General features: G+C 44.2%; 1 protein-coding gene across 3 annotated transcripts; it reads left to right on the forward strand.

The window, feature by feature from the left end:
* The first annotated feature begins 38269 nt into the window (after positions 1-38269).
* Plac8 (placenta associated 8) lies at positions 38270-60235 on the forward strand. 3 transcript variants are annotated; one of them, XM_038349778.1, is made up of 7 exons: positions 38270-38340; positions 38684-38783; positions 48435-48536; positions 49561-49698; positions 51829-51953; positions 55526-55643; positions 60000-60235. In XM_038349778.1, exons 4-6 carry the CDS (start codon positions 49590-49592, stop codon positions 55628-55630), a joined length of 339 nt encoding a protein of 112 aa, XP_038205706.1. In that variant the 5' UTR covers positions 38270-38340; positions 38684-38783; positions 48435-48536; positions 49561-49589; the 3' UTR covers positions 55631-55643; positions 60000-60235. The 3 variants fall into 3 exon arrangements, with proteins under 3 accessions (XP_038205706.1, XP_038205697.1, XP_038205689.1); XM_038349769.1 differs by lacking the exon at positions 48435-48536 and having other exon boundaries at positions 38278-38340; XM_038349761.1 differs by lacking the exons at positions 38270-38340; positions 48435-48536 and having other exon boundaries at positions 38478-38783.
* Positions 60236-69261: the final 9026 nt, after the last annotated feature.

Raw genomic sequence — 69261 nt, forward strand, 5'->3', positions numbered from 1 at the left:
TCCTCTCTGATTATCTGAGAGGGTAATGATGTCCTTACTGGTATCATACGCATATAAAGTGAGGAAATGACCACGCCAAGGTGGGGAGGTTGAAGAGAAGGGTTTTATTGTAGACGTGAGGGAGAATCCAGCCAGAGGGATCTGGAAGAGTCCAGAGCAAGGAGAGAAAGTAGTGGAGTGAGCATGGTCAGCAGAATGGAGGTCATGAGATGTCGGGGTCCCGTGCTAGCCCAGACCAGACCCCAACATAGACTATCTCTCTCTGGACCAGTGTAGAGGCACAGGAATAAATACACAGTCACGTGGCTTTAGCGGGAGGAAGATTCTCAGTGTTCCCTCATGGAATCCTGAGTCCACATCCTGAGAAATTCCAAACAGCCTTATATATCAAAACATAAACTGAGGGGGGAATTTATTAGCATTCTCTTTCCTACGTAACCAGGTGAATCACTTTTAGTCATGTTCACATCTACCTGTGTCTCCTCTGTCACGTCTTCCTGGTCTGTAATGCTAGCGCATGAGATGGAGAAGTTTAGGGTAGGAACTGGGTGAGAAGGGCCACAGGTAAATAGCACAGTGGCAGGAGGGTGGTGTTATACTGAGACAGTCTGGAGGCCAGCATGGCCTTTGGTGTGCTAATAGACACCAGGGATAGTAGGGAAACCTCTGACTACCTAGAGTGGTTACTAACTGATTGGCCAAGCTTGTGAACGCCGCAGGTCCTCTGGTGTGCTGTGGAATATTGTTGAAAGGGTGCATCAGCAGGGAAGCAATGGCTAGAAGTCATTCTACAAGGGGATTTCGATTTGTGATTGTGCAAGGACACCTTTTTTGTTTCGTATGACAAAATTAGGTTGTAATTCTAGCTACAAGGACTTAAATATTCAATAAAATAATGAATATTTTCTTTTTCTGCCTATCTATAGAGATTGCTTTAGAGAATATATTGGTTTTTTGTCTTTGTGACCAAGGCACCTGACCTAAACAATGCGAGGGAAGAGGGGCTTGCATTGGCTTACAGTTTCAGAAGGCTAAGTCCATGGTCACCGTTATGATACTGTGCAAGTTGGGACCTTCACGGCATCCCATAGCTGGTAGCTCCAAACCATGGCAGGTGACAGGATATGCCATGCAGACAGTTTGGATGTGGAGTTTATTGAGATAAAGGAGAGGGGGGAGGGAAGGGAGAGAGACAGACGGAAAGCTGCCCCCTCAGAGAGAATAGCAGAAAGGAAGAGAGAAGGGAGTGGGTGGAGCTTGTTTCTTAAAGGGACCTTTGCACCTGCCTACAGTCAAGGAACTGCTTGCCATGCATAAAGGTGAGGTGCCAGTTCCCAAGGGGCATGGCCAAGGTGTGCCTGGATACTAACAGTCACGAGTTCTTGATTCAGGCCTGAAGTAAGGCAGAATAGCGCAGTGGCAGGAGGGTGGTGTGCACCTCACACCTGACAGGAAGCAGAGAGAGAGAAACACAAGATGATACTAGGCAAGAGATAGTCCCTAGGGAAAGACTCTGTGATCTGTCATCTCCTGAGGGTTCCAGAGTCTGTGGAAGACTCTGTTAGTATTCAGACATCTGTACTTGCCTGTCCTTGGGGTACGGACAGGATATGTCCTCAGTTGCAGCCATTAAGAACACCTCCTGTGCACGTTTGCTATGTTCTCTTTTAAAAGGTGGGCCTTGCCCACCTCCCATGTCTCTTTCTTTCTGTTTCTCTTCTGCCACTCGTACCCAGGGACCAGTCTCTACCTGCCTCTCTGCCCCTTCTCTCTCCTCTTCCAATAAACCTATGTGAGCCTTGTTGTATGGCATGTCTTCTCTTTGTAGCATTTTGAAAGAAATTACAATACACACACTCTCTCTCTTCTCTCTCTCCCCTTCCTTCATTCTTTTCTTCCTTTCTCTCCCCCTTTCTTCCTTCCTTCTTTTTCTTCCTTTCTCTCTCTTTTCTTTCCTTCCTTCCCCTCTCCCCCCTCCCCTCTCCTCCCCGCTTCCTTCCTCTAAACCCCCATGTCTATGGAGGGCATTCCATAGTCAAACCACAGCTTCCCACCTGGTCCTCAAAGACACATGATCATCTGAGAATGAAAGCTGCATCCAGCCCACCTCCTTAATCCTCAGAGTCTTCGTTTCAATGCTGCTAAAAAGCAAATATCAATTCTCCCCGAGACACAGGCAATTTCTGACTGAGTTCCTACAAAGTGGAAAAGTTAAGTTATTCCAACATAAAGTGGCACTGTATAAACAGTCCATTTTCAAAGGGAACAGCTTGAGAAGAGCTGGAAGGGTCAGAACAGAACTTGGTGGAGAAACAGAAAATCCTGAAGCTCCGCGGCTAGCATCCAGCACTTACAATGATGTAATAAGATCTCCAAAGGGCTTGGGTGTAAACCTAAAGAGGTAAAGAGGAGGGAAACTTCCGAAGTCCCAGCAAGGCTGCATGAAAACACACACTTCCGCATAGTTGCTAACAGTTTCATCCAGCACTTCATGATTAGAGCCAATAAAATTGTAGGCATCTACGCGGTTGATATAGCTGCTCATACGTCCTACTCAGCGCACCCCAGTGGAGGGTGCTGAGCCTGAGGGGCACAAATGTCTGCCCACAGAGAGGTTCCACACACTGCAGCTTCTGGATCTGACCTAGGTCTGCTGACATCTGTCAGTTATTTAATATCTACCTGATATATTAATTCCAATGAATCCATTGTTTAAGTTAAAGTAGAACCAGTTTCTGTTGCTTGTAGTCAAAGGATGGTGATTAAGACTGACCTCCCTGACAGCTCACACTGAAGGCCTTTTGAAAAACCGTATGCAAAAACCTACTACTATTTTAGAAGCTTCCTGAAATATATACATATATGAAATGAGTTTAAACAGAATAATATGAAATAAAATGTCCCAAATAGACATCTTATGCCACCGAGTAAAATCCCCAGTGCCCGGAATGGGTTATGTCTTGTGGAGTCATTGGTCAAAGGGTTCCTATGGAAACCTCCAAACATCAGGCTATGGTCAAGCTCTACAACCTGATGCTAAGGTTCTCTTATTTATTATCTCATTGAACATAAGAAATCAAACTTGTGCCTAACTAGACGATTCACTCCTACTGACTGTTCTTCCTGGTCCCGGAAGGTGCTCTGCAAGTTACCAAAAGAGAAAGGTAGTCAACATCATCTGGCCACAAACCTGGAGACCTACGACAGAGACCTGCCTGCAGGATATACTTGCGCAATCATGGCACCAATGTTACGGGAGGAACTAACCACTGTTTTATGTGATTTAAGGCCCATTCCTTAAGATGGAACCCACACCTGACACCATTAAGTGGCATAGCAGTGGAGACTAGACAGGTCACTAGCGTAGGGCAAAAACAAATACTATTGCTTCACTAAATGCACATGGCAGTAAAATGACTCCTCATGGCACACTGCTACACACACAGATCAGTGCCCCATTAGAGAAGACCACCACAACACAACAACAGAGACCTGCAACAGGACAAAGTGCAGAGAGTGAGAGACCTTGGAGCACCCAGTCCTAAGTGGGGCATCTTCATAAAATCTCTCTCCTCGAGGCTCACACGGAAGAGGAGGCAGAAAGATCCAAGAGCCAGAGGGGACGGATGACTCCAAGAAACAGCATCTTCCTGTTGCGAAATTCGTGCAGCAGGACTGTTGCGGATGTGAACTCACAGAGACTCTGACAGCACGCACAGGCCCGTGGGCCTTAGTCCTGAGTGGGAGAAGTGGCCACCAAGTCCCACCTAATCAGGAAGCTATCGGCAGTGGATCCACGCTGTCAAAGGTCCCTCTTTGGAGTGTCACTGGGTATCACCACATTCCAGAGCAGGCCCCACGGCCAGGAAGACCTAGCCAACACAAAATCAACTCAATTTTTAAAAAAAAGATAAAATGAAAAGTACCTGAGGGAACCAAAGAAAAATCATTGCATGTGCAGCCCAGGGAGAAAAAAAATCAAAGACTTCCTTTCCTACCTGCAAGGCAGCCAAGAGCTCTGCTCCCACAGTAATAGGGAAATTTCTGAACGTAAATGCCTGCTTGAAGACCCTGTGCTAGATACCAGTGGAGCTGCATTTCCAATGCCATTCTCCAAGATGACTGTCATTAAAAATTATCTTCCTGCTGGATAGTGGTGGTGGCACACGCCTTTAATCCCAACACTCAGGAAGCAGAGGCAGGCGGATCTCTGTGAGTTTGAGGCCAGCCTGGCCTATAGAACAAGTCCCAGGGCTTGCTACACAGCCGAAGCTACACAGAAATACTGTCTCAAAAAACAAAACAAAGTAAAAAAATTATCTTCCTGGAGGCTGGGGGAGAGATAATAGTAGGATAATTAAAAAGAAACCCATATAAAAACCCACTATTGTATAAACTTCATATATTTGTGCGAATATGTGATTATTCACATGACGTTTAATTGGAGTTGTTCTAAAGAAAGGATTATGCTTACCCCAGAGGCCACAGCTATGAAATAAAACCCTCCAGTGCTAGGTGTGAGAGTCCTCCTCTCAGTGTGTTGGTCAGAGGTATCCTGGAGACTCCTAAACAATGCAGGCCATTGCTGATGTTCTTGGTTTCCTGCCAATACTTGATGGACAGCCCTACTGCTGAAGTGACCACACACATTGGCATTGGACATGTAGAAATCGAGTTAGTACTGACCAGGAAGTTTGGTCCTCGATGGCTAGCTTTCGTAGCTGAAGAGTTAATGACCTAAAACAAAGGCCCTCAAAGAAACTGAAAAAAACCCCTCCTAGCTCAGCATAATTATAAGAATTCCTGCTGACAAGAAAAAGTCAGCCCAATAAGGAAATCTGCAGTCCGTCAAAAGCTAGGAACTCCCGACGGCATGGTCAACAGATGATAAAAACCATCTGGCATGTCTGGGCCCCAAGACTACAAACAAGTCTGCGGATAGAGTTTTCCACTCCCAAAGCTCCCTTTTCTACCCTATAAAACTTTCAAGTCCCCTGTGCCTTAGCTCACAGTCTCTTCTCCTGGAGAAAAACTACGCCCTTCATTGCTCTAGCAGAGGACGATCTGCTTCTGTTGAAACCAGCTTCTTCTTTCTTTTATTGTTGGGTTGCCTCAATCGATCCTAATCTAGCAATAGTACTAGAAGGCGATATACAGGCTACAGGAAGCAAACAGCCATCAACAGTTTTACCTGGCTGTGAACCCTGTGAATCATAATGATCGACGTGGCAAGAGATGCCCATGGGTGTAATGGTGGCACAGGTCACTCTAGGGCAACCATTGCTTTTTGATTGACCCTGGCGACTGTTCTGAAACCCTCAGGCTTCTCTCTCACCCACCAGTTCCCAAATAAGCACTCAGAGGCTTAATCTTAATTACAAACTGTTTGGCTGATGGCCAAACAGGTTTCTTACCAGCTAGCTCTACATGTAAATTAACCCATTTCTAATAATCTGTATATCACCACATGCCCTGTGGCTTACCACCTCGGCTCTGGCATCTTACTCCTCCAGTGGCTGCTGGCTTCTCTCTGATCCGCCTTCTTTTTCCTTTATCTTTTCTTGGATTTCCTACCTGGCTCTATTCTGCCTGGCTATTGTCCAAATCAGTGTCTTTATTAATCAATGGTAATACACCATATTCACAGCATACAGAAGGACATCCCATATCACTGTTCCATGGGAGGAAACATGTCTGGTACTGCAAATCTGGTATTGCCAAGAACTAGCTTGCTAAATGGGCATAGTATCAAACTATCCCCTAAATTGTTTTCTGGGAGAAGGAGAGTCAGTTTCTTTAAGGCTGTGGATTATTAAAACAAACAAAAAGAACACAAAGTTGGGGCATAGGGATGTGGGGGGAATCTTGGAAGAGTTAGGGGATCTTGGAAGAATAGGGGTGAATTTAATCAAAACATATTGCAGAAATTTTCAAAAAATTAAGAAAAATGTTATTTTAAAAAATTATACTCCTAACAACTTTTATATTTTTAAATATTACTTCATGAAAGTTACAAAATGTCAAGAAGTAATAGCATACACCTTTAATCCCAGAACTCAGGAGGCAGAGGCAGATGGATCTCTGAGTTCGAGGCCAGCCTGGTCTACAGAGTGAGTTCCAGGACAACCAGGAACTCATCTCAAACAAACAAACAAGCTATAATGCTTAAGAGAATGTATACAAGGGCCAGCAAGATGACTCAGCAGGTGAAAGCTCTTGCTGACAAGCCTGAGACCCTGAGTTCAATCCCTGTGACTGACATGGTGGAAAGAGCGAACCAGCTCTGTGAACAGAGTCTTCTGATCCCCACATGCACACTACGGCACACACACACAGAGACGCACACACAAGTTCACACACACAGACACACACTACATAAACAATTTTTTAAAAATACAATGAACTCGAGACTAACAAAATGTTGTCAGAGTAGAGCCAAAGGGCAAGGAATCTCTTTATTCTACTTTTCTAACATGGGTGTACTTGAAATGTCCGTAAAGAGTACTGCCCATTTGTCAAGCAAAAGACACTATATTGTTGAGTTTATTTCTCCTGGAAAGCCCTGCACTGCCTGGTGACCTGAGAAGGCAGTGGGTTAACGTATAAACAGACAAACGGTCAACCCTGCCCTCCTCTCATATCTGTCCAGCAGACTTTTAGGGCAGGCAGCGAAACAACCATTCTGGAGCTTGGACCTGCCCCTCTGTTCAGGTGAGATTTGCGACATTTGTGATGCCTAGGTCGCCCTCATGTTCACCTCTTAGACTTTCCTCATCCCCTGGGTCTCTGGGCTCAGGCCTATCTTGAAATGCTAAATCTGGTTAATGTCTCTCAGTACCGACCTTGTGCTCCCCCAGGACCGTCTGGGCTGGATGACAGGGGTTAATTCAGAACTAACAACCCTTTAACACTATGTACATGCTAAACTAATAGTGGCATGCATGTTTAGAATCTGTCCTAGGATATAAAGTGTTTTTATAACAGAACACAAAAGTCCTTCTCTCCATCCCTCTTGGCCCTTATCATTTCCCACTGCCAGTAGCAACTGTCTGCGGAGATCTGCACCACATGGCATCCTGTGGCCGTTTACCTGGTGGATCGCCAGCAGAGCTCTTGCTCAGCAGGAAAAGTTTGTGATGTGTCTGTGTCTGCAACAGCTATCATAAACAGTACCAGTAGGAGCCAAGGATCGGACATGCTTAGCTTGTATCACACGTAAGAACCATTTTTCTGGAACCTCTTGTCTCGGTTACTTCTGGACCGGCTGGTACAGGGCCCTCCATTTTTGTGGTTGGTTTTGAGACAGATCTTAGTGTAGCACAGGCAAGCATTAAGCTCATGATTCTCTTCATTTTCTTACTTCAGCTTCCCCAGTGCTGAGATCACAAATACGTAACTCCACAGTTTCCCCCCCCTATATTTAAACAATTTTTTAAAAAATACTCTTGGTTAGCAGGGGACTGGAGAGATGGCTCAGCACTGGCTGCTCTTCCAGAGGACACAGTTCAATTTCCAGCACCCGCATGGTGACTCAGAACTGTCTGTAACTCACTGGGTGGTGCACAGATATATGCAGGCAAAGCATGAATATGTGTAAATAAAAAATTGTAAATATTTTTAAATTATTGTTAATTTACTTAATTATTGCTGATATTCTTTAAGTTATCTGGTGTTCGTTTTTGAGTTCCTGTGTCTCTGGGATGAGACCTGTGTCAGTGATCTAATCTGACCCTACCTTTGGATGTAAGGTAAGTGACAGATGGTAAGGAATTAGTGTCAATGAAACTCTTCCATCCATCAAGCAGCAAAGAAGTATGAGAGGAGTGGCTGTCAGGCCAAGGCCACTGAAAGCCCATTTTGTTTTCAACTTAATTTTGTCTATAACCCAGGGAATGTTGCAGCATTTAGGAGCGGTTGCTTTTGTATAAGGTCAACAAACAACAGTTACAAAGTATCAAGGCTCAAGACCATAACTCTCCAGAGAAGGACGAAAGCCTTACGTTACAAAGGGCTAAGAAGACCCCGGTTAGGATTCTATAGAGAGCTGCGAGAACATTAGCATAAACAGACACATGAACCATGGCTTTATTTATAGAGGAAGCCTGACAAACTTAGCTGAAATAAACATATCTTCTAGGCCAGTTTTGTAAGCATCACTGAGCAGTGTCTTAAGAGAGTCCTACTGTTTCAAACAGAGGACTAGATTTGAGTTATCGATCCACATGCTGAATTTTTTACCTTGGAAATTTTCAACCTTCAATCATTATATATATACTGTTCTCGAGGTGCTTCCTCCCTCCCCCACCCCAGCAAACCTGTGCGACAACTCACTTGGACCTCTTGAGATCCATTTAGGAGTCTAGTTTTACCCTTATCATTCCTTTTCCAATTTGGGGAAGTCCAGTCACTTCGTTGTAAGATAAAATCTTATTTTACCATACAAGTCTCTGATTTTATAGGGGAAAAAAAAAGATTGTTTTTTAAAACTTCCCTTCCTATGGTAGTTTGAATGGGAATGGCCCACGAGCTCTTATGGTGGAATACTTGGTCGCAGGGGTGTGGGAAGGCTTAGGAAGTATGACTTTGTTGGAGGAGGTGAGTCACTGGAGCCTGGTTTCCAAGGTTCAAAAGACTGAGGCCATTCCTTGGTCTCTGTCTAGCTTCTGCTTGTGGTTTGATGTGAGCTCTTATCTGTCCCTGCCACCATTGCCTCTACTCCACCATCATGGACTCTAACCCTCTGAAAAAGTAAATACAATTAAATTTGTTTGGTTTTCTGTAGTAAGAGGCTGCTTGTTTGTTTCCCGGCCACGCTGACCCAAAGTAATCACACAAAAACTGTATTATTTGCAACACTGTTTGGCCAATAGCTTAAGCATATTACTAGTTAGCTCTTACATCTAGAATTAACCCATTTTTATTATTTCATATTTTACCACAAGGTTCATGGCCTACCAGCAAGGTTCCAGCTGGCAACTTGGTTCTTTCTCCTCTGGTGGCTCCATGGCTTCTCCTTGGCTCTGCCTTCTTTCTCCCAGCATTCAGTTTAGTTTTCCCCACCTAGCTCTGTTTCCCTATAGCTCTGCTATAGGCCCAAAACAGTTTCTTTATTAATCAATATTAATCACAGCATACAGAGGGGAATCCCACATCGCCTCCCCTTTTCTGTCTAAATAAAAAGGAAAGTTTTAACTTTAACATAGTAAAATTACACATACAAAACAGGCATCATGCAAGAATTACAGTTACAATATTTACATCTACTTTATCTTTTATCACAACTAAGGAAAGCAATAATCGTAAGTATCTATTCTTCAACTCCATCAAGGACTCCAGAAGGATATAAGATTACCTAAGGAAGTGCATTGTAAGCAACTTCCAAAACTCTAGAATTGACAGAGACATCTTATTGCCTGAACAGTCACCCAAAGTTCTTCTGTATCAATGGGGCATCCATCTTCTGTCCACAGGCCCGTAGTATCCAGCATACTTTTTCATGAAGCAGGAAATTTGAAGATCTGTCTGCCTTGTAATGGCAAAGTCCATCAGTTGCTTTCTTCTGTGTCCTGCAGAATGTCTGGCAGACACTTTAATGATGCAGGAACCTCAAAGGACTCTCTCACCTTCAGCAATCATTTCTCTCTGGGTCTTGCATGTCCAGTTCATACAACATAACATCAAGCAGTCTAGGCAAGAGCAGTTTCTTGTCCAAATGGCTAATAAACTCCATAAGGAGCCTCTTTGACTCTCATCGTCCTCTTGAAGTAATTGGTGCTGCCAGGAGCAGATGTGCCTCATTGTCATGAAAAGCCCTAAGTTCTTAAAACATTTTAAATACCAAATTCTGAAGGTCTTTAAATACCAAATTCTGAAGGTCTCTGAAAGATTTGAAGAATACCTATCTAACTGAAATATATCTCTATATATCTAGAAAACCTAACTAACGTGACTACAAGCTTGACTATTATAGATGATTATCTATTAACCTGTATTTCTTAATAATACATTACTTTTTTGGTTTTTAGAGACAGGGTTTCTCTGTAGCTTTGGAGCCTGTCCTGGAACTAGTTCTTGTAGACCAGGCTGGCCTCGAACTCACAGAGATCCGCCTGCCTCTGCCTCCCAAGTGCTGGGATTAAAGGCATGCACCACTACTGTCCGGCTTATACATTACATTTTAAATGAGCTGCACAAACACGATACCTTAATCAACAGCAGAAATATATATCAAACAAAATTTATCTTAAATGCATATCAATAAACTAAGATTCATACAATACAAAGTATTCATATCTATAGCATATCCTCCTTTAAAGGTAAACAAACATTTATAAATAATATTTGGGAATTTGGGCATAATTCTCTCCAAACTGATTCCTACTTTTTGTTGGGCAAAGTAATTTTGGGGGTGTTCACTGTGGCCTTTCGGAGGATCTTGTTCCATCAAACCACATTACCTGGCAGGGAACTATAGGTTCTCATCCTCTGTGGAAACAAAAGAAGAACCTCTTTTCCAAAGCAACATATTCTTAGACCCAAATTCTGAAGTCAAGATACCTTTAAAATATCCATGCTGGTTTAGCTTAGCAACCAATACAATGAAATATCTCTCTGTACTTAGTTCTTTCACAGTCAAAAAATTCAAAGAAAATATAATATACATAATCCAGATTTTCTATGTATATTCCATCTTTACATGGCTTATTTTTCCTACTCTATTACTCTTTCTACAAGTTTAATATTGATTTCATTATCTTTACTCCTTTTTTTCGGTTTTTCGAGACAGAGTTTCTCTGTAGCTTTGGAGCCTGTCCTGGAACTAGCTCTTGTAGACCAGGCTGGCCTCACACTCACAGAGATCTGCCTGCCTCTGCCTCCCGAGTGCTGGGATTAAAGGCGTGTGCCACCACTGCCCAGCTATCTTTACTCCTTTAACCTATAATTGTCTGTACTCTTTTATATTATAACTGTCTACAAGCTTTGTCCTCTCTCCCAAGCCTACGTACATTTATCCAAAACTGTGGCCCATTTAGAGGTCTTTTTCATCTGAATTTGCCTTTATTGTGTATCTGTAATCCTTTTCTTACCAAGGCTGCTTCTTAACATGCTAAGTGGGTGTGACTAGGACGAAGGCTGCCTCGCCTTTTGGCTCCACCCAGTCCAACTTGTCGGAGGGCTGCTCATTGCCTCTGAAAGTCACTCTCTCAGGCGCAGATCCAGGGTTGGGTCACAGCAGGTCTGTTTTGTCATTAACAAGTTGTGGCACTTTGCTCACAAATCCTGTTTAAATGCTCCATAGCCGGACCTCCCGAAACAGTCAGAGTTTGTGTTGGCAGCACGGCCCAGAAAACCTCCGTTTCAAAACAAGGCATTTTTTTCTTTCTGCTACTGCTGAATCAAGAAGATCTCTCTTAAAGCTGGCGGCTACAGCATGCCACCAGCAAACAGAGCCCATGTGGGGGGTGAGGGAGACATGTGATTAAACTTTGCTTTTTAGTGTCTAGAATTCCTTTCTAAGTCCTCTCAGGTTTTATGTAGATTTAGCTAGCACACAGTGGAGTGCCAATTTGTTGTAGGAGACTGCTTGTTTGTTTCCCAGATAACCTGACTCAAAATAATTAAACAAAAACTGTATTATTTGCAATATTGTTTGGCCAATAGCTTAAGCATATTGCTAGTTATCTCTTACATCTATAATTAACCCATTTCCATTATGTTATATTTTACCATGAGGCTTGTGGCCTACTAGCAAGATAGGAGGCTGTTTGTTTGTTCCTGGCTGCTCAGTCCCGAAATAACCACACAGAAACTGTATTAATTAAATCACTGCTTGGCCTATTAGCTCTAGCTTCTTATTGGCTAGCTCTTACATCTTAATTTAACCCATTTCTATTATTTTATATTTTACCATGAGGCTTGTGGCCTACCAGCAAGGTTCCAGCTGGCAGCTTGCATCTTTTCCCTCTGGTGGTTACATGGCATCTCTCCTTGACTCTGCCTTCTTTCTCCCAGCATTCAGCTTAGTTTTCCCCACCTAGCTCTGTTTTCCTATAGCTCTGCTATAGGCCCAAAGCAGTTTCTTTATTAATCAGTGTCAATCACAGCATACAGAGGAAAATCCCACATCAGTTTTCTTTTCTTTTCTGTTGTTGTTTTATGTTTTTCAAGACACTGTTTCTCTGTGTAGCTCTGACTGTCCTGGAACTCTTTCTGTAGACCAGGATGGTCTTGAATTCAGAGATCCGCCTACTTCTGCCTCCTGAGTGCTGAGATTAAAGGTGTGTGCCACCACTGCCCAGTACATGCTTTATTTTTTTTAGAAAAGGCACTAAGACATTTACCAAAAATAGGTCCTCATATTTGCATCCTTCTTATGTTCTTCCCTTCCTGCTGGTTTCCTTTTAGCTTATTTTCTTTTTTTTTTTAACATCATGAGTGGGAACAATATAACAAATTTATAAACTTATTAAAATATATTTGAATCTTAATTACATCTATGGCATAGTGCGACAGATTAAGATCAACTGTCTATAGTTAAAGACTATAGGATGTCTTAGGATGACTTTATTGAGACTTGGATTTTTAGAAAAGTGTGTGGGTGTGTGGGTGTGTGCACGTGCTCAACTGTTAGCAAGCTTCATACCCTTCCCCTTCCCTTTTACAGTATGCAGGACCAGTGTGTTTGTAACATAAGGTACGGAAATGCCCATCTCTTCTACCTGACCCTATCAAAGCCACAAAGGTGCTGGACACTCAGACACTGTCTCAGGTTTCACTGTGAGGAGTCACCAGACAGGAAGATGGCATGGGAGTCTGCCATCACGTCATGTCTTCCATAGAGTTTATTTGAAGATTGTGTTAAAACTCAAGGTATAGCTGTAAGATGATATGATTTCTTCATAAAATTATCATGAGTAAGTTTTTTAAATCCTTTACTTAGCTGAAAAGTGTTGTTATTGTAGCCTCATTCTCTCGGACATTGGGTTTTATTTTAGGCATTCACGTTGCCTAAGCTCCCACGCACCAGGCTACTGTTTTCACATCAAAGTCCTCCTAGAATGCTGCTGGACTCTAGAATACGTTAGAGCCAAAACCCAGCAAGTTCTCTAAGGAATCTGGGAATGAGAGAAGGACAAATGAACACTCAAGAGTTTACAAAGAGGACAGGTAGTGGTGGTGCACACCTTTAACCCAGCACTCAGGAGGCAGAGGCAGGTGGAGCTCTACGAGTTCAAGGCCAGTCTGGGCTACAAAGCGAGTTCCAGGACAGCCAAGGCTACATAGAGAAACCTTGTCTTGAAAAACAAAACAAAAAACAAAACAGACAAAAAAAAGTTTATAAGGAACAGCTCTAGAACTCTGCCTGGCCTTCAAGCCATAGAATGATAGTATACATACCCTGTCTCCCCGGTGCTTCACCAGGACTGTGTATATACCCTGTCTCCCCGGTGCTTCACCAGGACTGTGTATATACCCTGTCTCCACGGTGCTTCACTGTATATATTCCCTGTGTCCACCACCACTTCTTGGCTTAAAGAATGGTAACCATCTTTTTTTAAAAAGATATTTTATTGATTTATTTGTATGTATGCATGTGTGCTGCATGAGTTTATGTGTATCATGTGTGTGTAAGTGGCCACAGATGGGAAGTGGAGTTACAGTTGATTGTAAACTGCCGTGCTTACAATCTAACCCAGATCTCAGCAAGAGCAGGCGGTGCTCTACTGATTGAGCCATCTCTCCAAACCGTGGAATCATACCTCCCTCCCTGCCCTTTTTCCCCTTCCCTCCCCCGCCCCCACAATACCCTGTGATGTACAGAACCTCTTGACTCTCCTCAAAGAATTAAATGTGGCTGGGGCTTCTAAGAACTGTTCATTCCCCCAGGCATACTGATTCCTGTCTATAGTAGGAGCCAGGAAGTCTAGCCCAATCGCTACCACACAGATAACACCCACAATACTGTAGATAGCCCATGGAATCAATGAAAGGTCTTGAAATTCTGGAATACTCTGTTTTTCACGCCTTCATTCTTTCTCTTCTACCTCCACACCCATTTCTGCCTAACTCCTGCATCTGGAAACACTAGCTTTCCTCTATGGGAACATGGGCTGGTTCTGTCACGTTGTAACAAATCCTCTCTCCTATAGATGGCTCCTCAGAGTGCTCTCCTTTCTTCATGACACATGAATGCCAATATTTCCATAGCTCATTTCTACTACAGTAGCTGCTTTCTGCTCCAGATTTTCCACCCTTCTCCTGAGAAGATGCGGATGCAGTGTGCTCTGACCTGGATAAACTGTGGCCGTAATCTTAAAGCCAGGATAATCTTCCCCTAAATCATGTCTCTTCCACAGCTCTGAGTAGTAACATCTGTTCTGAGTGTTCTGAGGTGTTATCAACATTCTCTCTGACATTGAGTTTCTACATAGCGGGGAGGGGGGTCCCCAGAAGTGAGAAACCATTGGGCTTGGAGTTAATAAGAGACTGTGGAGTGGAGGATAGGAGGGAAGGGGATGAGCTGGCGCCTGGTTTTCATCCTAAGGCTTGGTCACATCCTCAGTCTGGTTTCTCAGGAAGGAGTAGTCCTTCAGGGGAAAGAGATAAACAAACCATATCGCTTGACACCCCCAGCCTCTGGCTACAGAAAACCAGACACACTTTTGGCTTAGGCACTTCTGGTGTCTCTGGCCTCTAGCACAAACAATGCTATCCGCATCTTAAAGGACATGTCCAACTTTTAGCCAAGAAAGAAACTAGTTATTTTTTTCTTTTTACCCTAGCCTACCTCACCTCCTGTTCACATCGCCGTTTTAATTGCCAAAGCGTGACAATCCTCTACTCTTCCCTGCTCATTAATGGCATTTACCCACTGCCGTGGGTTCCCTAGCCTTCGAGTTCCCAGAGTCTGTGATCATCATGAAATATTTAGAAGAGGAGATCAAGGCGGATGAGATGACTTAGCGGGTAAGAGCACCAAGTCAGGGACCCCGAGTCCGAACCCTAGAATGGACACTGTGAAAAGAGAACACCAACTCTTTGCGAGTTGTCCTGTGACTTCCATACACATACCATGGCATGTGCATGTGTGTGCACACGTGCCCCGACACGCAAACAAACAAACAAATGTTACCCAAAAAAGGTGATGGTGACACCAATAAATCCAGAGTCACAAACATGCCGGGCAGGACTCTGGGATTCTAGGACAGCGTGCTGTTTTCTCTCTAGGAGAACACTGTTGTTTCTTTCCTCTGGGCCCCCACTCCCTGGCTCAACACTCTTAGTTCCTATGACTGTGGTGCTTCCTAGGCACACTGACCGGCCTGTGGCTTTGAGTCCCACCCTAACTTGACCGTGTTTCAGTGTAGCTCTCTCTCCCTGATCCCGACAGTACGTCTTGAATCCCAGCACTCAGGAGGCAGAGGCAGGCGGATCTCTATGAGTTCGAGGCCAGCCTGGTTTACAGAGTGAGTTCCAGGACAGCCAGGGCTACACAGAGAAACCCTGCCTCAGAAAAAACAACAACAAAAGTAAATGTCAGGAAACACAAAACCCCCAAGAACAAAAGGAGTTCTTGAGAAGAATGATGTGAAAAGTGAAGACAGACGAAATTCCCCCCAAAGAAAGGAAAGTTCTCTCCGGAATCTCGGGATGAGAAGAGAGACCATGCCGCCATGATGAAGTACCGCGTGGCCACTTCCCCGTGTCTGAGTATGACAAACATTCTGTGTTCTACAGGCAGAATATGATCTCCACAGTTGACTTACTTTCTGGTGTGCATTTTCAGGGCCATAACACAGTCTTTACAGATCGTATTATTTTTTTTCAACCTGATGTTTCTACTTCCTACCACTTCAAAGGGAGAAAGTACGTGGTCTCTGGTATATTGAAGTCCTGAAATAGACACTGAGAAAAGTAAAAGAGTGGGGAAGTGGGAATTCTCAGAAGGAAGTGTCACCCTAAAATAACTCCCAAGAAAGAGAGTCTCAGAAGGACCTGCACACCCTGGGGAATGAGTGTCGCCATAGAAACGTGCATGCAGACAGGCTTTGTTTTTTTTGGTTTTATGGTTTTTGTTTCTCTGTGTAACAGCCCTGGCTGTCCTAGAAGGCACTTATTAATCAGGCTGGCTCAACCTCAGGTTTTTTGCTTGTTTGTTTTGTTTTTATGTCATGTTTGCATGTGTATTTGGATAGGAAAGGCATGCCATAGTGTGTGTATAATTCATAGGACAACTTACAGAAGTTGTTTTTCTCCTTCCACCATATGGGTCCCTCCCTAAGATCAATTAGATGTGACAGCAGGCAGTGTCTCCCATCTTAGCGGCCTGGGAGACAAGACTTAAAGGTGAAATGAGGAGGGTACCGGAACTCATTTGGTGGCAAGTGCCCTTGACCGCAAAGAGTGGCAGCCAGGGTGGTGTCAGCCCAGATTTGAAGAAGCAGCTCTTGAGCAGGTGTTCTCAGAGGAAACCCTCCGTGTGGGGGCTGGAGAGGGGCCTCCGTGGTTAAGAGCACTTGCTGTTCCTGTGGAGGTTCTGGGTTTGATTTCCAGCACCCATGTGGTGGCTCTCAACTGTCCATAACCCCAGGTCCAGGGGATCCAATATGGATACACATGTGGTACACTTACATGCAAAAGGAAAAACATGCATAAAGAAAAATAAACAAACCGTTTTTCATAAAAGAAAATGGCCTGTGTAAGCTTGTGGTTCTGGCTGTTTCTTGTAATGGCTGTTATCAGCTATACTCGCATGCCAGTCCCTCCTCTTGACCTCCTTACTTTATTTATTATTTGATTAGGGTTTAGCAAGGATGATTCCATTTCAATTCTAATAACTTTCACTAAAGAAAAGATAAGAAGGCTGGAGAGATGGCTCCGTGGTTATGAGCACTGGCTGCTCTTCCAGAGTGTTATGGTTTTGGTCCCTGGTCCCTTTAAGAGACAAGCCATGCCCACTCCCTCCCCATCTGCTGAGGCAGGCTGATCTTCAGTTTCCGGCCTGAGCTCGCTCTCTTTTCCATCTTCCTCTCGGAGAGGCAGCTTTGCTTCTGCCTTTCTCCCCACTTCTCCGCTTCTCCCCCGTCTCTTTCTCCCCTCTCCCCTTTCTCTTCTCCTCTCTCTCTCTCTCTCTCTCTCTCTCTCTCTCTCTCTCTCTCTTTCTCTCTCTCTCTCTCCTCTAAGTAAAAAATGTCTCCTTTTATGTCTGCCTACTGTGTCTATGTGCCTTTTACCCACCACACGTCTGGGACCGGCAGCCGTCTCTGGCTGGGACTGGCTGCTCCCAGGGCCCACTGTCTGCCGCCACATGACCCACTATCACCATTTAGGACCTACAGCATTTCTGCTGCCTACTGCCACTGGGGATCTCATAGTATTTTTTAAAGAACAACACAGAGGACCTAGATTCAATTCCCGGCACCCACATGGCAGCTCACGCTGTCTATAACTCCAGTTCCAGGGAATCTGGCACTCTTACACAGACATGCATGCAGGTAAAGCACCAACTCACATAAAATAAAAATAAATTCATCTCTAAAACAAAAAGAGAAGAGAAGAGAAACTGAAGATTTTAGGAAGAGGGGGAGTGGCCTTCAGCAGGACTGAGTGTGCAGGGCATATTCCAGTCAGGTAAGGAGAGGAACCTGGTGGCGGAAGACACTGTGTTAGTGGGAGGGAGGTGACAGACAGATGCACGCTGCAGAGCTGGCAGGAGCACGACCGACATGACCAAAGTGTGGGCAAGTTTTCTGTGGTTTGCCTGAAGCCAGGGGACCACTAGGAATTAACCAGGCAGGAAGGGTGGGGAGGGTGGTACCGGTACGGAATGGAAGTGTGTGCAAACGCCTCGCAAAGAGGAAATGTACGCCCTGAAACTGCTACCCCAGGAAGCAGCATGAGCAACACTGGGCCCTCGAACACTCCATGGCACCGAGGTTTTTCATATTAGCATGCTCAGGCAAGTCCCAGAAAGGAATGGAGAAGTTCTTCCCCTGGAGGGAATACCTTGCCCTCTCAAACCCTACAACCAAGCTCCACCCTGGAGAAACAAACATTAGATGACTGAGGAGATTTACCCTCTGCTTTGCCCCAACAAACGACCTCACTGTTGTGTTGTTTGTTCAACCAAGCCCAAAAACCAAACAGTAAAACTAATTTCTCTGCTGGGATCTCTGAGTACTGACTCACAGAAGACTCTAAGTGCACAGTGGTGCCCTGCCGCTGCCAGGTCACTCTTCCTCTGTGTAAAATCAACCATCTTCCATTGGATGAAGCCATGAGAAGAGTGGCTGTCACTCTGTGTCAGGAACAGGACACTAGATGGAAGGAGTCTTGGGTGTTCTTTATCTTGATCCTGGTTACCCAACATTATCACCTCCATCGTACAGGAATCTGAAACACGGACAGAAGTGTCAACCTATGGAACATTACGGTGTCTGGGATGACACAGAATGGGGAATATCTTGATATGTCACACACTCAGATGCACAGACCTGTGCTACAGCCTCTGACTCTGGGTGCCTGGCCCTGCCTCGCCCTCCCCATCCCTCCTCCTTCTTGATGTGTCAGGAAAACAAGTGGAGATGGTTCCATCTGAAGAGCCAGGAGATGGGAAGTATGGATATTTGCATTTTGATATATTCTTAGAGGCTGTCTTAGTCACGGTTCTGTGGCTGTGAAGAGGCATCATGACCAAGGCAACTCTTATAAAAGAAAGCAGTTAACTGGGGGCTGGCTTACAGTTTCAGAGGGTGAGTCCATCATCATCATGGCAGGGAGTCAGACAGGCATGGTGTTGGAGCGGTACCTAATAATCACATCCTTATCCATCCTCAGGCCAGGAGAGAGACACTGGCCTGGTGTGAGCTTTGGGAACCTCAGTGCTCACCCTCAGTGACACACTTCCTCCAACAAGGCCATACCCCCGATCTTTCTCACATAGTGCCACATTAAAATACATAAGCCTATGAGGAGGGCCTTTCCTATTCAAACCACCACAGAGGCATCCAGTTCAACCCCCAAAACCAAGAGAGGAAAGTGGCCACCAAACAGAAAAGATCTTGCTTCATTTCTGGAGGGCATAAAGTAATTGAAAGAATGGCAGCCAAAAGAAAAAAACAGAAAGCGAGGATAAGAAGTGGGGCACATTTCTTCTCTCCCCGTTTCTTTTGTTTGTTTGTTTGTTTGTTTTGTTTTTAGTGAGAGGGTTTCCCTGTGTGACCCTGGCTGTCCTGCAACTCTCTCTTGTAGACCAGGTTGGCCTTAAACTCAGAGATCTTATCTCTGCCTCCCTAGTCCTGGGACTAAAGGTGGGAACCACCACCTTCTGCTATTCTACAGCCTGATTCTATGAAGGCAGTTTCTTAATTGAGGTTCCCTTCTCTCAGATGACTTTAGCTTGTGTCAGACTGGCATAAAATGATCCAGCACAAAAAAACAAAAACAACAACAACAACAAAAAAAACAGAGGCGATAACTGAAGACATAGATTTTCCCTTACATTGAAGGTTGTGAGTCTGAGTGCAAAGGTCCATAAGGGACCCAGCACAATGAAAGAGGGAGTGGTGGAATTAATTTACAAGTGGATATCTCAGAAACATCTAGGTCATATGTGAGGCCCTTGGGTTTGATCCCAGGACTGGAGTGAAAAAAAAAATCAATAGATCATCAGTCCCATCAGATGATAGAATACAGTGATGCCCTCAAAAGTCTAGAGAAAATTTACTGACAAAGGAACACATAACAGAGAAGTTTTCTCTCTCCCCATGGCCGATGCTCACTAGGGCACCACAGAAAGATGTGAGTCTCAAGAAGTTGGCCTGGAGGCTTCATTTGGATCTTAAACATCCAGTAGAAGATGAAATTCTTGATTCTGGAAATTTCCAACAGTTTCTGTGGGAGAAATTAAGTCAGTGGAGAAAGTGAAAGGTGTGGGAATGGTGGTCACACTGAACACTTGGAGAAGAAGACCACAGCTGTTTCTAGAAACAGTTCTCTAAGAGGCACTTGAAAGACCTTACCAAGAAATTCCTTAAGAAGAATAATCGATTGGCTCCAGGTGGTTGCATCTGGCAAGGATACTTACAAACTTCATTATTTCCAACATTAATCAAGACGAAGATGAGTCGAGTCTGGCCTTTGCGTTTAATAAAATGGAAGTATACTGAAAACATTTAAAATTTGACTTTATCAGCAAATGAAAATTATTGTACTCACATTGCTGGGCGGTGGTGGTGCACGTCTTTAATCCCAGCACTCGGGAGGCAGAGGCAGGCAAATCTCTGTGAGTTGGAGGTCAGCCTGTTCTACAGAATGAATTCCAGGACAGGACCCAAAGCCACAGAGAAGCTGTCTCGAAAAAAAAAGTATCCATAACATACAAGCATAGGTTTACAATGATAATAAAGTGAACATCCACAAAACCACCACTCTACTAAAGACATTTACCGTCTCAGACTCTCATGACATGCAGAGGATCCTGTCCTGCATTCTTCCTTTGGCCCATGGACAGTAATCTGAATTTTGTGCTAGTAATTTCCTTGATTTCCTTTCAGCTTTGCCACCTGTTTATGTATTGCTGGCCAATATAATTCCGGTTTGAAAAATACATAATATCACATAAAATGTATGTGCTATTTGAATCATTTGATGAAAAACATCATATGACATATTTTCCTTGGATACTATCATTGATGTATTCTTTAGTGCAACCATGTTGCTGTAAGCACCTGGGTCCTATGCAACAATCTTCTTCACCTCATGGTAATACAGCCACACTGGCTTCGCTTTGCCTAAACCCTAGCAAACTTTGTCTCTCGGCTGGCTTATACAGGCTCTGGGCACTAGGCTGACAAACCTTGATGCTAACACACAGCTAGCTTTAGTCTTATCCGATCTGAGAGTCGTTATGCTTTCACTGGCTCCCTGACTGCAAATCTGCGGTCACATCTCCCGCTCCATGCTTCTTTTCTTAGCTCTGGTTCTCATCCTTTGTCCTTGCTTCCTTCAGAGCCACTCGAGTGCCCCCTTCCATGTCACCACACAGAAAACTGTTGAAACATGGAATTTCTAATCAAATTATAAAAGTATGAAGGAAGAATAAAGTCTTTTCAGACATAGAGGGACTCAACATTGTCTTACTCCAGTCTTAGGGAATCTCATCTGAACATGGTAACAGTTACATGTGGGGATGAGCTGGGGAAAGGTATGAACTACAGAGAGAAATAAAGAAAGGTTTCCTGAGCCCAGGGTAGGGGCGGGGAGGGGACTCTGTTAATCCCAGCACTCGCGAGGCAGAGGCAGATGGATGTCTGTGGGTTCAAGGCCAGCCTGGTCTACAAGAGCTAGTTCCAGGACAGCTAGAGCTGCTACACCGAGAAACCCTGCCTCAAAAAACCAAAGAAAGAAAGAGAGACAGAGAGACAGACAACAGACAGACAAACACTTCCTGGGAGCAAACGGCTGGTAGTTCCAGATAACAATAGCCTGGCTACAGGTAGAACTCAGAGGTAGAGCACAGTATCAACCCAAAGAGAAGTCAAGGGCAAAGATTTAAGGAAGGAGCCATCCAGGGAAAACAGGATTCTAAAGATCGGAGAATAACTTCCAGTAACTGATCAAGGTCCGCTCAAGAAGATGTTAAAAGAGACAGCTCAGAAACTCTCAAGGGGAAAAAATCCTGACCTCAGCAGTTAGAGTTACTACTAATTATCAACCTCATAGCCTATTGTGAAGATTAAGTCAGTTAATAATTGTAGCATGATTGGAAAGGGCAGAATAAATAGATAAAAGAAAATAAAACTTGGCCAAGCCCTTGATGATAGCCCACAACCCCCCCTCGGGGGGGGGGGGGATCATTCCTTTAACTACTTAGATGCAACCCCTAGTGCTGAGTAAAAACTAAAGACAAGTTTTATCAACTTAGAAAACACACCAACCTGGCAGTGATGGCGAACACCTTTAACCTCAGCACTCTGGAGGCAGAGGCAGGTGGATTTCAGTGAGTTTGAGGCCAGCCTGGTCTACAAAGCAAGTTCCAAGACAACAAGGACTGTTACACAGAGAAACCCTGTTTCAAAAAAAAAAAAAAAAAGAAAAGAAAAGAGAAGCAAAAAAAAACATACAAAAGCTTTACCACTTTTGTACATAAAACATTAAAAATATAGACATTGGGGCATAGGAATAAAAAGAATATGAGAGACATACTGTCCTCATATGAAGAACAGAGGGCTGGAGAGGTGACTCAGCAGTTAAGAGCACTGACTGTTCTTCCAGACAACCTGGGTTTGAGTACCAGAACCCACATGTTGGCTCACAGTCGTCTGTAACCCCAGTTCCAGACCTACACACAGGCAAAACACCCATGCAAATAAAATAAAATAATAATAGCGTGGTGGTTTGAATAAGAACAGCCCTCACAGGCTCTGAATGTTTGGCCCAGCAGGTAGACTGTTTAGTAGGGGTGAGGAGGTGTGGCCTTGTTGAGGAGATGTGTCACTGGGTCTCTCTTGGCCTACAGTCCAAAGATCAGGGTGTGTGCTCTCAGCTACTGCTCCTGTACCAGACCTGGCTGCCTGCCTCCACGCTCCCTGCCATGACAGTCATGGAGTTGCCTCTGAAACTGTAAGCAAGTCCCCAATTAAATGCTTTCTTTTATAAGTTGTCTTGGTCATGGTGTTTTTTTCACAGTGTTAGAAAGGAAAACATAAATGGGAAGAGAAAAGCTGCTATTTCTTTTTTTTTTAATTTATTTATCATGTATACAGTGTTGACATCAGATCTCATTATAGATAGTTATAAACCACCACGTGGTTTGCTGGGAATTGAACTCAGGACCTCTGGAAGAACAGTCAGTGCTCTTAACCTCTGAGCCATCTCTCCAGCCCAACAGACTATTATTTCTAAGCTGTTCAGATCTAGCTTTGATCAGAGGAGTGATGGCTAAAGCAGGCAGAACCAAAACAGAGACCTAAGATGAGTATTTTCTTAAGAAGTCGTTGGCTATGATGAGACTCTCAGGAGTTACTACAGCTCCACTGAAAGGAGAGAGTCATATAACAGAGCAAATTCTCCTTGATCGTGGGGTAACGGTGCCTAAAATTACTAGGCAGCTATTGATCAATAAGCAGCAGTGAACACATTATTCACAGATGAGAGGATAAAGGCCCGACAGAGCATGAACAGAAAGACAGTCCATCCCAAGGGCTCCCCCGCTTCTTTGTCTGGGGCAGGGGACAGAAAGCACAACAGGAGGCTGGAGTTCTTCCTGGGAAACCTTCTGGAGTTTTTGAAAGCTTCAGTCATTTCCATGTATTGCTCTGAAGAAGAATAAAAGCACTTAACTATATGTTTACAACTTTCATGAAGGAAATCTTCCAATTGCTGTTTTAAATAATTAGCTAAATTTTCCATTATTAACAGATTGCATATCTTCAAATTCCAATACGAAGATCAGATGTCTTCACGATACAAACTTGCAATTTTGAACAAATATTTAAAGTCTCCCATCCATCCCCCACCCCCACCCATCTGAACACACACACACACACACACACACACACACACACACACACGACTTCTCTGTTAGCCTGGCTGACCTTACTGTATAGACAAGGCTGGCCTTGAACTCAGAGAGATCCACCTGCTTGTGCCTCCCGAGTGCTAGGATCAAAGGTGTGCATCACCATGCTCAGCTTCAAATATTTTAAAGTTTTGGGTATACCAAATTATTACTTTTCCCAGAAGGCCCTCAAGCCTTGATCTATTTTGAAAACAAGTCAAGAACTGGATGATTCATGTTTGTGGTGGCTTTTAATCCTAGTGCTTGGGAGGCAAAGGTAAGCAGATCTCTGAGAGTTCAAAGCCAGCTTGGTCTGCCTGGCGAGTTCCAGCACAGCCAGGGTTACATAGTGAGACCCTGTCTCAAGAAAAACAAAGGAGGAGGAAAGAAAGTTGTTTTCTAGGGCCCGGGGACGCTCCTATCCTCACTTAGTGTCTAGTACACGCCAGGATTTTGTTCCGCAGTTGGGGAAGAGTGGAAGCAAAGGAGTCGAGAGGCTTCCTTTACATTAAGGAGGAAATTCAAGCCTTTGGGGAGACACTTGGGTCCCCAATGGTCACCAATGCCAGAGGTGACTCCAACAGAACAGGGGGGCGTGATGCCAGTGAAGTCAGAAGCACACGCGTTCCCATTGAGTCGATGAACAAGGAACCGAACGAGGGAAGATGGCCAAGCGCACGACTTCCTCATTCTGCCCAGTTCCAGTGTGCTGGCACCGTCACAGATGACTGCTTTGCAGTTTTGGCTCCAGCCTATAAAAAGGAGTGTCACTTCCTGTGACCCGTGTCCATCCAGAACTTACTGGCTTCCCTTAATTTCAGAAGAGGCCTGCTTGCAATTCAAAAGAACAGAAACGGGAAAGAGAAAGTCCTAGCGCTCCAGTTCCAGGTTCTGCTTTCAAGAGCTTCTTAGATCCTTGCCCGCAGGGTCTTTTCTCTTCTGCCCATTTTTGTTCACTGAGAGGAAGGACCTTGCACAGTGTTGGGGTACACGGGTTTCTGTTTGTCGGTCTCTCTAATGAGAGTTTTCAAATTGACAAAGGAAGCTCTGCCCACCTATGACCTCATAGCTTACGGGAATGGAGCCAGTGCACCCCCAAGAAATGGGGTCTCCAATCTAGCTGCTAAAGGTTAAGAATAAATATAATAAGGAGAGTCCATAATAAAAATATTACCAGGGGAAATGCGTCATAAACCACTTCCATGGCTATATCCTTTATTACTATAACCTGGGGATGTATTTCCGCTAAGCACAACCCCAGTTGCTGTCATAATCTTTAAGGAGCCAAAGATCTAACAGAAAATTGGCACCCACTTTTGTTTGTTTCCTTTTCCTTGAGGGACAGCTTGATTAGGGAGCCAGCTGGGGTGAGACAGCCTCCTCAAAGTCGCCTGTTCTGTCCCTTTGAAGGAGGCAGACTCCCCGGTCTTTTGTTCCTATTAAGTTTAATGATCCATATTGACTTTATCTAATTAAGAAACAAAGAACAACCAAAGCAACCTTTGGCGTCATGGTTGTTTAAGAAAGGATATACATCATCTAGGGAGGCCCTGGACCCAGCCATGTTTCCAGATTGAGATAACAAGCAGAAAGAAATTAAATTATTTTACTCATGACCTGATACGAGCCTGTCAAGAATGTGAATGGTCCTCGCTCATATCAAGAAATACTGAACTTTTATCAGTTTTCTGGTTGGAAGAATATCGATCATAATTTCACAAGAATCATCCCTTGGCTTGGAGAGAAAGTAGTTCTATTCAATTAATTTGCCGACTAGAAAATGTATTGGACATATAGAGTTTCAGTCAAGCTGCTATTTTTTACTGAGGAAAAGGGTTTCTAACTCACTGCATCTTTATAAAACACTAAGATATAATGCAAAAACGATAAAACTGATCCCTCTCAGGCATAATTGGGTAGGCGTCCCCGGGGCTGTGCGTCCCTGGGGTGTGCAGCCATCACCATGCACCTAATTCCAAACATTTCCTTCTAGAGAGAAACCATGATGATTAGCTTCATTTCCCATCTTCCCACTCTCTGATCCTTTGTAACCACCAGTCCGCTTCAGTCTACAGTTTTTCGTGTGTGAATTTTCTCTTGATCCATAAGCACCACCAAATTAAACATTTTATTATGCTCACATGTGGGAATAGAGACAGTAGGAAAGAAAATGAAATATGACAAAGTTGCTATTATTTCGGCAAGCACTTCTTTTGCTCATCTCTCCACTGTCCCTTACTGAATACATTTAATTAAGATAGAAAGGAAGAGGTGAATGCATAGCCATGTAAAAAAGGCTTTTTGTAAATATAGATTATAGATTAAGGATGATGGAAAGAAAAGATATCCCCATTTCTTCAGAAATGAATGGATTATTGTACAAGGTGACTTTCCCATCTCAGTTTTTATGTTGGTTTTTCAGACTGTCGATCATGAACCCAGTGCGGGGCCCTCACTCAGCATCAGGAGGCAGTTGGTTCTGTGTGAGTTTGAGCTTAGCCAAGTCTACATAGAGAGTTCCAGGCCAGACAAAGCTACACAGTGAGACTCTGTCTCAAAAATTAAAAGACTATTAGTTACTCTTGAGGAACTAAAGCCAGCAAAAAGAAATATATTCAAATGTCAGGTTCCTCTCTTACGATGAAGGTCTGGAAACTATATCCACCTTGTATTGTTTACCCTCAGCTCCTAGTTATCTACTTCTGAAAACAAAACAGAAACCTCCTGACTTCATGGGTGAATCCAGAAACCCCTGGTGTTGCTCACAGCTGTGTAACTTAAAGAGCGCTCAGAGGAGACTGGGGCTTGGTTTGCTTGGTTTTCCACATGGTTTCATGTAGAAGGCTTTAATATGACCGGCACGTTGGTTCTTACTGTTGCCTGGTCTGATTTATGGTCATGATCTGTGTTTCGATTCCTACCCACATGCGTCTTTCAATGTGCTAATCATTCCAAAAACAAATGAAGGAACCAGTTTTATAAAACCTGGTCCAAAAATTCAGAGTCCAAATCAAGAGACAGGATGTAGATCTTCCCTTTGTATGAAAAGAGTATCAAAGAATTTGGAAGGCATGTTTTCAAGCTGAAAAGCATCTCTCTCTCTCTCTCTCTCTCTCTCTCTCTCTCTCTCTCTCTCTCACACACACACACACACACACACACACACACACCTACACCACTTTGCATATACACTAAAATCATGTAGTATGTTCAGAAAATCTAATACAAAGCATGCATACACACACCCAATGATATATGCAATTTCATATCTATAAAGTGATGTTAGGTTTAAGGATTAATGAGCAGTTAATGGAAGAATGCTAATGGGGTAAGGGAAAGAGATGAAGAGGAGAAAAAGAAAGAGAAGTTAAGATTTAGTTTTAAATATTAGGTTCAAAATCAAAAAGTTGATAGTAAAAATTGTCACTGGGGCTGGGTGGTGGTGGCACACACCTTCAATCCCAGCAGTCGGGAGGCAAAGACTGGCAGATCTCTGAGTTTAGGGCTAGCCTGATCTACAGAGCAAGTTTCAGGACAGCCAGGGCTGCACAGAGAAACCCTATCTCAGAAAGAAAGAAAGGAAGGAAGGAAGGAAGGAAGGAAGGAAGGAAGGAAGGAAGGAAGGAAGGAAGAAAATATGCATATGTGTTCATATATGTGTAACCATGTATCCTCTCTATACTAAAGGGACCTAAAAGCAATGCTAACCGAACAGGAATGAGCACCTCTAGGAACCTTGTCTTGGTTTCTAAATATCCTTCTTATGAAAAGCATGCTGATATCCCAGAGAAGAGGTCATTCTGCAGTGAGAACAGGAAAACACAAAATGAATCTGGGATATTTTTGGTACTAGAAAACAAAACAAAACAAAATGTTTGCGCATGTGTAAGAGGGGCCAGACTGGAGAATCTGGAATCTCTAAGGCCAGAGCTGGACAAACTGGAACAAGAAAATAAATGATAGTGCTGGGTTACAATTTATAGAGTAAAATAAATATCTATGCCTATATTAATATAAACCATTTAATTATAAGTTAACAGGATACAAGAGAAGTCTAATTAATGAAAGAACAAAGAAAGAGGAAATAGAAAATCTCCATCGGACATAAGATGCACCAGTGGATACTGATTTAGCTGCCGAGAGGAAAGCCGAGATACTCTCCTTGTCTGAAGCATCTCCTGTAAGAGCCTTAGTGATTCTAGGGGAAACTCACACAGCCAAGATAGCACACACCACTTCGCCAAGGGTCAAGGTCAGCATTAGCAATGAGAAGACATGTTGACGTCATTGGTGCTCCAACAGCATCACTGAGAAGAGGTCAGAGGAAACCAAACTGGCAGATGTTCTGCAGAGTAACCCAGGGCAGCAGTCTTCACACATGTCAGCCACACCTAGCTGTTGGCTGTAGAGATGGCTTGGTGGTTAAGAGTATTGGTTGAAGAGCCGTTCACAAGGTAAACAGGAAAACCACACAGCCCTCAGCTGGTGAAAAGAGTGGTCAGAGACAGCAATGAAATGCTCTGTGCCATCCAAGGTCAGCTACTCAAACACAGGAAAGGACAACTCTTAAGGGTCAGCTAATGTTTGTAGTCTAGTTTATATTATTGAAATATGCTAATTTCTGAGATTTTTTTATTGAGGACCCAGTAGAGTTGTCTGAGAAAAAAAGAACAAAAAACTACAAAGAATATATATTACTTGAGTTTATTTCCTGGACAATAAAAACTTAGATATCAAAACTTTAGTCTAGATCAAATTATCATGATATTGATTGTTAATATTATTTAAAGCTGTTTACCTTCACAACCATTGATAAACAACCATTGAATACAAATCATTTCTCTTTGGAGCATCTGCCTACCATTCTGCATGTTTCTGGTGGATTAGTGAGCTATGGTATTGGAGAAGGCTGTGGTCCCATGTCTGTTCTCAGGAAAAGACACACTCAGAGGAAGTCAGGCTTGTGAATATTCATTGGTGAGTGATATCCATAAAAAGAGAAGAAGAAGGGCTGGCAGGGAGCCATGAGAACACAAGCACCTAAAACCTAGCTATTGGCTGTAGAGATGGCTTGGTGGTTGAAGAGGAATCTAAAATGGCGGAAAGACACTTAAGGAAATGTTCAACATCCTTAGTCATCAGAGAAATGCAAATCAAAACAACTCTGAGATTCCATCTTACACCTATAAGAATGGCCAAGATCAAAAACACTGATGACAACTTATGTTGGAGAGGTTGTGGGGAAAAGGAAACACTTCTGCGTTGCTGGTGGGAATGTAAGCTGGTACAACCCCTTTGGATGTTAGTGTGGCAATTTCTCAGAAAATTAGAAAACAACCTTCCTCAAGACCCAGTAATACCGCTTTTGGGTATATATCCAAAGGAAGCTCAATCGTGCACAAGGACATGTGCTCAACTATGTTCATAGCAGCATTGTTTGTCATAGCCAGAACCTGGAAACAACCTAAATGCCCCTCAACCAAAGAATGGATAAGGAAAATGTGGTACATTTACACAATGGAGTACTGCACAGCAGAAAAAAAATAACGACAGCTTGAATTTTGCAGGAAAATGGATGGAGCTATAAAACATTATTTTGAGTGAGGTAACCCAGACACAGAAAGACAATTATCACATGTACTCACTCATAGGTGGTTTTAAAACATAAAGCAAAGAAAGCCAGCCTACAAACCACAATCCCAGAGAACTTAGACAACAATGAGGACACTAAGAGAGACCTACATAGATCTAATCTATATGGGAAGTAGAAAGTGGAGAAAGACAAGATCTCCTGAGTAAATTGAGAGCATGGGGACCTTGGGGGAAGATTGAAGGGGGAGGAGAGAGGCAGGGAGGGGAGCAAAGAAAAATGTAGAGCTCAATAAATATCAATTTAAAAAAATCTTCAAAAGAAAACAGTACTGATTGAGATTCCTAGCACCCACAAGGCAGTCATGGGTGCTGTTACAATGTCACAACTGTCTACACCTCCAATTCCAGGGGATCCAATGTCCTCTTCTATTTTTCTTGAGCACTAGGCACCCAAGGGGTACACAGTCATACATGCAGGCAAAACACCCATACACATAAAATAAAAATAAACAATTTTTAAAACAACAACGACAACAAAAATGAGCTGTGGACCACAGCCATAACAGATGTTCGGTTGCTCTTTTCTCAAGGAGAGGCTTGGCAGTGCCATCAGCATTATGTGACCAAGGCTTAGCCAGGTCTCCTCTCTGTAAGCCTGACTGAGACTGACTCGAGCCCGTGACCTGAATCACGCCAATGCGAATGTGACCTGAATCATGCCAGTGAAAATGATATCTGAAAGTTATGGAGGTTGAAAGGAAAAGTCACTTTCTCTGGTATTTTTTACCTGGAGTGAGAGCCTGGTATGGCTGGGGCGTTCTCTATGCAGGTCTATTGAAGGAAGTCTTGACTGTGGAGAGTTCCTACGGCAGAGACTAGTGTGAGGAGAGGAGACACCCGTGGGGACCGTGGCTGCCCTGGTTCTCCTTGGGTAACTCTACTGCGGGTTGAATTCTGGGAGCAAGCTGCAAACCCGCACAGCTGTCCAAGCCAACAGTTACTCACCCGAAAACTCTTTCTCCCTTTTTTAGAGAAGCTTAAAATGAATGTCATTCCTGTCACTTGGCAGCTTAAACTCTTGGGCAACAGTGTACTTAAGATTTTACTATCCTGGCAGCAGAAAACTGCTCTTGGAGAGAAGAAAGGTTGGTTTCTTTATCTGATTTTGAACTTTCAAGTAAACAATACAATGTCACCGCTTCCCACATCCTACGTACAAGATCACTGAGACCCAAGCATGTACTGGGGACTTCAAATGTTTCAACTGGGGGCGGGTGTGTTCCTAAGGATCTAACTGCCTTGCTCTCAGTAGGAAAGAAATCTATCTCCAAAGCACACTCTGGTCCCTCCAAGATTTCTTTCTTTATTTTTTACTTTTTATTTATTTATGTATTTATTTATTTATTTATTGTTTTTTGAGACAGGGTTTCTCTGTAGTTTTGGAACCTGTCCTGGAACTAGCTCTTGTAGACCAGTCTGGCCTCAAACTCACAGAGATCCATCTGCCTCTGCCTTCTGAGTGCTGGGATTAAAGGCATGTGCCACCACTGCCTGGCTCTTTTTTAGTTTTAAATTTTTTTTTCTGTGTGTGAATATTTTGCTCACATGTATGTCCGCGTCCATGTGCATGCCTACTGTCTTCAGAAGCCAAAAGAGACTGTCAACCCCTGTACATGGACTTATGGGTGGTTGTGAACCATAAACCATGTGGGTGTTGGGAAGAACAAGCACTCCTAACTGCTGAGGCATCTGTCTAGACTCCTAGGCTCTTAAATATTTCTTAAAACTTGAAATAGTTGTAGCCATAACAGAAAAAGTTGCAAAAACGGGGATATAGTTTCTGGACGTCCTTCAACAAGTTTCCCCTAAAGTTAACTTCACATGTGACCATAGTGATGATTAAAAACAGGAGTATGTCATAAGGGAGGTATCATGTACCAACCAGGAAAAAAATAAACTTTTGATATATGGTGTTGATGTAACTGGGTCGCCCTAGAGAATCACAAGAATGTCTCTCGCCTTCTTACTGCACAAAAAAAAAAAAAGTTCCAAGCCCCCAAGCCCGTCAGCAGTGGCACACGCTTTTAATCCCAGCACGGGGCAGGCAAAGACTGGCGGGTGTCTGAGTTTGGGGCCAGCCTGGTCCACAGATCAAGTTCCAGAACAGCCAGAGTTATGCAGAGAAACCTTGTCTTGAAAAACAAAAGAAGAAATTCCAAATAGAATTTAAACATAAACAAGCAACAATCCTGGGAAAGCTGGAAGACCACGCGGATGGAGTCTCAGTTACAAAGTGACAGAAACTTCCTGTGACTCCGATTTTTTTTATAAATGAGAGGAAAAGCTAACTGGAATTTCCAGATACACGCCTGAGGTAGCTTGATCTTACGTGCTTCTCAAAGGCCCATCTGATGTTGTCTAGGTCCCTGGCTGAGTGCCATTAGGAGCTGTTGGGAAGTCTTATGTGGAGAATGTGCCCCAGGAGGCCATGTGGGGCCCTAGGCTCTTCTTTCCCTGAGGCCTGAGGGAGGCGTAATGGCTTGCCGAACGGTGGGCGCAAGCGCATGGAGGTCAACCACTCACGGACTGATCCTGAGTCGGAATAAACTCTTCTCGTTTGTTATTTATTATTTCGCTGTCTTTTTTTTTTTTTTTTTTTTTTTTTTTTTAACAAAGTCTCGTGTAGCTCAGGCTGGCCTTGGGCTCCCTGTGGCTGAGGATGACCTTAAACTCCTGGTCCTCTACTTCCTGCTTCAGAGTGCTGGCCTGTGCAAGCACTGACTGCTCTTTTAAGATGGTCGACTCGTGTAGAGTGGGGGTGCTGGGTCATCTTCTGAGTTTTAAACAGCTGAGCCAGGTGTCACCTCAAAGTGTGTGTGTGTGTGTGTGTGTGTGTGTGTGTGTGTGGTGTGTAATGATGCATTTATTTTTATTTTATGTGAATTGCTGTTTTGCCTGCATGTGTGTCTGTGTGAGGATGTCAAATCACTTAGATTACAGACAGTTGTGAGCTGTCACGTAGTTACAGAGAACAGAATCCTGGCCCTCAGAAGAGCAGCCGGTGCTCTTAACTGCTGAGTCATCTTGTAGTAGCAAGGCAGCATGTTTGTTCCCGGCTGCCCAGATTTCCAAAATAACCACACAGAAATTGTATTCTACTACTAAGTTATAAAACTTCTGCCTCTTAAGCCACGGACAGGGGTATGAACTAAGAAATGCCCCTGCTCTCAGATGGATCCACCTCTCTTTTCCCGCGGCAGGGACTCCTTGGGCTTTCAACTGCAGGCCTGGCTGGGAACCTTTCTCCTCCTCTGGCTCAGATAGCTGATTCTGCTCATTTTCTGTGACTTCTTTAGCATTCTCCTGAGGTGCATCTGCTCCTGCCCGGTCAGAGCCCTTCTCACTTCGGTTACAGCTTACACTCAAGGTCACAGCTGTATTTGGTGCCATCTAGGAGGGTCGCTTTGACCAGGATAGCCTTGGTCTTCTTGGCAGCTTTCTGAGAAGCCACCTCTACTTTCAGCTCACTGGTCTGCACTTCCTCGCTCTCCCTCTTTGCTGCCTCTCCTTCCAGTTTGTCTTCCTGGGTTTCCTTCATCTTTTCCTCTGCTCGGTCCTTGCTCACTTCAGCACTGCTTTTCAAGAAAGACTTTTCTTCCTTGACCTCGACCTTAACCTCAAGGTCTTTGCTCTGAGCCATTTCTTCTTCATCGCCCTTGGCCCGACTCTCTTCTTCAGGAAGGGAATCCTCTTTATTCAAGATCTGTTCTTCCATATCAGCTCTTTTTTTAATCTCCTCCATCTTTGGAAAGGAGTCACTGCATTAAGCCTTGCTTAACTCTTTTTTGTGCCTAGAATTCCTTCCCAAACTCTCTTGGGTTTTAAGTGGATATAGTTGACCACGTTGGCACGCCAATTTGTAGTAGGAGGCTTCGGTATGCTAAAAAGAAATCCCTCACTAGCTCACAATTGAATATAATAAAGGGTTATTTATTTAGGGGTAGACTCAGAGTCTTCTGCTCTAATGGGGAATCCAGCAGCCAGAAGAGAGAGTGCTTTATGTTAGCATTTATGGTATAAGAGGCCTTGCCCAAGTGGGCAGGTAACTCAAAGTCTACTCGCTAGAAGATTTTCCTACAGCACTACCACTGCCCGGTCACCTCATCTATTTTTAAATGTCATCTCTACTATATATCTCATGCTAGTCTTTCTTTTGCCTCAGCCTCCTACGTGCTGGCCTAACAGTTGTACATCGACAAACCCAGCTGAATTTTGTCTTTAAAATACATATTTGTTTACCTACTCCTATTCCTCCAAACCCCATAGCAATGAGTACCTGTGGTGCCCAACAGTGGCCTCCAGATGATGCTTCACACTAACAGAAACCTAGAGTCCTTACAGAAGTGACCAGTTTCAGAAAAGAGGCTGAAATATGTCAAAGACCTGGGGGCGGGGGTGAGAAATGAGATGACTCAGTTGGTAAAGGTACTTGCCACCAAGGTTGAGTTCAGTCCCAACATTCACACGGTACAAGGAGAGACCTGACTTCCACAAGCTGTCCTCTGACCCCCCCCCCACACATGTTCCATCGCATGTACATGCGTGTGAGTCACATACACACACACACACACACACACAAAACAAATGACCGAATGAAAGTGAAAAATATGTAGGAACTCAAGAAATCAGTAATATATTCAACACACACGCAATCGTGGCATCAATAACAAGCAATAAGAGAGACGGGACACCTTTTCTTCTAATCTTGTGAGGACAGCTACTAGGCAGACTGGAAACAAACACCAATCTGAGACTAAGTCCTTTCCCGAACCCACCAGAATAAGTCATGGCTAAGTGGGAAGCTGCTCCCAGCTGGGTTGTAGTACACTCTTACACGTGAAACATGAACTTGAGCTAGCACGCTGAGGAGAGGCACATGCATGAGGACGAGCTTTGTCTCCACAGCAGAAAGCCTGCAGAAATGAGCAGCCCGGTGATCGAATTTGAATGGTACCCCAAGTGCCACAGCCAGCAGCTCGAGTGGTTTTGCCAGGAAGTAACCGGATTGGATTTGCATTTTTAAAAAGAAGGTTCTGGCTGCTGTGAAGAAGGGATGACTTAAAAGCTTGAAGGCAAATGAGGTGTTTGTAGCCGTCCCCAGAAGAACAGGATAACGGTGGAGGTGGAGGAAATCGGGCAGGCTGGACGGGAAGACTTCCGAGATAAAACCAGCAGCCCTTGCAGTGTAGTAGAGGGCCCATAAGGGATGACCCAGACTTCTTTCCTGAAGCAATGAGTAGATTGTGGGGTTGTTTGCTGCCAGGCAGAAGGTGAGAAGGTATTCATGAGAGAAGAAGTAAATCAAAGGTTGAAACAGGAACATAGTAGCCTTGGTGAGCTGATTTGAATATTTACATATTGGAAGATATGGAAAGCAGAGGGTTTCGGGTATCTCAGATCCTAAGTCAAGGTTTTGTGGTCATCGCTGTGGTCATTTTGCCTTCTGTTGGTCTTTATCTCTTCCTCTCATCTGCTTATATCGTCAGCTCTGCATCATCTCCAGTCAAGTCCGAGCTCCCAAGGGTATCCTCAGGCAGAAAAATTCAGCTACTTCCCTATCCTTAGGTAAATTTACCAAAAATGGCCATTTCTCATTGCATTGCCCTCTGTCCACATTTCCCGGCAGTCTCAGCTCGTGATTGATTCTGTGCTGTTCACCAGTTGCTCCTGGCATCCCTCGAGAGGGCGGACCCCCACTCTGGGTAGCATGCTATATATAATTTAGAGCGTGGTATATGCAGGCCTTGTCTCAGGGACTCAGTCATTCAGGACCAAATAGAGGCAAAGAAGGTACATACAGGCACAGCATGTACATGTTGCTCACTAGGAAATCACAGGGTCAAAAAATAAGTATTTTTTATCCTTCTATGTACTCTAATAGCCAACATTGCCTTCTTAAAAGACAGTAACAACTCCCACAAATCAATCTATAACATGTGAAATTTTGTCAAAATTGGGTACTTACTTGCATGCATACATATGTGTGTGTGTGATCATTATTGTTTCAGGTTATAGCTGAGATTTAAAACGTTCTTTAATGATATGGCTTTACACATTTAGCAACAGGTCAAGCACAGTCAACACCAGCATGACGTGGGATCTGTAGGACATGCTAAAAACCAACTTAGGTGGGGCATGGCTATACACACCTTTAATGCCAGCACTCAGAGGCAGAGGTAGATAGATCTCTGGGTTCGAGGCCAGCATGATCTACACAGTGAGTACCAGGACTGTGTAGAGAGATCTTGTCTCAAAAACAATAGCAACAAGAAAGAACCAACTTGGGGCTTACATTGTGAAAGGAAAATTCAATGCACCTCTTTTCTTTCTTTTTCCTTACTTCTTTTCTTCCCTTTTTTTCACAATCTAGTTTGTGCTGGACTCAAACTCATGATGTTCCTGGCTCAACATCCCCAGTGTTGGTACCCTTCATTCAGAACCAAGACCAAGTCAAGGTAACAAGACGAGAGAGCTTATCCTGTAGAAGCAAGAAGGAGCTTCCAGCATGACCTAGCTGGTAGCAGCGTGACTGCCAATGTCCTGAACCACTGACTGTGGGAAGAAGTGGTCTCTACGCCTATGTTTTTATCTAAGTTAATCAAGTGTGGCCGGAACCTCTCTGCTAACCAAGGATTCCTAACAAAGGCTGTAGTGTGCTCCATAAGGAAAAAGGAAAAAATTAAACTAGTGACCACATCATGACAAAGATTATGGAGAAAAAATATAACTCTGAGGTCAAATTGAGCTTAATCAGCTTGTCTGGGATTGTCGTTCCTACGAAACTGCTTTTCCAGACGGGTGGATCCCTGGAACCCACGTGGTAAAGTAAAACATATTCCAGAAGAACTGTCTTCTGACCCCAACTCCAGCACTGTGACTTGCGTGCACACAGACACACGCACACAGCTCATACACAATAGATAGATAGATAGATAGATAGATAGATAGATAGATAGATAGATAGATAGATGATACGCAGATCAGTCATTTCAAAATTACTTTCCCAGTAGGGTTGAAACCAAGTGTGTATTATTAGTTGATTTTCCCATCATGCTGACAGTTAGCAAGTTCCTCAGAAACTTATGAAACTGGGTGGGTGTGGGCGCCTGCCAGAAGGAACCACTTTCCTTGTATACCTGAGGTAACGTATTAAAGCCCACGCGAGCATACTAGCCCTTCTCAGTTCCCCGTCTACCCCAAACACCCAGGTTGCCTCAGCTCACAGGCTTCCCTCCCCTCCGCTTGTGCCCATTATCGCCCGCCCGCACGATTTTTCCACTCCCTCTTCTCTAGCCCCGCCCACTTTTCCATGGCCGGTCTGCTTCTTTCTCTCTCTGCTCTCTCTTGTAGATGCCTCTGGCTCTTTTCTCTCTGGCCCACAACAAGAACCTTCTCCCCACTGATGGAGCAGTCTTTCAGTGGTTTATTTACTGTGCCCTCCCTTACAGCTACGGCTGAGAGAACAAACTCGGAGGAGGAAGGAGTCGGAGCCCATGTTTGGCTGGCTCTGCTGTATCGCAGCTGTGGTAAGGTAGGACATTTCGGTAGTGGAAGTACCGATGGATGGAGATGCCGGTCCTGGTAACCCAGATGCAAAAAGACTGTGACCAGCCAGGGACGAATAGCCTTCCAAGGAGAGCCTCCAGCAACACACTTTCTTCAAGTAGGTCTTAACCCCTCCTTTCCACCACCTCTTACAAATCACATTGAAAATCCATCAATGAGTTAATCCATTGATTAAGTCACAGCCTCAGGAGCCAATCACTCTCCAACAACCCAACTTCTGAACCTTGCATTGGAAAGCAAGTGAGCACTGGAGGTTGGATGGTTAGACGCTCTATATCTAATAATAATAATAAGGCAACCCCACAAAGCCATGGTATCTCCCACCAGGTCTAATGGGGCATGCATACACACCGGCATACTTCCGCCTTTGTACCTCCCATCTACATCCAATCAGGGGCAACTGTCCTTCTTGACGTATTTCCCGCCCATATGTCCAACCTACATGTAATCAAGCCCACCTGTGAAGATGAGATATAATAAATCTAACAGGCTTGTTGAGAATAGTGAAAATCCTGTGGCTTATTATCTCCCATAAACAACAGCCTCCAGCATTTCAGGAAGTGTCTGTCCTCTGGCACGGGGCTTACAGGCTAGAGGCGTTTTAATCTCGTGAATCTCTCAGGTACAGTAATTAAAACATAAAGTGTAGCTCTGGCTCTCACAATATGCCACCCAAGGCATTAGAACCATGCCTGCAGGTCCAGCGAGATAAGCAAGCAGTTAAAGGCATTTGCAGTTAAACCTAACGACTGAGCTAGAGAGATGGTCCAGCAGTTACTAGCACTGGATGCTCTGTCAGAGGACCTAGGTTTAATTCCCAGCACCCACCTAGTGGTTCATAGCCATCTGTAATTTCAGTTCCAGGGGGTCCAACAACCTCTTTTGACCTCTGTGGGCACCAGGCACACACACACACACACACACACACACAAATAAATTTAAAATGTTTTTTAAAAGTTAAAGGGGAAAAAAATACCCTAACAATCTTATTTTGATTCTTGGAATACACACGCATGCACACACACCTGAACAGTGGCTGATAGTTGTAATCCCAGAATTCCTCCAAGAGATAAGAGACAGGGGAATTGCTTGAAAGCTCACAGCTATGCAGAACATTTGGACCAAGAGACAAGGCTTTTTCAACAGACAGAAGGAGAGAACAGACTTCTGAAAGCTGTCTTCTGACCTCCACGTGTGGGCTGTGGTGCCTGCGTATGTGGGGAGTTACACACCACAGAGAGGAAGGTGGGGAATAGTAACAACAACAACAACAACACATTCTAAAATAAAAAAATAACATATAGTAAGTGTTTAACCTGTTATGGGAAACAAAGCCGCAGAGGGCTAAGTGTGTGGGTGATCAGGAGAGCCCTCACCTAGCATGCGGTGGCTGTGGGTTCAGCGCCCAGCACTTCAGGGAGGAAGAGGGGGGAGGGAAGAAGACGGAAGAAAAAGACAAAGAAATGTCAGATCAGAAGCCCGGCATGGTGGAGCACATCTTTAATCCCAGTGCTCAAGAGATGGAGGCAGACAGATCTCTGGGTTCCAGACCATCCTACAGTGTCTGAGTGCCAAGGCAGTCAGGACCACATACAGTAGTCTTAAGAAACAAACAAAGTCAAGGGCAGTGGGATCAGGTCTGTAATTCCAGGTCGCCTAATGCTTCCTTATTTATTCTATTAGAAGAGGAAATTAAGGTATGAAAATCAGTAAAGTTTTGTCAGCAGGTAATACCGGTCAACTGCTGAATGATTCACATCTGTTCCTCCTCCATAAAGGTGTACGTTGTAGTTAGTCCATTGTAAGGACAGGAACAGGCCCTATTTGGTAAGAGATAGCTTTGGGCCACTTTGCCTGGATTACCACAGCCAATCAGGACACAGGACTCTGCTCTTTGGACTACAGGCTGCTCCTGAAAACTGATCACCTCGCCCCCCAGAGCTCACTTCTAGTAAAGATTCTACTCCAGCCCGCAAGACACTTCCTGCTCTCAGCCCTCTAGATCGTGAGTACTCTGGTATTGTGAACATATTTAGAGATGGGGAAGTTTCCTTTACAAGTGATTTCATTGCTTTCTTTTATTCCTACCATAGCTTGAGATTCTGATGAAAGATTAGATTTTTCTTTTCTTACCTACTTGCTTTAAATTTAGTGAATTTAGCAAAACTCAGCAACTTTGCTAAGCATCCTGCTTGGAAACAACGCAACTGGAAACCTCTGGGAGCTCTGTGTCCAGAGGGAATACATTTTATGTGCTTTATTTACTGACTTGAGACTTGATCCTTCCTCTCTTTATTCACCCGAGCTGGTTTAGTTTCTTTGTGAATGAAAGATGTTTATCCGTTTAAACTACCTGGCAGAAGGAGATGGGATGTTTGTAGGTTTAGCTGATGAAGTTTGAGAATCCTTAGGCATTCTCGTGAACACAAAAATCTAACTACTATGGACGTTTAAGTCAGGTACTCGCTGATGTGCAAAACGAGAAAAGCTACCTTTCACGTCTCACATTTGATAACTCATGAGAGGAGAGGTCATTGTGTGACAGGATTGTTTCAGTCAAAACAGAAAAAAAATTGTAATACCAATATACAATAGAAGAAGAAAATCTAAGTCTGTGTTTAGAACCTGGGTTAATCAATATTAGCAAGATTTATTAATATAATCAGTGCTATATAGCATAATTTTATTAAGCCAGTGTACTGTCCTTCTAAAGAGTGGGGTGCTCTGAGGCAGAAATATAGGTGCAAGAATGAATCCAAGACTAATAGATAAATTTAAGATGTTGCATGTGAGCCAAACATCATAAGATTTCCTGGCAGCGACCACTCCTTACAAAGAGACTTCTGAAGGAAGTGTTGGTCACCTACTTTTCAGAGCTTGGCCCCGCAGATTCCCGTTTCAACCTCCTCATCTCCATTTTTTCTGTTCTTTTTTCCCCGGAGCTTTATCACTCTGTCCCTGTTGTGCATTCAGAGCCGTGGACCGCAGAGCAGAGCTCCGAGCGGGGTTGTCCCGATAGACAGGGAATTGCAGGCTTTCACACAGACTTTCACACAGGCAGGTGATCAATACACGCCTTGTAAGTGTTGGGGGGGCGGTGACTATGAGTAATAGAGGGAAGTGGACAAACCAAAAGTCAGAGGGCACCAGGTGCACAAGACACAGCCAGCGGTGAGGATCTCCACCCCAGTCAAGGGTCCGGTGAGCTGATTCTGCACGTGAGCTGATTCTGCACGTGCGCTTCAGACCGGGGGAGGGGGGGCGGCAGGGGCTGTGTCCGCCTGGGGAAAGAAACACCCTCTTTATAATTGTCATCAAAGCAGCCACATGCCCTGTGACACAGGGGCCGCAGCCACAAAGACGCTAATTACAGACTCCCAGATCCTAGCCAGGAATCTGCATGGCCCACTTGCCTTCCGAGTGCTTTGAGACAGGTCTGGCACAAACGAAGATATTCTAAAGAGACACTCGTGTCTCTCAGACTTCCTTCCTATCAGTCAGTTAAAACACCTCCACGACGGACTCCCCCCACCCCCCACCAGGAATCTCATGCCTGGAGAAGGAAAAGGCTTTTAGCCAGAGGGAAGCGTCCCTTGGAAAGGGATTCAGTAGGGCCACCCCCCAGGATGCCGCTGCCGCCCACATGTGCTTCCATGCCCAACAGCCTTCCTTTCAAACTTCAGTCAGGATCCAGAGGACTGATTTGTGGACGGGGGTCAGACTTGTAGGGGTGCTGCTGGATTCTTCTGCCTTTTTGTTGTTGTTGTTTTTGTTTGTTTGTTTTCCACTATTTATTTGACTCCTAGTTGGCTTATTGAGGATGGGTGGACAAACATGGTTTGGAACACAGCCTTCATGTATCATAAACTCTGAAGACTAAAGAACAGGCATAAACATAAGGTCACAGAACACTCAGAAACAGATAGAATTAGGATGATGTAACTAACACAAGGCAGATGCCGGGCAGATAATTTTTTTCTTCACTTCCTGGTGACCTTTCATTTGAGTTGACTAAGGTTAAAGGCTGCCATATCTTGATGGTTGAAACCAACAAGGGAAAAAAGTCGGGTCTCTGGGACAGTCTGCTTTGGATTTACACTTTGTTGTAACTTCCAAGGGATGCAGAATTGTGACAGGCTCACAAGCGTAAGAGCGCCCTGAGCGAATCTATTGGCCGACTTCTCTCGGTGCTTTGTGGCTAGTTCTTCTGTTGGAGGGTTTCAGTGCGCAGCATATTAAGGATCACGGGCAGGGTAAGAGCAATGAGGGTATGCATGGTCAAGGAGCTCTTCTCTGAGCTTCACTCTGGCTCTGCCTCTCGGCTCTTTAACTATGGAGGAGGCGTTTCTTCTAAAAAGACACCTCAGAATAAGACCGGTGTGTGTGGCGGGGGGATATGTGTGGCAAATGGCTATCCCGGATGGCTAGTTCCCTCTAGGGCTGATCTTCTAGACAATACTGGGCAGCTTCCTCCACCACAGCTGTCGGCAACCTTCACGGTCAGGAGGGTATCTTGGTTGCAAAACAGATAGTCCCACCCCACCCACCCCTCACCCTTGCTTGGCTTCAGTTCCGCACCCCACAGTTTCCCACCTCCAAAAGAGGAAGTTAGCTGGGCATGGAGTGCCATGATAGAACATCTGCCTAACACACAGGAAGCCCTCGGTTCAAGAGAGAAAAAGAAAAAGAAATTCATGAAAGAAGCATGCAACATTTTGATTTATTATTTTATTTGTAATTTGATTTTGTCTGTATTAGAAATAAGAAAAATTAGAATACCAAAGAGACTGAAAATAATTTCCATATGTGTAAGGCACATGATATAGGTTTTGTTATGGTTGTTGTTACAATTTTTTCCTCCTGCCTCCACCTTCTGGGTGCTAGGATTACAGGCACCACCACCTTGGCTAGTAACACACATCTTAGACTGATTGAAGACTGTTTAGGCCACTAGTAGAGAAAAGAAAATATATTTACCAATGATCTGGCAATTAGCAGATAGATGCTCATGTACAATGCTTTGCCTTAGGGGCAGGTTGCGTGCACTTTAGAAGCCCTTTGCCGGTGCTCGGGTCTCAAAAAGTCTACCTAACCCAGTGTAAATCCACAAACACCCGCAATGGGCCGAGTGAGGGTTGCCAAGAGGAGGGTAATTACAGAACCCTCCAGATGCCCATTGTTCTATTTGAGTCACAGCGCAGGCTCCTTGGAAAAGAAGTGAGTTCACGGATTATCACTTTCCTCTGGGAGGAAATGCCAGCGATGTGCTGCGCATGGGCTTGAGCCCAGGAGAGCTACCGCTATAGCCGGGCGGTGGTGGCGCACTCGGGAGGCAGAGGCAGGCGGATCTCTGTGAGTTAAAGGCCAGCCTGATCTACAGAGAGAGTTCCAGGAAAGGCTCCAAAGCTACAGAGAAACCCTGTCTCAGAAACAAACACATAAACAAAAACAACCTACAGCTGTAGATGAGGCTTACTACCCTTAAAGATGTTAGCTGCCCGTTTTTATAAAAGACATGAACGCTAATTCTAACTTTTTGTTGTTGCTGTTCCTATGGTTGGGCTCCAGCCGGGCCGCTCACACGCTAAGCAAGTACTCCACCACAGCTCTGTGTCGCCTGGTCCTAACAATCTTTCCAGCACTATCGCAAAAATAATCAATTATAAAGAGAAAAGAGAAAAACCATTATCAGCGGCTCACCTGAGGTGACCACCAGTCTTATCAGCTACTCTTTCATATTCTTTCTGGCATTTGAATATTCAAAGGCAATGCAAAGTAAATTTGAATACACATGCTTTTCTATTTTCTAAAATGCTTTGCTAATCGCTCAGAATATGATTTCTGGTGTCACAGTGTTCGACTTTGGGATGGAGAGAAGCTCTGGGGGCTTCTGTGGAGAGGTCTGGACAGTCAGGGAAACTTGACTTCACCCATTTCTGTGGAGCTTAGGGTCTGCCCACTCATCAGTGGGTGAAACGCGCCCTCTATGAGGGTGCCAAGCACAGCCCCAGTCGATGGGGAAGTCGAGAACATCCTAGCTAGAGCCAGGGAACCCCCCCCCACACACACAGGGACCAGGTGCCTGCTATGTTTTCCAAGTCTTCGTCTGTAAACACGGCTCACGGAACACCTGCCCACGTTACCTGTGGAAAGGGTCAGCAACGAAATTAATTATTGCCATGTCTTTACTTTCTTTTCCTGGAACTGATGAAAAAAATAAATTTGGGCTGGGCGGTGGTGGCGCACGCCTTTAATCCCAGCACTCGGGAGGCAGAGGCAGGCGGATCTCTGTGAGTTCGAGACCAGCCTGGTCTACAAGAGCTAGCTCCAGGACAGGCTCTAAAGCTGCAGAGAAACCCTGTCTCGAAAAAACAAAAAAAAAAAATAATAAAAAAATAAATTTGGGAACAGCTGTTGCATCTTGTAAAGATATTTCAAAAAAAACTGGAAGATGGACACTCCAGTCCAGAAAAGAGGGGGCAGGTCTTGGTGTTCAATTGCTATAGTCCTTGCATGCAGGAGGCCCCGGATTCACACAGAATTGGGTGGGGCAAGAGGTCCAGAGTCCAAGATTATCCTTGGCTACAAACAATTTGAAGGGACCATAAGCTATATGAGACCCTACTTCAAAAGAAAAAAGAAAAAGCTGTATTGCATCCAGGCTACTGAGGCAAGGTTTATGTAGAGATTTCTCGGGCAAGACACCAGGTGTGGCCCATGGCAGTCATAAATTTCAGATGGACTGCTTTTCTGGCCAACCATCTGCTGCTATTCATGGTCATCAGACCTTCTGGGTTCCACAAATACAAACAAAGTTTAGATTAGCCTGTCTTATGATGCAGTGTTAGCCCCTTTCCGGGAATAGCTAGCTTTATGGTCAGTCATGAGGGTACAAGAGGCATTGTTCCAGTTGCTGGGAGACAAACATTTTTCTTCACTGGAGTGGTCACTGGCTAGTTGCCCATGCTCCTGTGAGTAACCCTAATTAAACTCTCTCTCTCTCTCTCTCTCTCTCTCTCTCTCTCTCTCTCTCTCTCTCCTCTCTCTTTCTGTCTCTCACTCTCTCTCTCTCTGTGTCTCTCCTCTCTCTCACACACACACAAGAAAGAGATGGACGCATACAAACATGAACTAAAGAAATCGCAGAAGAAAGAAAGAAAAGAATGGAAGGAAGGAAACAGAAGAAAATGCTTTTAGAGAAGGTACCACAAAGGCAAAAAAAAAAGTCCCAGGACAAGATAATAAAATGTAGCCTCTCACCAGCTTGAACCTGTCAGATGGCTTCAGTCAGAACTGTCATCAACAGAACAGTAGTGAGGAGCCAGTATACATAGTCCCACTGTGTGTCCGCTACAATTAGTGAGTTTGTAAATGAACTGAAAGCAAGAGGAAGACGTTCCCTCAACCTTCCTGTCAGGAAAGCTGCTGCAGGGAGGTCCACAAATGAGCATGTGCCTCAGGAAACAGTTCTTCACCTTCTGCTAGCATCTCTACTTCCTGGTTCCTCTTCCAAACCACTCATTTGCGGCCTGCACTCTAAGAAGGCTTTCCAGTAACTCTTCCTGACAGGCCACACTTTCTTACTGTGTGCCTTCTCCCTTGAGCAAGGAGATCTACTTATTTAACCTTTAGAGTTTCATGGAATTGCTGTTTTTCTTGCTGCTTAGTTGCGTTTGCTTTGGATTTGCATTGTCTCCCTAGATAGCGCTGCCTGGCTTCAAAGTCACAATCCTCCTGCCTCAAACTGGATACATGTGTGTACTACCTACCACTCCAGACTACACTAGACTTCTCTGTTGTGATGAAGCAGGGTCTCCTGTAGTCCAGGTGTCCTCGAACTCACTACACACTACAGAGCTGACGGCTCTGAACTCCTGCCTCTGTCCCCTGAGTCCTGGGATGACTGGAATGTGTACCATGCCTAGTTTTTTTTTAATATTTGTTTATTTATTTGTTATGTATACAATATTCTGTCTGTGTGTATGTCTGTAGGCCAGAAGAGGGCACCAGACCTCATTACAGATGGTTGTGAGCCACCATGTGGTTGCTGGGAATTGAACTCAGGACCTTTGGAAGAGCAGGCAATGCTCTTAACCACTGAGCCATCTCTCCAGCCCCCATGCCTAGTTTTATACAGTGCTGGGGATGGAACCCAGGACTTCTTGCATGCTAAGCAAGAACTCTACCTATTGAACTACATTTCCAGGCATCTTTAACTCTGTCCTTTGGGCATTTGTGGGATGTCGCTGCAAGGCCACTAATGCCTCAGACTAGGTGGGGAAGCATCACGCCCCATCTGGCCCATTCTTCAATGTTCTTCCTCACAGGCCAGATCATCCAGTGGGCATGAGTGATTGGCCGTCTGACGAAGGAGATAGGAAACTGTCTATATGGCCAACTCCAAGACAGAAAGATGGGAAAGATTCGTTTCTTTGACTCTGGGGAAATGAAATTCCAGTTTCTATGGCTTGCTTAGGAGAAGGAATAATAAACCAGGAACCCTAGGAAAAAATGAAAAGTACCTTCATAATATCACAGACTCCACCCATCGGTCTTGCCTACAGCAGTTAGTATGTATCATGGTGTATGCCAAGTGCCGGTCTTATATTTCTGTTCTTCCTTTTACACTCTAACCAGAAGGAAGAAAGTACCATTCTTCCTCTCCATTTAAAATTCTGTTTATTTATCTAAACTATCATTATATAGATATAATACAGATAATACATAGCGAGAGCTGCAGATAATTTATTTTATGAGTTATAATCTAACCATAACATTACTTTTTGCTCAAACTCTTCTAAATCTGGCCCTCAAGTTGCCTCAGAAGTCTCCCCATCCCCCATTCAGCAGTGGTCCTGTTGATTAGATCTACCTTGAGGCCTCTTTTCTTGCTGATGTCACACTCCTCAGGTTCATCTTAGGCCTTCCCTTTCCCTGCCTTAGAGGCTCCCACTAACGAACCCTGCTCTTTTATTAAACAATGACATTTAGTAATCAAGGTTTGGGCAGTAGGTGTATCCTCTCTGTGGATGTAATCAGCACGCTTCTTTATATACCTCTATCATATCTACCTAATATAATCAGGACATTTTCTTTATATACCTCTATCCTATTTATCTATGTGTCTATGTGCTCATAAACCTGCCTCATGGATTGAGTCCTGGCACACGTCCTGATGATTTTTACTTTTTTGGTTTTGTTTTTTAGACAAGATCTTGCTGCACTGCTCAGGTTGGTCTAGAACTAGGTCCTAATGACGTTCCTGCTTCAGCTCTGCAGGTGCTGGGACTATTGGAGGCATGGCTGCCTGGGTTGAAGTTTTGCTCATCTTTGGGCCCTCCACCATGGTGTTCATAAGCCTCATAGGGACCTTACCATTTGCATTTCCCAAGTTAACCCAGTTACAGCCTTATTACTTTTCAGAGTGCCTCCTGAGCAAGGAGCTATTCTCACTGAGGCGCTTGCCCTCCAGCAGACAGCAGACAGCTGCTCCCTCCCCACCCTGATTGCTCTGACCAAGGTTTAGTGCTAAAGATCAATCCTGAGACTCTGCCAATGCCAAACAACTCCCAAGACCCCCAGGTTTTCAATTTTGCCTAACAGATGGCATTTGTTGGGACAATTCAAGCATCTTTTCATATATTTAAACTTTTTTTCCTCTTCATTTCTTTTGTAAGTTATTTGGTCTTTTCATTATTTCCTAACCTTGGGACTTCTGAATCTCTCTTGTTTTTTTTTAAACATTCTCAGTGTCAAATTTTGTGCCCATTCTACTCATACTCATTTTGCTAAATCTTTTTTTAAAAAACACACCTTATTTGCATAATACACTCAGGGATGGGAAGAGAAACGTTTAGAGTTGTTTACTGATCATGAAATGGTCAACGGATGCAGATATTTAAGAGGTCATTGTAAGCCTCTCTCTGTCCCTCTCCCACCCCCCCCTCTGAGTTCTATCCGTTTCTTATAGATAGGAACTCACAATGTAATCCTGGATCTCACAGATAGGGTCTCACAATGTAGCCCTCGCATGAGCCTGCATAGAAGGAATGCTGGGGTTAAAGGTGTGCATCACCATGCCTAGCCTGCCTCTTTTTAAAATTAAACCAAGTCTACCTTCCTCTGTGATAACCAGACACTGTTTGCATGCTGTTTGCTAGGATTCAGGAGGCCAGGAGGCCTGGTTTTTTTATGATTAACTGTACTGGTGTGTGCCAAGATTTAGGCATATTTAAAGCATCCTTTAACCCTCCCGGTCATGTGAAGAAATATGTGAACACACCCATCATTTGAGGCTTGGATTCGTTTGCTGCTTTCTTTTTCCATCCAAGGGAAACACCAAACTAGCAGATGTTGCAGGTGATGGAATCTAGAGAAGCAGATGTTACAGGTGATGGAATCTGGAGAAGCAGATGTTGCAGGTGATGGAATCTGGAGAAGCAGATGTTGCAGGTGATGGAATCTGGAGAAGCAAAGGTGACTGGAGACATAAGAGGACACAAGCTACTAGCCGATGCTAGGAGACAGACCGAAGCCCCCATTTTGATAAGCATTCTTTCTATTTAGGAGGTGATCACTTTATGTAGCCCTGCCATCGTGGAACACACTCTGTAGACAAGGCTAGCCTTGAACTCACAGAGATCCCCCTGCCTCTGTCTCCCAAGTGCTGGGAATAACGGTGTTTGCCACCATGCCCAGCCCTTTTGTGCTTTGAAAAATATGTACCGAATTCCTAAATAGAAATGTCCCAGCACTGTTACTGCTTAACTCAGCAAGACAGTTAAAATCCCTACTGTGACGGGGCTGGAGAGCACTGGCTTGCTTTTCCAGAGGTCCTGAGTTCAACTCCCGGCAACCACACAGTGGCTCACAACCATCTATAATGGGATCTGATGTACCTTCTGGTGTGCAGATTGAGCACTCATACACACGAAATAAATCTTTTTAAAAACCTACTGTGAGTCTAGCAAGACAATTAAAATACCTACTGTGAGCCTAACACTTCTCAAGAAAGTGGGAAAAGAGGAAAGAGGCTGAGAAGTGGCTCAGCAGATAAGTGTGCCTGATGCACAAACATGAGTGTCTGTGCATGATCCCCTGAAGCTGTGTAAAAAGCCAGGTGTGGCTTTACACACCTGTAACCCCACATTATGGTAGGGAGTACAGGAGGGAATGCTGAGGCTTGTGAGTCAGGCCCAGTGGCTGGCCTGCCTCCAGGGAATGAGGCAGAGGGGGTGGAGCAGGACACCTGGCCCCATCCTCTGGCCTCCACAGGGCACGTACATCTGTATACACACTGTATGTACAACACATACACACACACACACACACACACACACTTTTCTAACTAAAAAACAGGTTTCCTTTTTTCTTTTCTTTCTTTTTTTTTTTCCCTTGCTATATTGAGACAGGATTTCTCTGTAGCTTTGGTGCCTGTCCTGGAACTAGCTCTTGTAGACCAGGCTGGCCTCGAATTCACAAAGATGGTTTCCTGTTTTCTAAGAGACCTTCACAGGCCAGTGACAATCCTGTGTACAGCCAGATGTATGTGAGAGCAGGGCTCCCAGACAGAGAGACTAAAAGAGGATTTGAATTTCACAGTTTACTTACCCCCCCCACCACACACACATTCCCTATTTTCTTATCAACTCAATAGAAATAACCATTTCCAGTGTCAGAGCTGAGCAGATGGATAAGCAAGGTCTAATACCAGACCTGATCGGTTGGAACCTCAATGAACGGCAGTATCGCCAACAAGGTGTGTGTGGAAACCATCAGAAGCAATGTCCTTTCTGAATCTGTTTGTGTTGTGGCCACTCTCCGCTGGATTTTTACGATTTTTTAAAAAACATTAAACTTGTCGGAAAACTATGCTTGGTGCTCTCAATGTGTGCGTGAGGTGGGCAGGCCGGTGGCTGCTTCGGTTTACAGATAAGTAAATGGAAAATGAGCTGACTGGTTAAGCGGCTCATCCGAGCTCTTGTGGCTTTAGAGATGAGGGCTTTAGCAAAGATCCTGCCCTTCCAAGTCTCAGGTACATCCCGGCACCCAGCACTCTCTTATAATGAAGAGAAATTAGGAGTCACCTAACAAAATAAATTTTTTAGGCTTTGCTGAGCTGGGAATGTAATACACACCTAGAATTCCAGCATTTGGAAGGCTCGAAGCTAGCTAGCCTGGACTACATGATGAGAGCCTGACTCGGGTAAACAAAGAAGCATCGCCGCCCACAAAACACCATAGAAAACTGGTGGGATGATTATTATGGCTCGCTGGTCCCTTCCTGGTGTCAGGGGCTGAGCAGCCCTGACAAAGGGACCGGTTCTGGGAAATTTGAAGTGATGGAGCAGCTTGGATGCAGGAGAAGAGGCAGAGCAAGGGGTAGGAGGGGGAGGATGCACTAAGCTCAGGCTGTTGGCTTAAGAAAAGGTGGTTTTCCGTGGTTCCCTGACCCTATCTCTGTCGCAGGCCAGTCGTTTGTTTCCCAGCTCCTGGACAGTAGGTACCTGTTTAAAAATAGCTCCAGATCAGCCCTCTTTCGTTTCTTTTGCCCATGAGAAGCATCTGCTCGCCTTCAGTTCAGTGAACTCTGGTCTCCTGGGGCCTCTGTGCCCTCAGAGGTGGAGACTGCAATGCTCTTAGAGACCAACAAGTTGATTTCTCCAACCACGTCCCTCCCTAGCCGGTGGAGCACAGCGGTTAGTTTCAGCCCAGGAGCAGAACACAGCGCCGTCTTCCCCACGGCAGCTCCAGGCAGCTAATGCCAGCATTTTCTTTTTCAGACCAGAGCATCTGAGACCTCGCACTGAAGATGGCTCAGCCACAAACAGTAATTGTGACTCAACCAGGATTTGTTCGTGCTCCCCAGAATTCCAACTGGCAGACCAGCCTGTGCGATTGCTTCAGTGACTGCGGAGTCTGTAAGTGCAGGGAAGGTGCCCCCTCCAACCGATTTGGGGTCCGTTCCTCCCTTACTGTGTTGAAAACTACTAACTTATTTAGACACCTGGGCAACCTGGAATGGTACAGTCAGCATCAAAGACAGACTACCGATTATAGCTGACTCTTCTCCTGTCCACCAAAAATAATGATGTTACCCCTAAAATAAATCCTAGAGTTAAGGTAACATTGGAAGCTTTAAATGATTCTCAAACTGAACAGGCGTGGCCTAATATTATAAACAGATTACACATAAATGAAACATTTTTTACTTGAACCTGACTTTTTTTGGTTTTGGTTTTTTTCATTTGTTTTGTTTTTTGAGACAGGGTTTCTCTGTGTAGCCGTGGCTGTCCTGGAACTCATATGTAGACCAGGCTGGCCTTAAACTCACAGAAATGCCTCTGCCTCCTGAGTGCTTGGATTAAGAAGAAAAAAAGCAATAGTCATGAAATCTCTTCTTGGCTACACAACACTAAGATGCCGTTTTATTAAAGTTACATCACAGGACACGTCTCAGCCAGTTTCCGCACAGCCTCAGAGAATTATTTTAATCTGTACAGTTAAGTTTTCCTGCATGCAGTAAGTTCTCTCTCTCTCTCTCTCTCTCTCTCTCTCTCTCTCTCTCTCTCTCTCTCTCTCTCTCTCTGTGAACTTGGAAGGAAGTCAGGTGGGGTGGCAAAGTGAACCAGAGACTTTGTCCTTAGCAAATCAGGAACAAAAGGTTTGCTTTGAGGCCTGTTCCTCAGAATGGTAGGGAAATAAATATACCAGCTTTAACTTGCAATGGAACGGACCTTGGAACAGAATGAAGCTAATAATTACACAGTGAGCACAGACAGAAGGAATTACATGCGTGGCCCTTCACCAGCTCTCCTTGACTTCCTAGGTAACACAGCTGATTGACTAACATGTCTCATGACATTGTTTTGATATCTGAAAATCATAGTTATAATAAAAACTTACGAGAGTCAAATTCCCTAAACATTAAATTTTAATCCTCCAACCCCAAGTTATTGCTCAGTTATTTGAGTTTTAATGCAGGGCTGTCAAGATGACTCAGTAGAAGCGCCTGTGGCCAGACTTCATCCCCAGGACCCACGTGGTGGAAGGAGAGGACACACTCCTGGGAATTATCCTCTGACCTTTACGCTCGCATGCCGCCACACACAAACATACTAAATGTAATTTTTAAAGGGGATGGGGCAGCCTTCATTGCTTTGTGGCAGATTTTTTTTTTCTTCTGGTTTTTCAAGACAGGGTTTCTCTATGGAGCCCTGGTTGTCCTGGAACTCACGCTGTAAATCAGGCTGGACTTGAACTCAGAAATCCGCTTACCTCTGATCCTACCTTTCAAGTACTGGAATTAAAAGTGTGCACCACCACCACCCAGTTTATGAAGATTTTCTTAATGCAGAGCTGGCCAAATCATTCTCCCTGTACAAAATACTTGGTGCTTCTTCCTAGCCTTGACGGTGCACGTAAACACCACCTAATTTGTCATCATGACTCCTGTACATGTGCGCGTGCGCGCACGCACACACACACACACACACACACACACACAAACACACACACACACATACACTGCCTTAAGCCTGTGTCACCCCCTAACTTCATCCCCATCCTATCCCAGGACACTGGCCACAGTGAATGAATATGACAAATTGTCTCCAGGAGGCGTTATTCCCTTCAGTTCTTTTTAACAGTTTCTAACCCTGCGTCACTATTCAGCTCAGGCGGCACTTCCTGCTCAGGGCCTCATAGGATGCGCTCTGAAGTGAGCCTGGCTCTCCCCTGCACATCCTTTCCTATTAGGTCCCTATTGGATCTCAGCTGGGAGCATCGTCAGTACCTAGGGTTTGACCTGGAACACGGGTGGGTTTCAGTAGTTAGCACATGAGCGGCACTCCTGCAGAAACAGCTAGGTCTTCCCCCCCCCCCCAGCAGTCGCTCTGGAAATGATGGGGGTGCGCACGTAACAAAGCTCCACCCAAACAACGAAGATGGACTTGGGCAGCAGAGAGGGGAAGGTCCCCATGATGTGATCGCTCTTGGCGTAGCTGATGTGGGCAAACCAGAGTAACCTGTATCCGTTTTCATATTTCCAGGCCTCTGCGGGACATTTTGCTTCACATACCTTGGGTGTCAAGTGGCAGCCGACATGAATGAATGCTGTTTGTGTGGGACAACTGTGGCAATGAGGACGCTCTACCGAACCCGATATGGCATTCCCGTGAGTCTCTCACCTTTTATTATTTAGGCTGCAACCGAATTTACCATCGCTGTTGTAGGAGTGGCTGCCGTTTGATGGTATCAGGGCCCTGAATTTGTTTGGCCGAAGTTTTGTAGCGTGTACAACCTTAAATTCAGTTGACTTAGCAGTAGCCCCTCTCTTTGTGTGCCCTCTGAACATCCTAGAACGCAAGCAATTCGTATTTGCAAGGTGTAGACTACAATAGAGGATTATCTAGAGCCTAGTGAGCTTCAGGGGCCTGAACTCGCCACTGACCTTGTAACGCCTGTGTGTGTTGTCGGGGAGGGTCCGCCATGTCTTAGCAATGAAGACTTCAAAGTTTGTAAGAGCCAGAGTCTTTGACCCAGAGGTGTGCCCAGTATCGAGAGAGACGATGTCCAGTCCAAACTGTGTGTGGACACACTTTCCCTTACTCCTGCGTCACTCTATGAAATGGGGTAGTGTTTTAATTAGAGTTAAACAAAGAAGCGGTCCATAGGATGAGTAGATGTGCATGCATATGTGTGTGTACACATATCTCTATATATCATATAGGAATGTACACACATGTATATTTGCCTCCCTCTGTGTATATATAGAGAGAAAGTGGCAGAGACAGAGGTAAAGAAAAAAATCACATACTGGTGGCACACCCCCTTAATTCCAGCACGCAGGATGCAGGAGGATCTCTGTATTTATTTATTGATTGATTGATTGTTTTTTGAGACAGGGTTTCTCTGTGTAACCGTCCTAGCCTCACTAAGTAGACCAGGCTGGCTGCGAACTCACAGAGATCCACCTTTCCAAGTGCTGGGATTTAAAGTGTGTGCCACTACCACCCGGCTGAGAAATCCTGTCTAAAAAAAAGAAAAGAAAGGAAAAAGAAAGTCAGAGCAAGAGAGAGAGACAGACAGACATTTGTTTTAAAGCCATGCAGTGAAGGAAGCCAGTAAGTCCAAAACTGGAAGTGCAGGCTGTCAAGCTAGGTATTCGTGGATGAGCTGAAGATGAAGTCAACAGGCAGTTTATGAGTGGATTCTTCCTATTCAAAAGCAGTCCATCTCCTACTCTTTCTTCTTCTCCTCCTCCTCCAAGGTCTTCAACTAGCTGAGCACGGTAGCACACACACACACACACACACACACACACACACACACATGGTAGCATGCACAACTGAGCATGTAGCACACACACCTGAGCATGGTAGCACACACACCTGTAATCTTAGGACTTGGGAGGCTGAAGTAGAAAGACTGGGAGTTTGGCACAAGCCTAAGCAATGCACTGTGACCCTGTTGGAAGGAAGGGAAGAAGGAGGAACCGGCAAAAGGATACAGCCGAAAAGAGCTCAGTCAGTAGAGTGCGTGCCCCGCGAGCCTGAGTTCAGTCCCAGCACTAGGAAGTGGAGACAGATGGACCCTGTGGCTCCCTGGCCATGCTGGCCCCAGCCTGATCAGTTAGCCTCAGGTCCTATTACAAACAGGTCTGCAGCTGACTGGAAGAGAGGCCATCTGCATTATATGAAGTGATCTGCTCTATTCCAAGTCTGAAGATTTAAATGTTAATTTTGTCTCAAATATATCTTCAAAAAACATCTAGAATAATGTTGAGCCAAATGTCTATGCTAGACTAGGTAACACACAAACTTAACCATCACAGGGAACAAACACATGTGTAACATTTTCTAGGAACATTTTCTAGTTTATTTCATTAAAATTATTTTTTTAATTGAGAAATTTAGTTAGTCTTCTTTTATTACAAAGCAATGTTAAAATATCTAACAAATTTAAATAGAAATACATGGAGTAAAAAGTGAAAATTAATAACTGCTTGGAAGTTAGTAATAGCTTGTATGCATCCTCTGTAGGCATGTTTCTGTCCGGAAACTCACACATATACATTTGTGTAAATGCAGGTTTGTGAACTGATAGTCTTGGAGGAATATTAGGCAGTATCTCTCAGAGTGTTTGTACCCTGTGAGCTCACAATCTACTGTCTGGGACACTACCCACTGTTTTCAACCCTGCCTCTCCTGGAACCCTGAGACCCACGTGAGGGGCCTTGGCTTTGATCATCCTGGAGAAATGTGCTGCCTTCTCCCCTCCTCCCCTGCACTGCCTGTTCCCTCCTCCTCCCCTGCACTGCCTGCTCCCCTCCTACCTTCACTGCCTGCTCCCCTCCTCCCCTGCACTGCCTCTTTCCTCCTCTTCCCCTGCACTGCCTGCTCCCCTCCTCCTCTGCACTGCCTGCTCCCCTCCTCCCCTGCACTGCTTCTTCCCTCCTCCTCCCCTGCACTGCCTCTTCCTTCCTCCTCCCCTGCCCCTGGCTGCTGAGCTTGGGGTTTATCTAGTGTAGAGTCCCCACTCCTTCCCCCATGGCTGCTGCTTCAGGTTGCCTGTTTTGTTTGACTTTGTTTGACTTTCTCCTCCACCGTCTGTACTTAAATTGCTCAGGATTTCTGGTCTTTCTAAAGGCCACCAGCCCCTGTTTTCTAGCGTGGCTTTCCTTTTTAATGGATTTAAACTCTGAAGCTCACATCTCTAAATGATCTCATTTTATAGACTGTCAAGAAAAAAAAAACCCTTCCCTAATTTTCTTCACCTACTTGGCCCTCTACAGAAACACTTTTTTTTTTTTTTTTTTTTTTTTTGCTTTTCCTTTGATTATTTGCTTCTCAATGTGGGCTTTACCTATGGACTTCACAGAGGCCTGGGCTTTAGTCCTCTGTCCCTTCTGGGTTCCCACCCCACTCTCTCCTACATGGTTCTCTGTACCTTTGGCTAATTCCATGTCCAGGTTTTATATGATGACCCCAACACTTCTTCGTTCAACATCACTGTCAATGTCTTATAGTGAATGTGGTTACATTTCCTGCCAAACTTTTACTTTTTTATTATGTAGTACTTGGGAGTGCTTTGACCCCAAATTGTCTGCCACTTCCCTAATTCTCTTCCCCAAATGTCCAGGGCATCACATGTCCGTGTTTTCACCCTGCTGTAACAGTACTGAGCCAGGAGCTTCCTGGCTGTGAGAGCTGACTTCCTGAGTCTCCTTATTGCACTCTTGGACTTGGTAGTTGGATTAAATCTTATATTCTCAGAATGATAAAGTACTGGAACAGGAGGGCAAGTGTCGCATGGAAAAGTCAGCTAACGTTTTCCTAGAAGTAGCCCTCGAGACCAAATCCGGGGCCAGTGAGATGGGTCCGTGGATAAAGGCACTTCCAATCACACTGGAAGACCAGGACCCACATGGTGGGTAGAGAGAAGTGAGGGTTTCCCTCTGACCTCTGTGAGCACACATGTGTGCACACACATGTACACGCACACACATGCATATATACATGCACACACATGTACATACACATGCACACACATACGCACACGCACGCACACATATACATATGCACACACGTACATGCATGCACACACATACAAACGCATATTCACACACACAAAATAAACATAAAAAGAAATGAAGTAAACTGAATCCAAAGAGTCAGGACTTTCGGTTCTCTAAATATATCCCCAGCAGGCCGGCCGCACACTCATGTATCTTCATGTCTTTCACAGGGATCCATTTGTGATGACTACTTGGTCACTCTTTTCTGTCCTGTTTGCTCTGTGTGCCAAATCAAGAGAGACATTAACCGGAGGAGAGCCATGAATGCTTTCTGAGAGCTGGACGGTGGTGAGTCAGTGTGGGACCTGAGAAACAGAACTCGGGGCTGGGCAAATTATTCATTGTTGGGAATAACAACTCAAAACAGCAGTTCTGTAAGTCTCCCATTGTGTGTGTGTGTGTGTGTGTGTGTGTGTGTGTGTGTGTGTGTGTGTGTAGTGAGAGAGAGAGAGAGAGACAGAGACAGAGACAGACAGAGAGAGAGCATGTGTGAAAGCTGGACACAGCACAGAGGGCAGAAACAGAGAATCCCTGGGACTCACTGGCTAGCAAGCCTAGGTGAAAGAGCAACTTTCAGGTTAGTAAGACCCTGTCTAAAAAACAAAAGTGGAGAAGTGATGGAGGAAAGATACTTCAATGTCAGTCTGACCTCTTGCATAGGTGAACATACCTGCATGTGTACACACACACACACACACACACACACACACACAGAGCGAGGGGTGGAAGTAGGTGTTTTTAAAAACTGAAAAGACAAACAAATTTAAAAAAGCAAAATTATATATTTCATACTAAGATAATGTGGTGAAGCCAGGAGGTGGTGGTGCATGCCTTTAATCCCAGTACTCGGGAGGCAGAGGCAGCAGATCTCTGTTAGTTCAAGGCCAGCCTGGTCTGTAAGAGCTAGTTTCAGGACAGGCTCCAAAGCTACAGAGAAACCCTGTCTCAAAAACAAACAAGCAAGCAAACAAAACAGACAATGTGGTGAAACAGGTAAACAGTTGTAAGGTGAGAATTTAAAAATTTATACAATTTTAAATGTATAAATACAATTTTAAATGTATAAATACAATTTATACAATGTTGAAAAAATGACAGTCTGCAACATTATGTTATCTGTGGTATAAAAATTCATTTGCTGAGAAGAGGAGGTTTAACAGATAAGGTCCTCAGCTGTGCCAGAGTATAGTGATGAGCAGTGGGCCGCTTCCCACCGCCCGGCTCTTGGCCGCCTGGCTAGATTATGCCCCAAAATAACAACACACAAACTGTATTCATTTAAACACTACCTGGCCCATTAGTTTCAGCCTCTTACTCACATCTTGACTAACCCATATCTAATAATCTGTGTAACACCACGAGTGATGTCTTACTGGGAAAGATTCAGCACGTCTGACCTGGTGGCTGGCTTCATGGCATCTGTCTCAGAGAGCAGAGGCATGGCGATTTATTAACTTCCCTTCCCAGCATTCTGTTCTGTCTACTCCGCCCACCTAAGGGCTGGCCAATCAAATGAGCCAGGCAGTTTCTTTATTAACCAATGAAATCAACTCAAACAGAAGACCCACATCATTTCCCCTTTTTCTGTTTAAACAAAAAAGAAGGCTTTCACTTTAACATACTAAATTACATATAACAAAACAGTTATCAAGCAAGAATTACAGTTACAATATTTATATCTACTTTATCTTGTATCATAAATAAGGAAAACTATATCTATTTATTCTTCAACTCCATCAAAGACTCCAGAAGGATATAATATTACCTAGGTGAACAAGAAGTAAGCTACTTCCAAAACTCGAGAAATCACAGAGACATCTTGCTACCTGGACAGTCACCCAAAGTTCTTTTGTACTGTTGGGGCATCCATCTTCGGTCTACAGGCCCATAGTGTCCAGCAGACTTTTCCATGAAGCAGGAAATTTCAAAGGCAGTTCAGTCACTATCTGCTGTGTTCTGCAGAATGTCTCACAGACTCTTTCATGAGTCAGGAACCCCAAAGAATCATCTCACCTTTAGACAAGTTCAGCAGTCCCTCTCTCTGTGGGTTCTTTGTGTTCAGTTTATGCAACAGTTCAGACAAGAGCAGTTTCTTGCCCAAACAGCTATCAAACTCCATAAGGAGCCTCTTCGATGCTCATCATCTTCTTGAAGTAGCTGAAGCTGGAGTTAAAGGCACCTGTGAGTCACCTGATGTGGGTACTACTGGGGACAACTCTGCCCTCTGGAAGAGCAGCAAGTGCTTTCAACCCTGAAGCCATCTCTCAAGTCCCTGCCCTCCACCTGATTTTTTTTAAGTTTTATCTATTTTATGTTTGAGAATGTTTTGTCTGTGTGTGTCTGTGTGTGTGTGTGTGTGTGTGTATCACCCACAGAGGTTAGAAGAGAAAGGTAGATGGTCTGGAACACTAGTTACAGGTGGCTATAAGCACCACACGGTGTTGGGAACCCAATCCAGGTTCTCTGCAAGAACAAATACTATTAACTGCTGAGCTCTCTCTTCAGCATCCCCCAAACAATTCTTGAAAAATGCACAAAAAACTATCCATTTGCTTAGCAAATAATGTGTTGAATATCTAGTAATGCATGAAAAACCAGCTATGGGCAGGAGCTGGTAGCACACACCTTTAATCCCAAGCGTAAGGGAAGCAGAGGGCTGTGAGTTCCAGGAGAAGAAACCCCGTCTCACTAGTTCCCCATCCTTACAGCCCCTGAGTAGAGCGTGGTGTTAAATGAATGCCTTTAGACAGAGCGCTGCAGGAAGGGGCACCGTGAGAAGAGTAAAGGACGTTTCTTGAAAGAAGTGGGCTTGGGGTCTAGAGACATCAGTAGCTCACCAGAAGTAGTAGAGCTGACTGTAACAGGCTGGTGACGGAGATGTGGGTGGAGACAGGTGACACAGGGCAGTTACTTGTTCAACAACAGCGCCTCAGCTGTTCCTTCCTCTAAGTCCCAGGAGAAAGTGGGATGGTTCCCAGAACCCCTCAGGGACCAAGGCTCCCTGAAGAGCCACAGAATCCTCTCAGTAAAGGGAACAAACATCCCAAGGCAATCCTGAGCACCGGGCTAAGCTAAAAACCTCTGACCTCAGTTGATGCCCTCTTGGGCTTCCCCTGGGCAGAGCCAAGTGGGATGGACTGGGAGGGAAGGACTGCTCTATGTCACAGGCCAGCCTCGGGAAGTATAGTATGGTAGACATGGGACTACTACGGATAAAATATAATGCAGCTTCTAATCAAGAACTTCAATCAAACATCAAACTATGAAGGCAAAACTTTTTTTTAGGGAAAAAAATCACCCACCTTTATGGGACTAGGGTCAATTTGACTAGAGCATATTGTGTATGCAGGAAAACAATGAAACATCAGATTCCTTTTTTAAAAGTGAATTTGTGCTCCAGTGTGCTGTGGGCGGGTAGTGGGCTAATGACTGGCATTGCCGTGGGCAGGTAGTGGGCTAATGACTGGCAAGCATGGAGGGAAGGATCAGAGATTTTAAGTGAGCAGAGTTGCTTTTGAGAAAAACAATAATAGTATATAATACAGTGGACAGGATGAAGGCCAGAAGTAAGAAGTTAAATAAACACATTGTCCATGTAAAAACCAGTTTTCGTCCTAAAGGGAATAAGAGATAGTTTATTTTGGAGCCATTGTGAGTAACCACTGCTCAGGAACACAGATTCGTTACTTCAGATACCACGTTCCAACATGGAAGCAGTTTTATGGTGCTTTTATGGTTTTACAGGACAAAGAGAGTCATAAATCAAGGCAACTTTAAGCTACATTGGTAGGTTCACCAGACAGGGGAATACGAGGAGATGATGGAGCTATTTTAAGTGCTCAAGATGCTATCGGATGATGTTCTTAGCTCTTGGATTTGTCGAATGGTGTTCTGCTAAGCTAGTAGCTTCTTAGAAGTTTTGTTTGTTTGTATGTTTTCATATCACAAGGCGTTAGTTCAGATACAGAACGGGGCAAGGACGAGCTGTTCCAAAAGCTAACACTAGCCCAAGATAAAGTAATTAGCCTCCGAACCTACAAAATTCCAATCTCTGAGGCCAGCCTGGGCTGCACAAGACTCAGTCTCCAAACAAAACAAATCCACAGGGTTAGAGAGAAAGGTCCCAGGTTCGATTCCCAGCACCCACATGATGGCTCACACTGTCTGTAACTCCAGTTCCAGGGAATGTGGTCTTCTGGTCTCACACACACATACACGTGCACAGACAGGAATGCAGGCAAAAATACACATAAAATAGTTGAAAAAATGAAAAAACAGACAAAATGACTCTGATACACTATTATGCACTATTAGTGAGAGGAACCTATGGATTCTAACAACCCCGTACACTTCAGTGCTTGGACAGGATCCTGGAACAGAAAAGCCAGCTTGGTAAAGCTGTGAGGAATCTGATCAAGTACACGCTGGTTAATCATGTGCCAGTGTTGGCTCTCAGCTACGATAAACCTCCCATGGTAACACCTGGTGGTAGCCCACAGGGAAAGGGGGCACAGGATGTGGGAACATGGTCCTGTCTGTGTGGGTCTAACTTCTCAGTGGGTCTAAGATGCTTCTGCAAATTCATGTTGGTTAAAACCAAAAACATCGACTGAGAAATTCAGAAATTCTGTGCTTTCCTCACAGGGGGGAGCTCTCGCTGAAGCAGCTGACCTCAGAACACACCTCTTCAGCCCAAGTCTTTCCAAATCTTTCGCAACTGAGATACGATGGGGATAATTACAAGACGGTGGTGTTTTAGGAATTTGACTTTTTGATTTATTTGAAATGGATGTTGCTCTTTGACTTGTCTTCCCCTCCTTCCATGCAGCTTATAATTTTTTACACTTTAAACATAAACCAAATAAAAGATTTTACTAAGAGGATTGTTCTGCTTTGTGTGTGGTGCTGGGAGTTCAAGTTATGGCCTCGTAGGTACTAAGTAATTTCTAGTCCCCACACACCTTCTGCCCCAGCTACATTCTTTATGCCTCTCTGCCTTCGCTCGAATGCTTTCGTCACCAGCTGATTTTAAGGGTTCAGTTTATCACCCCACTCCTGCCCGGTTGCTCAGTCTCTGGGCTTTGATTGGCACAGTTCAGCACCTCCATGAAGCTTGAGGTGGGGTGTGGAAGCCACAGGCTACAGCTAACGAACTACCCTGAGACACTTTTCCTTTCCTGGAACTAACTGATCAGCGTGTTTACTGACCAAGTGAGACTTCATTGCGGTGAACATTCCAGGATTTCCTTTTGGCCGCCAGCTCACAAAAAAATGATATGGACACCTATTCCTAATTATAGAAGCTTAGCCTATAGCTTGGGCTTGTCCCTCTAGCTCTCATAACTTAAATTAACCCACTTATATTCATCTACATTTTGCCTCCTGGCTTTTTACCTCTCTTCCATCTTGCTCCTCCTGTTTTCCTCTCCATGGCCTCTGGTGTCTCTCAAGCACCTAGGTCTCCTCTTCCTCTCTCTCTGCCTAACCTCTTCATGCCTAGCTATTGGCCATTCGGCTCTCTATTAAACCAATCAAAAGGCACTTTGGCAAAGACACATCTTTACATTGTATAAAAAGATTATTCCACAACACCCAGGTCTGACTTCCAGCTGAATGCTTGAGAGGTTTGTGGTATTTTATCTTGTTTTTTGTCTTTTTAATTATGAGGTAGTAATGCAAAAGGAATTCAAGGTAATATAAAGAATTTGCCAATAGATTTGCTTAGGAGACATTAAATCACACAAAGTAGACTTTAGTAAGGGACAGAGCTGCCCTAAAATGCCTCAGAGACACTGGTATGTTAGCCAGGCCTGTCAGAGACAAAGAAGATTTATGATGCAAGGGCACAAATATTTGTTCATCAGTATTTATCAGCCATTAGGCCCATCCCCAATGAACCTGTCTCTAACTGGCAGCTTAGGGGTGCAACAGACGGTCACAACCACCACTGTGTCCTGATCAGTCATTAATTCCCCTGTGCTCTTATCAGGAGAACAGAATCCTGCCAGGTTGGAAAGGGACACCACTGGTAACTTAAGAAAGCAGAAACTCTTGCGACATTTATGCTATGCAAATTTCCCACCTGCCCAAGTGACCAGATTGCATTCTCCTGTCCCCATTTAAATTGCTCAAAGCATAACCCAGGGAAAGGACAGGAAAGAGAGGTAAGGACAGCAGCGTGTAAGCGCACAGGCCTAGGGTGTAGAACAGTAAAGTCTTCCGCTGAGGCCAGGTCTTACTTGGTGTCAGCTGCAGTCAGCTGTGTGCATTCATAAAGGGCTTTCTCCTTGCCGTGCCGAGAGCATGGCTCACTGGGAAAGCATATAACCTCTGTAACACAGTGATAAAATCGGCATTGTCAAAGTCGATGACTCAGTTTAGGTTAAATATTAATGGATAAATGTGTAAGACAATTTTAAAGAACATTTTTAGCCTACTTAATTTTGCCCTGAATCTTACTTGCGAATCTCCACAAGCCATTCAATCTTCTGAAGCCACTTCATTTGTCAGGAACAGGGAGGAAGTCCAAGCCATTATACCTAGTAGATCAATTATAAAATTTCAGTGAAATAAAATCAATACACCGGCATTTCTTTTCTTTAAATTAATTTTTTTCATGTGCATTGCTGTTTGCATTTATACCTGTGTGGGGACGTCAGACGTCCTGGAACTCAAGTCACAGACAGCTGTGAACTGCCACGCGCCAGGAATGGAACCCAGGTCCTCTGGAAGAGCAGCAGTGCTCTTAAGCGATGAGCCGTCTCTCCGACCCCTGCACCGACATTCCATAGGCAGCAATCATGGGTACTCTGACCCTTCCTTTCCCTCTCATGGGGCATAGTGCCTTGTGTAGCTCCGCTCTCTTTCCCACCAAGTGTCCCTGCTTAAAATCATCCCTCAGCTTTCACTGCCTCCTACATAACACGGGCTCCTACACTCACATCTCCTAAAACGCAGCCCCAAGAAGGAAGAGCTCACACCTCACTGCCGCTCTGAGTCTTCAGAACTTTATTAGTACCAGCTGGATTTTTCTGCAATATTATTGGTACCCACCTGTTTGTGTAAATGAACCTACTTCTGACCAGCTGCTCAGAACTCACCTCTGCATCCACAGGGATGGCAGTGAAGTGCAAGACCCCCTGACCACCACATGGTCTACGATGTGCGTGATCAAACCTGCAATATTGAACCAGAATGTTCTATGAGTATGCACTGTTTTGGTAATCCTTTGGAGTTTCTGACCAAATAATCATGTCAACTGCAAAAAAATAAAAAAAATAGGAAGCCCTCTATTTTTCTTCATTTACAATCTGTGTAATTCTTTTTCTCTTTCTGGTCATATGACATAGCTAGGGATTATGGAATGAATGTTCAATGGGGTGTTGAGAGCAGGCAGCTTGCTGGGCAGTCCTGGTGCACGCCTTTAATCCCAGCACTCAGGAGGCAGAGGGAGGTGGATCTCTGAGTTTGAGGCCGGCCTGGTCTACAAAGAGAGTTCCCAAACAGCCATGGCTACACAAAGCAACCCTGTCTTTAAAAACAAAACAAAGTAAAAAAAAAAACCCAAACAAACAATAACAAAAGAGTAGACATCAACCATATAAACAAACCGAAAAATAAAAACCACATGATCATCGCATTAGATGCTGAAAAAGCTTTTAACAAAATACAACATCCTTTCATGATAAAAGTCTTGGAGAGAGCAGGGATACAAGGAACATACCTAAACATAATAAAGGCAATATCCAGCAATCCAACAGTCAACATCAAACTAAATGGGGAGAAACTCAAAGTGATCCCACTAAAATCAGGAACAATATAAGGTTGTCCACTCTCTCCATATCTATTCAATATAGTTTTTGAGGTTCTAGCTAGAGCAATAAGACAACAAAAGGAGACCAAGGGGATACAAATCAGAAAAGAAGAAGCCAAACTCTCACTATTTGCTGATGATATGATAGTTTACGTAAGCGATCCCAAAAATTCTACCAAGGAACTTCTACAACTCATAAACACTTTCAGTAGCAGGATACAAGATTAACTAAAAAAAAAAATGAGTAGCCCTCATTTACACAGGATGATAAATGGGCTTAGAAAGAAATCAGAGAAACATCATCCTTCATAATAGCCACAAATAGTATAAACTATCTCAGAGTAATTCTAACCAAACAAGTGGAAGACTTGTATGACAGGAACTTTAAATCTTTGGAGAAAGAAATTGAAGAAGATACCAGGAAGTGGAAAGATCTCCCATGCGCTTGGGTAGATAAAATTAACATAGTAAAACTGGCAATCTTACAAAAAAACAACCTACACATTCAATGCAATGCCCATCAAAATCCCAGCAAAATTCTTTACAGACCTCGAAAGACTCAACTTCATATGGAAAAGCAAAAAACCCAGGATAGCCAAAACAATTCTGAACAATAAAGGACCTTCTGGAGGCATCACAATCCCTGACTTCAAACTCTACTACAGAGCTACAGTGATGAAAACAGCCTGGTACTGGCATAAAAACAGACAGGAGGATCAATGAAACCAAATCAAAGACCCGGATATCAATCCACACACCTATGAACCCCTGATTTTTGACAAAGAAGCAAAAAAAATCAAATGGAAAAAAGAAAGCACATTTAACGAATGGTGCTGGCATAATTGAATATCAACACGTAGAAGAATGAAAATAGATCCATATCTATCACCATGTACAAAACTCAGGTTCAAATGGATCAAAACCTCAGCATCAAGCCAGCCACATTAAACCTTATAGAAGAGAAAGTGGGAAGTACACTTGAACGCATTGGCACAAGAGACCACTTCCTAAATATAACCCCAGCAGCACAGACACTGAGAGAAACAACTAATAAATGGGACCTCCTGAAACTGAAAAGTTTCTGTAAAGCAAAGGACACGGTCAACAAAACAAAATGGCATCCTACAGAATGGGAAAAGATTTTCACCAACCTCACATCAGACAGAGGATTGATCTCCAAAATATACGAAGAACTCAAGAAATTGGTCATCATAAGAACAAATAATCCAATATAAAACTGGAGTACAGACCTAAACAGAGAACTCTCAACAGAGGAATCTAAAATGGCTGAAAGACATTTAAGGAAATGTTCAACATCCTTAGTCATCAGAGAAATGCAAATCAAAACAACTCTGAGATTCCATCTTACACCTGTAAGAATGGCCAAGATCAAAAACACTGATAACAACTTATGCTGGAGAGGTTGTGAGGTAAAGGGAACACTCCTGCATTGCTGGTGGGAATGCAAGCTGGTACAGCCCCTTTAGATGTCATTGTGGCGATTTCTCAGAAAATTAGGAAACAACCTTCCTCAAGACCCAATAATACCGCTTTTGGGGATATATCCAAAGGATGCTCAATCATACCACAAGGACATGTGCTCAACTATGTTCACAGCAGCATTGTCATAGCCAGAAACTGGAAACAACCTAAATGTCCTTTGACCAAAGAATGGATAAGGAAAATGTGGTACATTTACACAATGGAATACTACACAACAGAAAAAAATAATGATATCTTGAAATTGCAAATGGATGGATCTAGAAAACATCATATTGAATGAGATAACCCAGACCCAGAAAGACAAATATCATATGTACTCACTCATAAGTGTTTTTTAAACATAAAGCAAAGGAAACCAACCTACAAATCACAATCCCAGAGAACCTAGACAATAATGAGGACCTTAAGAGAGATATACAAGCCAGGCAGTGGTGGCGCATGCCTTTAATCCCAGCACTCGGGAGGCAGAGGCAGGCGGATCTCTGTGAGTTCGAGACCAGCCTGGTCTACAAGAGCTAGTTCCAGGACAGGCTCCAAAGCTACAGAGAAACCCTGTCTCAAAAAAACCAAAAGAGAGAGAGAGAGAGAGAGAGAGAGAGAGAGAGAGAGAGAGAGAGAGAGAGAGAGAGAGAGAGAGAGAGAGACATACATGGATCTAATATACATGGGAAGTAGAAAAAGACAAGCTCTCCTGAGTAAATTGGGAGCATGGGGATCATTGGAGAAGGTTGAAGGGGAGGGGAGTGGAAGGGAAGAGGAGCAGAGAAAAACGTATAGCTCAATAAAACAAGTGGAAAAGAATGTTAAGTTCCAGGACAGGGTCCAAAGCTACAGAGAAACCCTGTCTCGAAAAACCGAAAAAAAAAAAAAAGAATTTTAAAAAAGATGTTTGCCTAGTTCCCAGTCATATGTGAAGATGTATAGCTTCTTGCTATTAAATATGCAATCAGCTATTTATTTGTTATCAACATATTACCAAGTTGACGAGGTCCACCTCTCTTCCTGACTCTTACCCATGAATGAGTTACAATGTATCACCTGCTTTTTCTGCACCCCCCCCCCCCCATCCTAGCCATACACACCTGGGTTAATGCCACTTGGTTGTAGTGGCAGTTTTATTTCTGGTGTTGGATCTGACTCACTATTTGATCTGATAGCTATTTCTGTCCTACATAAAAATTTTAAGGAAAATAACACTTTTTGATACTGGTTTTCATGTAGCCTAGCTGACTTCCTCCTCACTAAAGAGCTGAGGATGACCTTGAACTCTAACCTTAAGGCTTCCAACAGTAAGAGTTACTTGTAGGAGTGTGTCACCACATCCCTTGTTTATGTGGTGCTGAGAATTGAACCCAGGGCTTTGGATGAGCTAGGCAAGAGTTCCATTGAATTCCATCCCCAGAATCATTTTTTGGCATATGGTCTAACAAGCTGGCCCCAGACTTTTGATCCTCCTGCCTCAGTTTTCCCAGTGTTGGGGTTTCTAACATGTGCCTGAAGGACACTTAAAAGAAATCCCACACCAACTAGCTCAGAATTGAGTATGATAGAGGGTTATTTATTTGGTGGTAGACTCACAGATCACAATCCTCTGCTGGAACGGGAACAGCAACTGAATCCTGCAGCCGGAAAAGAGGCTGGATGTGCGTGCGCTTTACATCAGCATATAAAGTATAAGAGGCCACGCCCAAGTGGGCGGGTAACTTAAAGGCTACTGGCTGTAGGAATTCCTACAAGTGCCCACATAACCTTTTCAGCAAACACGACTCTTTTTGATCTCCTTCCTTTTTTATGTAGACCTGAGGATTTGGATTGCTTTTTTTAAACCCATGTTTAAAACCATGTCTTTTTATTTCTCTTAAAAGAATTTCTTTGGCTATTTCTGATATGACAGATTACCTACCCCTAACCCCCCCAAAAAAGTCTTGACTACGACAGTCTTTCTCTTCATTTTTAAAGTATAATTTTGTTGTGTAAAAGTCTATGCTGGGTTTTTCTTTTAATACTTTAAATATTTCTGCTCTGTTCTTGAATGATTTCTGAAAAGAAAGCCCATGTGGTTTGTAACACCCGATTCTGTGTTACCCCCTCGGTACAGTTCGCGCGCCACTGTACCTTACGCGAGTCGGACAAGGGCCTAGAGATTGAAAGAACACACAAAGAGACCTGGGTCATTCGGAAGGAGATCAGCCGAATGCCGTTTATTTAGCCTTGGGGAAAATCTTATATACCCCACTCCTGCCCAAGGAATTCCACCCAGGCAGGTGGGAAATTACCATATCTAACTGCTGCACAAGGACTTCCACCTAGGCAGGTGGGAAATTACCATACCAACAATAGAGTCAACAATGCCCTACAACAAATCACCAGGCGGGGCAGAGGGAGCACAGGAACAAACAGGATGCTTAGTCATCTGACCAGAAACTATCCTCAAGATGAGCCCCAGGAACAAGGGCAGACCCGGGCCCTACAGTGGTTCTTATTCTTGTTTCCTCTACAGGTGAGGTGTTTTGTCTTTTTCAATATACCCTGTCTTTGGTTGCTGTAATTCAAATGTGATATATCCCGGTGTTAAAAACAGTTAATACTTTCCCCAGTTTGTAATCGAGTTGTTTTGTTTGAGACAGAGTCTTTTTGTGTAGTTCTGACTGACCTCAAACTCACAGAGACCCCCTGCTTCCGGAGTGCTGGATGAAAGGTGTCAGCCATGACATAAGACTATTTTCTGGCTTTTTCTACATTTGTTTTGGAACTGAAGAGTGAACCCAGGCTGCATGCGTGCTATGCATGGCTTTACCACTGAGCTATCCCCGCAACACCTGCTTGATGCTTCTGTTGTTTTATTTTTTGAGGCAAGAGCTAGCCTCAAACTCGAAACCCTCCCATGCCAGGCTCCTAAGTGCCGAGACAGGCAGGTTTCCACACCTGATGGTTATGTTTCTGAACTTCCTGCATCAGGAACTTAGTATGTATTATTAGCTTTGGAACATTCTTAGGCATTGTTTCAAATCTTCTCCTCCTTTCTTCTTGTATTGTCTTTTCATGTAAACTTTCATAATCTCCCCATCGTTCTTAGATATCCTAGTTCCACTTTGCCCTTTTACACTTGAGTTTGGGAAGCATTTTTTTTTTTTTTTTTTCACTACGGGTGGCTTCAGTTTCTATGGCTTTGGGCTCTCTTCCTTCTCAGCCATCTCCAGCCTATTGATGAATTCAACCGTGGGTATTCATTTCCTTCTCTGCGCTTACTTCTTGCCCTTCCATCCTTAGTTTCAGCCTGCTCACAAACCCTCTCTTCTTGTGTTGTCAACTTTTCCTATCAGAGCCCTTAGCAGGCTAATAGCGATTGCTGTCAACTCCAAGGCTGGCAATTCCAACACCCCCTCATTAGCTATCAGTCTTGTTCTGATGCCTGCCTTGTCTCTTACAATGGCTCACGTCTTTTAACGAGTTTGCTAATGTTTTGGCTGAAAGTCAGACGTGATGCCTGAGGTGCCAGGCTGTTGGTAAGAGGTTTCATGCCCATCTGAGCAGGAACTGGACCGACTGTTCCCTATAGCTGTGAATGGAAGAGGCTGCTGTTTTGTCTTCGTTTTTTTTTTTTTTTTTTTTTGGGAAGGATCCCTCCAAATTAACTATGTATGATGTATGTGTAAACAGGGTCACATGTGCCATGACTCACATGTGGAAGACAAAGTTTTTAGAATTTTTTATGTGTATGGGTGTTTTGCATGCATATCTGTGCTTCACTTGCACATCTGGTACCTTCAGAGGCCTGAAGAGGAAGATGGAATCCCTATCACTGGAGTTACAAATGGTTGTGAATCACCAGGAAGGTGCCGGGATTTGAACCTGGGTCCTCTGAAAAAGCACCCAGTAAGTACTCTTAACCACCGAGTCGTATCTCCAGCCCCAGAAGACAACTTTTGAGTTGGTTCTTGACTTCTAGCCTATGCCATAGGGTCTCCCTTGGGGTGTTACACTGCATACCCTAGGCTAGCTGGCTTTTCAGATTTAGGCAAATTCTCCTGTCTCCTCAGTGTTTGGACTAGAGAAGCACACCATCATCTTTCCATGTGGGCTCCAGGGGTTGAATTCAGGTCAGCAGGCCTGCATGGCAACTGCTTTTCCTGGCAGAGCCATCTTTCTGGCCCCATGCCTGCGTCCCTGGGCCTTGACCTGCGGAAATGTTTCTACAATTGCAGGAAACAGAAGATTTGAAGGAAGATGGACTTGTGCATCAGTTCTCTAGGTCAAACAAAGCCCTGCAAAGTAACTTCCCTTAATGGTCAAGGGTGTCTTATGGAAACGAACTTGGGTATTATTTCAAAATAAGCTACTGTTGTTCCCCAGGATGTTTCAAAGCAAAGAGAGTACTTCAGTAAGACACTGATTTCTAATGACCTGGCTGGTTTTTGTTCTGTAAGTGGTGGGTTGCCTTTAAGGTCTTTAATTGCTGGGGTTAAATAAGAAGTCATGTACAGATGTGGGATGCCCTTCTGTATGTAAATATGGGATATTTTTACTGGTTGATGAATAAAGCTGCTCTGGCCTATGGCAGGAAAGTCAAACTGAATAGAGGGAGGAAGA

The sequence above is a fragment of the Arvicola amphibius genome, chromosome 1, assembly GCF_903992535.2.
Source record: "Arvicola amphibius chromosome 1, mArvAmp1.2, whole genome shotgun sequence".
Classification (NCBI taxonomy): domain Eukaryota; kingdom Metazoa; phylum Chordata; class Mammalia; order Rodentia; family Cricetidae; genus Arvicola; species Arvicola amphibius.

Bases quoted from the DNA above. Each gene is read 5' to 3' on its own strand.
- Plac8 (XM_038349778.1), top strand. From the start codon at position 49,590: ATGGCTCAGCCACAAACAGTAATTGTGACTCAACCAGGATTTGTTCGT. The intron at 49,699-51,828 runs GTAAGTGCAGGG...TCATATTTCCAG, and splicing joins CTTCAGTGACTGCGGAGTCT to GCCTCTGCGGGACATTTTGC. The intron at 51,954-55,525 runs GTGAGTCTCTCA...TGTCTTTCACAG, and splicing joins GAACCCGATATGGCATTCCC to GGATCCATTTGTGATGACTA.